Source organism: Canis lupus, chromosome 36 (genome assembly GCF_003254725.2).
Source record: "Canis lupus dingo isolate Sandy chromosome 36, ASM325472v2, whole genome shotgun sequence".
Taxonomy (NCBI): Eukaryota; Metazoa; Chordata; class Mammalia; order Carnivora; family Canidae; genus Canis; species Canis lupus.
The window spans coordinates 30108981-30181069 of NC_064278.1; positions in this window are offsets into that span (position 1 = coordinate 30108981).

Consider the following 72089-nt stretch of genomic DNA (forward strand, 5'->3'; position numbering starts at 1 on the left):
CCGGGGTCCCAGGTGAGGGTGACTGGACCCCAGGTGAGGGTGGCTGGGTCCCCAAGTGAGGGTGACCAAGGCTGCAGGTGATGGTGACTGGGGTCCAGGTGAGAGTGACCAGGGCTTCAGGTGAGGACAGCTGGTCTGCAGGTGAGGGTGACTGGGGCCACAGGTGAGGGTGACCGGGGTCCCAGGTGAGGGTGACCGGACCCCAGGTGAGGGTGACCGGGCCCCAGCTCTACTGCTCATCAGCCCAGGCAGTGTCACGCAACTTCCTAAGGGCACAGGTGCTGCTGGGTGAGAAGGGCACCCGGTTACCACCAGGCAGGCCACACTGATGCTTCAGAAAGCACCCCCCCACCTGAGAAGCCAGTTCCTGTATGGTGGTGGCCCCGGGAAGACCCGTGGGTGACTCTGCAGAGCTTGGAGGGGGCACGGCCCCAGGGAGGGGGAAGCTCCTGCCTGCAGCCGCCCGGCCCCCCACCTCACCCCGACCTTCCCAAAAGGAGCCCCACCTACTTCCTACTCAATGTTCACCGGACACTTTGACACGTCGAAGACCAGGGATCCATCACCCCAACCCTGTTGTCTCCCGAACACAGGAGGACCATGCGTCGGCCAGTTTGCAGCCTCTGTCTACACCAAGATTACCTTCTGAGCCTATTTAACCATTTTACTCAATTTTATTTTGCTTTATATTGATTGATTGATTGATTGATTGATGATTGATTGATTTAGAATTTTGCTTTCCAGGGAAGTTTTGGGCTCCCCTGGGGTAAGCACGAAAAGGGAAAAGCCTAAGTGCTGAAGAGGACACCTACACTGAGGTCTACTCGATAGCGGCCTTAATAAAAAGAAACTCAAAGAAGAAGGGAAACTGAGGACATAGTTGTGGCTATCCCTCATCCATCCCTCTACCAGAAGATTCTACTTTTAAATGTCAGCCTGTGAAGTCTTGGGTTTTAAATTATGAAGAAAAGCTGCATATTTCTACATATGGCTGCTGAGGTGTCACTTTCATTAAGGACATGTTGTTCCTGGGCTTTTAGATTTTTTTTTTAAGTTTGTATTACCCTTTTTTTTTTAAATTTTCTGGAAAACATGCTGGCCAACTGTCACACTGATCACTTACAAGTTATAGGCTCTATTATATTTCTTTTGTCTTATGTCCTTTCAGTATTTTTTAAACCTTGGAACACCATTTTTTTCTGTTTTCTCTTAGTTTTCTCAGCTATCTTATCTTTCCTATCCAAATCTAGTCATTTCCTTGTCTGGTTATTCTCTCCTTCTCATTCAAAAATTTATTTTCAAACAGGACAAAAATAAAATAGTCATGAAATTGTCACTATAAGAAAAGCCACTGTCAATGCTTAAAGTATTTTTTATTTTTTTTCCAACCCACTAATGTATGATAATATGGGCAACATACAGGTGGTTTATAAAACAAAGAACTTACTGCCATCATTTTCCAATTATCAACTATATAAGGAACCAAATTATCTTTACCTCTTTTTTTTTAAAGGTGTTAACAGTGAAAATATGCCTGTGAAAACAAACATCTGCCAGCATTTCCTAGTTTGATACTTAGGAATGAGATTGGAGGGACTCCTGGGTGGCCCAGTGGTTAGGCATCTACCTTTGGCTCAGGCTGTGACCCTAGGGTCCTGGATCAAGTCCCATGTTGGGCTCCCTGCATGGAGCCTGCTTCTCCCTCTGCCTGTGTCTCTGCCTCTCCCTCTTTCTCTGTGTCTCTCATGAATAAATAAATAAAATCTTGGGGAAAAAAAAGGAATGACATTGGACATATTTAATACTTTCTGAGCTTTTGAACAGTCAATCATAAGCGTTTAGCCATATATTAATAGAGTCCATAGATAAAACTTTTTTCTGTAGAACAAATATTTTAAAAAATTATATTTCTCATACAAGCATACAAAATCTTAAGAACAGATATTTCCTCATTCTAGGTTATTCATGCCTTAGCAAAATAACTTTCAGGACAAGTATTTTATCACATTATCTGCAATATTTTATCTTCAAATAAACTCTCCACGTTCTACTTTGATTTACTTACTATTTTAATAGTGTGGCCTAGGTTATACTTTCCTAGGGAATTTATATTTTCAGCAAGTGGATTAGGCAAAGAAATAAGAAGAAATACAGTGCCTTTTTATCGCAATAAAGCCAGCTGAAGTAAAATTTCAATTTAATCAACATTTTACTACTTTTTATAGACATGACTATGAAGAATATAAATATCAATCCCTGTTGTATCAGCAGGTTTGAAATTACATTGTAATAACATCAAATTCTTTTTAAGAGAAGCTATTTTTACATGATGCCAAAACAGCTGAGGAAAGGGAAAATTTGGGTTGGTCCATCTGTGTTTGGACTCTTCATGCCAGTTACGTATCCTTTTTTCCTCTGGAAGTTCTACATGCCACACAGATATGTACTAGAGCATTGATGGCTCCTGTTCAGTAGTGGGACAATATTAATTAAACATGAGTATTCAGTTGTCACAGTCATCAAACAAGAAGTAGATGTGGTCATTAGTCCCGGGATAAATTTTGTTTAGTATTTTAAAATAATGATAAACTTAAAAGAGGGAGTACTCAATGAAACAAATACCAGAGCTGTGACGAGAGAGGGATAATTAATGTGTTTTAAGTCATGATTTTAGGGGCCCCTGGAGGGGGCTGGGTCCGTTAAGTGTCTGCTGTGGGCTCAGGTCCTAATCCCCGTCCTCTCTGCTCAGCGGGGAGCCTGCTTCTCCCGCTCCCTCCTCCTGTGCTCACCCTGCTTCTGCTCTTTCTCTATCAAATGAATAAATAAAATCTTTTGTAAAAAAAAAAAATAGTGATTTTAATAGATTTCCACTACTAGAAGGGATCAGATTTTTTTCAAATAAAGTTAAAACTAAATGTAAATGCACTGAAGCTTTGGGGATACAGTCTCGATATATCTCATTTAGTGCTTTGGGGCCTTTCTAGGGGTGTATTATATTTTAGTGAGAGGAAACCCAGCCATAGGTAAACTAAAAAGCAGATGATGCAAAATTCTCAGCTTTTTTCATCCAGGGCTGTGCATGCTTTACCTCACTTATGAGGAGGGAAACAATACAAAATTAAATGACAGTTCCAGATAGAATAGGACTCTGTACCCACCCCCAGAAAGAGCTAAATGGCACGCGGAAGTTGTTAACTTTATGTGTCAACTGTACTAAGGTCAGGGCTGCCCAGATAGCTGGTAGAACATTATTCCTAGGTGTGTCTGTACGGTTATTTCTGGAAGAGATTAGTATTTGAATCAGGAGATTCAGTAAAGGTCTTCCTCACCAAAGCAGATGGGGATCATCCAACACTTTGAGGGCCCGATCAGAACAAAAAGTTAGAGGGAAAGTGAATTTACTCTTTGCTTGAGTTGGGACATCCATGTTCTGCTCTCGACATCAGTGCTCCTACTTCTCAGGCCTTTGGACACAGACTAAGTTATATCAGCAGCTTTCCTGGTTCTCCAGCTTGCAGACAGCAGACCGTGAGAATCTTCCTTCTCCTTAATCATGTGAGCCAATTCCTATGACCTCTCTCCCCCTCTCCTTCTCTCTCTACCTCCTACTGATTCTGTTTCTCTGGAGAACCCCATTTTGTATAAATGTTGAATGTCTGGTATAAACTGCTGAAAGCTAGGCTAGATCTCCCTGAAAAATAAGCCCAGAGCTTAAATCAATGACCTTTCATGTAAAGAAACTGGAAAAAAGAAAAATTGAGGAAATAAAACTCAAGTAAGTAGATAAGGATAGAATCAAACAAGAATCAGTAGAGAAAATCAATGAAACCATGGTCTGGTTCTTTGAGAAGATAAAATTGATAAACCTTTAAACAAACACTAGGAAAAAAAGACAGAAGACATAAATGAGCAATGTAAGATGTGAAAGAGGGGATGCCACGACATATGTGTAGGCTATTAAAATGGTCATAATGAAAATTATGTACAATGTTATGTCAATATATTTGAAACTTCGGTGGCATAGACAGATTTCTTCAAAGACACAAACTATCAAAGCCATTTCAGAAAGACTTAATTGTCACGAAAGCCATTTTGAGCCCAGATGGCTTTATGAGGAAATCGAATGTGTTATTTAAGAGAGAAATAATGCCAAAACCAAAAAATGGGAAAGTAGGAACCATTTTCCAACTTATAATATGAGGCTAACATTGATTTTACCCTAATGCCAGGAGAAAAAATAAAATTTTTCTCATAACATAGATGGGGAGATCTTGCAACAACAATTTAGCAAATCAAATCCGACAATACCTAAAAGGGTAATACATCATGACCAAGTGAGTTTTAACCAAGCAATACAAGCTCAGCTTAATATTAGAACCTCTATCCATGTAATTTATTACAGTAATAGACTAAAGCAGACAAGGCATCCGGACATCTCAATAAATGCTGAAAAAACATTTAACAAAAATCCCACAACCCTGATGTAAAGCTCTTAGTTAACTGATAATTGAAGGGAACATTCTTATTTGATTTTTTAAAAAAATCTATGCAACTACTAGGTAACATTATACTTAATGGTAAAAGATGAATGCCTGCTGTGGGGCGATGGGTCAAATAGGTGATGGAGATTCAGAAGGACACTTGCTGTGATGAGCGTCGGGTGTTGTATGGGATTGCTGAGTCTAAAAAATAATAGTAAAGATGGATGTCTTCCCCTAACATCAAGAACAAAGTAAAGACGTCACCTCTCTTGTCTTTTATTCAACAGTATATTAGAGGTTCCAATCAGTGTAGTTAGGACAAGAAGAAGGAATAAAGCCATGTTAGTGGGAAAGAAAGAAAAAAACACTATTCCCAAATGACATGATCTTCTATCTAGAAAATCCTATGGAATCTACAAAAAGAAGTATCTACAGCGTTCAGGAATCAGTATTGTTATAGAGTTAATCTTCCCCCAAATTGACCTAGGATTTCAGTGCAACATGATCCCAAAATCCCAGCAGACTTTAAAAAAATGGAAATTGGGGACGCCTGGGTGGTTCAGTGGTTGAGCGCCTGCCTTTGGCTCAGGGTGTGACCCTGGGGTCCCAGGATAGAGTCCCACATCAGGCCCCCCACAGGGAGCCTGCTTCTCCCTCTGCTTGTGTCTCTGCCTCTCTGTGTGTCTCTCAAATAAATAAATAAAATATTTTTTTAATGGAAATTGAGAAGCTGAATGTCAAATTCCAATGGCAAAAAAACGAACAAACAAAAACAAGCCAAAAATAAAAAATCGCTAGAACCAAAACTACTTAAAAAAAAATAAAAATAAAAATAAAAGAGAAAAGAAAAGAAAAAGGAAAAGGAAAAGGAAAAGAAAAAGAAAAAAAAGAAAAAGAAAAAGAAAAAGAAGAAAAAAGAAAAGGAAAAAGAAAGAAAAAGAAAAGAAAAAGGAAAAAGAAAAAGAAAAAGAGAAAGGAAAAAGAAAAAGAAAAAGAAAAAGAAAAAGAAAAAGAAAAAGAAAAAGAAAAAGAAAAAGAAAAAGAAAAAGAAAAAGAAAAAAACCATACAGCCTGACTACAGGACATACTCTGCAGTTAGTGATGAGACGCTACGGTTCGGTTTCAGGATAGACAAATTGATGAGGGAACAGAGTTGGGTTCATAAATGTGCTCAAAGAACAAATCATTTGTGGCGTTGATTTGGCCAAGATGACTGAGGTGCAACCCAAAAATGCTATGCATAAAGAAAAACACGGATGGATTGGACTTTAAAAGTACACACTTCTATTCTTCGAAAGACATTATTAATAAATGGAAAATGCAAGTGACAGATTCGGAGAATGTATTTGGAATTCGGACTCTGAAAAAGAGCGCATGTCCACAGTCCATAAAGAAGGTCCCTAACATAACAGTAGGGCGGGGGAGGTGGGGAGTTACTTAAGGCTGAAAATGGGTGAAGCTTCTAAATACCTGTTTCCCCAAAGCAGCTGTAGAATGGCCAACGTGGGCCTGGAGCCACGCTGAGCATCCCTGTCCCCGAGGGGAGGGCACCCGAGCTGCTGCACACTGGGAGATGTGACCGGCTGTGCAGGACGTGGCTCGATGGGCCCTCACACCTCGCTGATGAGGGTGTAAAACAGTACGACTGCTTTCGGTCATTTTCCCTCACTTTGGTGCTTTCTGTTGTAATTGAGAGTTTTATAAAAATGCTTCAATTTTATCCTTTCTTGGTGTTCCACGTATGCTCCCTCTGAGAAGGCCTTCATGCGGTCACCCCAGGGCCTGTGCAGTTTTACGTGACTTGAGTCCACCTTCTAATTACCCTGTGCCACCCACTGTGTCGTCTGGGAACTTTCCAGCCCTCCCTCTTGTCCCTGTGACATTTCTCTTTTCACTTCTCCATGTACTACACTTACCCAATAAATTGCTACTGTCATTGCTTCTAACAAGCAGCTGTTTTTTTTTTTTTTTTTTTTTGTAAGTTTTTATTTAAATTCTAGTTAGTTAGGGGCTCCTGGGTAGCTCAGTTGGTTCGGTGTCTGACTGTTGGTTTCAGTTCAGGTCATGAGATTGAGGCCCACTTTGGGCTCCATGATTAGTGTGGAGTCGGCTTGGGATTCTCTCTCTCTCTCTTCTCCCTCTGCCCCTCCCCCTGCTCACACTCCTTCCCTCTCTGTCTCTCTCAAATAAATAAAATAAATCTAAAAAAAAGAAAAATTCTAGATTGACTTCAGGAGTAGAATGTAGTGATTCACCACCTACTTACAACACCTGGTGCTCCTCGCAGGTGCCCCCCTCAATGCCCGTCACCCATCTAGCCCCTCCCCTGCCCACCTGCCCTCCATCAACCCTCGATTTGTTCTCTGGATTAAGAGTCTCCGATGGTTTACCTCCCTCTCTGTCTTTTTTTTTTTTTTCATTTCCCTAAGGTTCATTAGACCGATGTGTTATAGATCAATAAAGATTGAAGAAAGAATAAATGATTTTATTTTATATTTATTCTCTGGTGCTCTTCCTTTCTTTATGTAGATCAAAGTGCGTGGCCTGTATGATGATGATGATGATGATTATGATGATGATGAGATGATTTTGCCTAAAGAACTTCTGTTAACATTTCTTTCAGGGAAGACCTCCTGGTAATACGTTCCCTCAGTCTTTGTGTGTCTAGAGCAATCTTTATTTCACCTTGACTTTTGAAGAATACGCTCATCAGATGTAGAATTAATGTTGGCAAGCTGTTTTTTTCTTCTAATATTTTATAAAGATTTCTCCCCACTCTCTTCTTTGTGCTTCAGTTCTGATGAGAAGTCTGCTATAATGATTATTTTTGTTCTTCTATTGGTGAGATGATTTTCTTTAAGAGTTTTTCTTTGCTTTCAGTTTTTGCAGTTTGAATAAATTATCCCTAAGCGTGAGGGCTTTGGGTTTGGTTTGGTTTGATATTTAACCTACATTGTTTTCTCTGAACTTTCTAGATCTGTAGTTTGGTGTCTACCACTAGTTTTAAATTTTTCTCAGCCATTGTTACTTTAAATATCTCTTCTTATCTGTTCTTTCTTCTCCTTTTGACATTCTAGTTTTGCATAAATTATAACTTTTGAAATTATCTCATAGTTCTTGGATGCTCTGAGTTTTTTGTTTAATTTTTTTTCTTCCTTGTTTCAGTTTTGGAAGTTTCTGTTAAAGTATCTTGAAGTTCATTAATTCTTTTCTCAGGTGCAGCAAGTCTGCTGATAAGTATATTCAAGGTAATCATTTATTTTTTTTGCTGTGTTTTTATTTCTGTCATTTGCCTTGTTTTGTTGTTGTTGTTGTTGTTGTTCCTATGGTTTCCATATCTGTGCTGTCATTATCCATCTGATCTTAAATGTTTTCAACTTTTTCGTTAGAGTTCTAATTATATCAAACATAGTTACTTTAAATTACTTGTCTGCATATCTGTGTCATATCTGCGTCTGGTTCTGGTGAGTGTTGTGACTCTTCAAACTTCACTTTAGTTCACTCCTCTGGCTTGCCTGGTATTTCTCTGGCTAGGAGATGTGTTGTGCTTAATGTTTGCTGTAGCTGTAGGTAACTGAAGTTTTCAATTTATTAAAAAATATTTTATTTATTTATTTATTCATGAGGGACACAGAGAGAGGCAGAGACACAGGCAGAGGGAGAAGCAGGCTTCATGCAGGGAGCCCGACATGGGACGGGACTCAATCCTGGGATCACTCCTGAATTTTCAAATTCTTAAAGTGTCCTCATTTTTGTCCTGGCTTTGGGTTTGGGGTTTACCCTTGTGCTGTTCCTCAGAGCAAGTCTGCATCTTTCAGCTCTTTCCAATGGTATATTTAAGGCATTTTAGAGTGGTGACAAGAGGAGGGGATGTTCTATAATTTTTTTTAAATTTCAGTTTTAATGAGCCTATATCTCAGAGTAAGTTCTTGCTGAGAGTGTTTGCTCCTAGTCCAGAGATATAGATCCCCCTCCCTTCCCCATACTTCTTTTCCTGGTGCAGCATTCTCAATCAATTTCCTTGAAACCCTCTTCCCTATTGATTTTTTTTTTTTTAAATTTTCTCCTCGGTGGGACAGAAGGCTAGAGTAGATTGGAGTGGGTGGAATTTGGTCAGCCAGCTGGAATGAGCTTTTAGTAAAATGGTGTGGTAAGCCTTCTGGTAACATCCTTTCCTCTGGAAAGTAGGCCTTTGTTAAGTAGAAGGACCAAGCTGGTTTGCACAATGGCTGTCCTTCCCTTCCTCTTTCCAGAGCCAGGAGATTTGCCCCAATTCCTCACCGTGAGAATCCCCCCTGGACTTCCTGGACATAAAGTTCATGAAAGTATGGGGGACTTCCTATACTCTTTCCCTTTCTCACAGTTGTCTGTACTCCAGCAATTTGTTGCTGGACAACTCCAGCAACTTGGACGACTGGACAACTCCAGTTGTCTCCAGCAATTTGTCAAAGTTACTAGCTAAGTAGGTGGTTCTACCATGGGATAGCACGGAGGGTCTTCTGCCTCATGTAGACAAATCTTGGATAGTGTATCTCTCTGAATTCATCTCTGCCTCTAAATTTCAGAGCGATGACCTCCTCTGCAGCCTCCACTCTCAGATGGATGGAGCCAAAAATGGTTGATGTTTATTCCCAGCATTTTCTTGTAAGGGAGGGAGTGACAACTTTTAAGCTCTTTACCTATCAGAGCTAAAAATGGCAGTAGTACAACTGCTTTGGAAAACAGTTCAGCACCTTTTTCAGAAAGGTAAATATAGATTTACCATATGATCTAGTCATCCCATTCCTGGGTATTTTTCCAAGAGAAATCATAACATATGTCCATACAAAGACTTGTGCATAAATGTTCATAGAACTGTTCATAACATCCCAAAACATGGACTCAATACAAAAGTTCATCAGTAGGTGAATGGATATACTAGCTGTGGTATATCCAACCAATGGAATACTGCTCAGCAATTAAAAAAAGCAAGTGTTGATACACATAATGGCACGAATCAGTCTCAAAATAGTTATGCTGAGTGAAACAAGTCAGAAAACAAAGCACGTATTGCGTAATTTCATGTTTTTATGAAGTTCTAGAAGATGCAAACTAACTCATATGACAGAAAGCAGATGAACGTCTACATATAAAGAGTGAGGATGGTTAGGTGGGAGGAATTACAAAGAGCACAACAAAACTTTTATGGCGTATAGTTATTATTTTCATGTTGACCGTAGCGATGGCTTCATAGATGTGCATATATGTTAAGACTTATCAAATTGCATTTTGACATACACATTTTTTTTGGCCCTACCTCAGTAGTGTTGTTAAAAACAGCTACAATCCATAAATTCTGATACTTCTCCTCTCAGAATGGAATCTAAGTTCCCACCCCTAGATTATCAGTTGACCTTAATTCATTGCTTCCAACTGAAAGAATGTGGGAGATTTGCACTTCCGTGTCTTTAAATCCTACCTTAGAAAGGCAATAGTTTATGCCTGTCCCATCCTTTTCATGTTCCTCCTTGGACCCCAGCCCCCATTTTGTAAGCATGGAAAGTCGCTTGGAAAGACAATGTGTAAATGTTTTGGCCAAGGGTCCAGTTAGAGCGCTAGTCAACAGCATCAATTCCCAGTTGTATGAGTAAATGCTAATACCTCCCCCTGACTCTGGTCCTCAGCCTTCAAGCTGCCGCAAGTGACACGGAATGGAGTAGCAATGGGATCTGCCTACAGAATCCTGCTCAAATTGAAAATTCACGAATAAAATAAAGATTTTTTTTTTTTTTTTTTGGTTTTAGCCACTAAATTTTGGGCAGGTTTGTAACCCAGCCATTGATAAATGGAGGAGTTATTTGTTAGCTTTATTTCTCCTTTCTTTATTCCCTGTTAATATAACAGGTGATCAGTGACTTCTGGGAAGTGAAAGTGTGACTATGTATATGTGAGAAAGGATGTTGACTGTTTAAAATATTCAAAAATCTATCATCATATGCCCTTTTAATACAACAACTTCATGCAGGCAGTCTTTTGAACTTGGATTCCAAACACTTGGATCTTCTTTGGAGGAAACCCTATTGACTACTCTGAACTTAAAGAAAACCAAGCCTTCCCTCTAAATCTTCTAGGGTTGAAATAAACTTAAACCACTCTTTTAGAATTCCATATATTATATGCTTGTTTGTAGGGGAGAAAAGTTTTTTGTCTATACATACAAAATATGTTTCCTAATTTCATCTTTGAGAACCAGTATTTGTTATTCTTATGACAAAGTAATTAGACTATTTTGAGGTTGGTTTGCATTTTTAGGTCTTAGTTTATTACATATTTGTCAATCTAATCCCTTTGTCTAATAAAGTAAGTCTAGTCTGAAGTCATATCTCTCCACGTTATCTAGACCACCAGAACCAAAGTATAATCATGTGTTATGGCAACAACTAGCTCGTCTCGGTCTGAACTTGGAAACTTTAAGTTCCTTGAAGGTTTGGTACTTCCCATTGGTAAATTATGTCATGTTTATATCAGAGTAACCAGGAGAAAATTCATATAAGTTATGACATTCTGGGATCCCTGGGTGGCACAGCGGTTTAGCGCCTACCTTTGGCCCAGGGCGCGATCCTGGAGACCCGGGATCGAATCCCATGTCGGGCTCCTGGTGCATGGAGCCTGCTTCTCTCTCTGCCTATGTCTCTGCCTCTCTCTCTCTCTCTCTCTCTGTGTGACTATCATAAATAAATAAAAAAAAAAAAGTTATGACATTCTTGTGGATTTTAAAGTGGGGATAAACTTTTATTTATTTATTTATTTATTTATTTATTATTTTTTATTATTTTTATTTTTTTATTTTTTGGGGGGATAAACTTATAATAGGCATTTTATTGAACTATATAAAACCATGTAGCATTTTTAATTTTTATAATTTTTTAAAAGATTTTATTTATTTATTCATGAGAGATGCAGAGAGAGAGAGGCAGAGACACAGGCAGAGGGAGAAGCAGACTCCATGTGGGGAGCCTGATGAGGAACTCGATCCCAGGACCCTGGGGTCACGACCTGGGCCGAAGGCAGACGCTCAACTGATGAGCCTCCCAGGTGTCCCCATAAAGCATTTTTTAGATCTAAATGAACACATAATGCTAATTTTATATAATTCTACCTTATTTCATAGGATGACAAAACCTCCCTAGTGACAGTAAAGGCTTAAAAGTAAGTACAGAATAGAAGTATTTGTGTCTTAGAAATAAGAGAAACATGTCACACACTGTCATAGAAATACTTTTGATTTAGTGAACGGAATTTTAAAAGATTATGTCTGAGTTGCTCCAGTGGAAATCAAAGGGTATCCAGGCATTCAAAGCCCTGAACATTACTATCATTTCTCAAATAATTATATCCCATCATAAACAAATCTGAGAACCTGAACGTCAATATAAGTGACTAAACGATGACTATTCAGGGTATAAAACTCTGTACTGATTCAACTGATACAGAAATGTAGATGTCCCCATAGTTATTGATGAAGTGCTGATGGGCATGAAGTTTATCTACCCTATTTTTGTTTACATTTAAAACGTTTGGTAACATGGGTGATGACTGCCTGTCAGTAGACAATCTAGGCCACCTCAGGTACTTGAGACAGGTATCCAGGATGATAGATGTGGGTAGATTCCTGGGCAATCAGATCAATGCGGGCGGTGGGGGGTGGGCAGGTAGACAGCTACGTACCTAAAATGCATTTCACACACATGCAAACAAGATACGGCGATTCTGAGTCACTACTGTCCAAATATATGCAAACACGAAGCTCACTTTGGTTGGTTCTAAATATCTATTCCTCTTGGACAAAGAGGAAGCTAAATTTAGTTTTATTAAACTGATGTGGCCCAGTCCAAAAAGATTTTTTTTTTTTCCAAAAAGATTTTAAATGGAGAGAAGAATAGAATTTCAGTGATGATCTAATTTCAGTCTTCAGGTTTTCCTTCTCTTGTGATCTTCCCTTATTCTTCTCCCTGGCCCTACCCTTACCTTCACAGAATTCACTGAATTACCTAGTTGTCCCAGGGAAATGTCCGAAACTATGGTCCTTAGTATGGGTTGAAAATACGGTATGAATTATGTAGAGCTAAGCATACTACTGATTATATATTTTTACTGATTACATGTTACTATGTAACTGTAATAATTATTACACATTACTAATATCACTAATACTCAGTTTACTCTAAGTAGTTGTTCCTTGGATTGCGTATCAGGTGTAACATGTGATCTGCATGTGGAGCAGGGGTAAACCTTCACTTTTTCACAGGAGACTGGAAGACCATAATTTCCCTGCTTCTTAATGTTGCCAACAATTCTGGAGAATTTTCGTCATGATGCAGGACAAGCCAAGACCTCTGCAGGCAGATGCAGGAGCGAGCACTGTCCTCCTGCCCTTGCAGGCTGCTCATGACTCCCTGCCCTCAGCTGAGCGTGCACCTGCCACTTGGTTTCTGCGTGTAAACCTCCCAGCCCAATGTCTGCACTCGCAAGAGCTCTAGCTCCTGGTTTGGTTTGGTTTTTTTAAGATTTTATTTACTTATTTGAGAGAGAGAGAGAGAGAGCACACAAGTGGGGTGGGGGTGGCGGGGCGCAGAGGCAGAGGGAGAAGCGGGCCCCCTGCTCAGCCCCCGACGAGGTGCCCGGTCCCAGAGGTCCCCCCAGGACCATGACCTGAGCCCAAGGCAGGTGGCTAACCTACTGGGCCACCCGGCCTCCTTCCTGTTTGAGGATGGGGATGATGTCCTCTGCCTCAGTGTCTGGCAGGTGCTTCCTCAGTACCTACCTACCACACACATCACGTATCTTGAAAATAATTCTCTTATCTTGCCCGATTCTAAAACCATAAAAGCATAAATGATTTCTTATGAAATTTAATTTCCACATTCATTCGGTGCAAGACCTCTTACACACTAGACTTTAAGTACACCATGAGTGGGTACGTCTTAGCGTGAGTGTCTTTGAAGTAAGCCAGTGCTGAGTGGCGGTTGTCAGGTGGGAACATAAAAATTTCTGACATTTTAAAATAACTGCATAATATTAAAGATTTATACTTTAACTGCATCTGAATTCACTGGGTTAGGTGTGGTGACAACGGGAAGTACGTGAGCTTGAGCCTTTTTAGCAACTGACAATAGCAATTCTAAAAATAATCCTTTAAATTAATACAATGAAATATGTTTAATGCCCAGAAGGATCAAAAAGCAATATTTTCCTAAAATTAGTATTTGAAAGAACAGAATTATCTTATGATTTAATACAAATGATGCAGCTTTATCAAACTAGATAGTTTGTATTTGAATAGCAATCTAAGACGGCTCATTACCTTCCCTTGAATTATTTCAGCTTGATTTTCAGTTAGACAATGACATTGATCCCGTTCTTGAGCTCTGAGTTATGGAAGAACCTTTACTGAACACACATCCCACATCCATCCTTTCCCATTGTGCTAATATTTCAAACCTAACAGGAAAAAAAAAAAAAAACAAGGTGCAATAATAGGTACTAAAATCCCCTGTAAAAAGGAGATTTAGCGCATACTTTTCAAGAGTACTTTAATAATTACAAATTTATGAAATAAGACTAATGGCAACATAATAAATTGAGTAACCTACATGTGGAGTCCATTTATGGAAGCAAACATCTCCAAGAACTTACAGGCAATAAAACCTTGACAAGCTCTAAATTAATGCAGCAAGCTCTTAAAAATGTCCATTTTAGGCCAATTTTTAGACCAGACATTTTGGTAAAAATCTAATGTTTAGAACAGTATTCCTTTATTTTACATAACATTACCTACTTTACAAAACATTTCTTATGTATCATCTCTTCTTATAAATACAACTCTACCATAACAAATCTATCAAGTCTGATATCCATTTTAGAATGAGAAACCAATAATCTGAAAAAGTAGGCGATTTGCAGGGTTTTAACTACTAAGTGTGAGGGAGGCAAAGCTGGACCCCCGTTCTCCTGATAACATCTCTAGGGTTTTTTCCACTCTATCCCTTACCTCGTTACAGCTTTGGACTATATTACTATATACTCCGTATATTGGGTCATAAGATATCCTGGAGCATATTAATATACTTTTGTAGCAAGAGAGGGGGTTCATTTTTCTTTTTAAAATTTAATTTAGATAGAATTTTCCTAAAATTGCCAAAGATAAACTGAAGTTTATTTCTGCACGAAGGAACCTGGGTGGAGCATCCAGTTAGCGCTTTCTCGGCATCTACTGAACACTTCCCCAAAAGCTCCAGATTTTTGAGCGATGACGGTGTGCTTCCAGCGAAGCCAAGTCTTCTCAGCTCCATGTCAAGAGCGAGGGTCCTGAGTGAAGCCAACCAGCACTTCTTTTCCTATTCCTAGTGATTGGTTCAGTGGAGGCATCTGACCTAAGCTGCTTCGATCAGACTGAAACCTAAAGATTTTCTGTGGATTGTAGACAAATTCAGTCTTTCTTCTATCCTGAATATACTGAAGAAAAGTGGAAGCCCTAGAAGCCTGGGATCACCAGTGAGGTAAATGACAGAGGACAGAAATGGAGCCCTTGGCGATACTGGGTCTTGCATGACCTACTTCACTTACATGAACCAGTAAATAATTTAAGCAGATTCAAATCAGGCTTTTACTTATTGGCCACTGAAAACATCCTAATCATTGATGAATGTGTTAGTTCTGACCCGAAAGTAGTCCAGTCATTCTCAGGAATCTGTTCTTATGTTTAAAAGAAATCGCTCTCGGAGATATGACCAAATGCCCCACATTACTGACCGTGAGGAGTATATCGTGACTCTACTGACTTTCGCTGTACCCAGGTTCTTAACCAAGGCTTGGCTTCTTGTTGAATTCCCAGTGGAGTCATATGATCGCTGTCACCTCGTAGAAGGAATCTTTGTTTACTTCCTAATTCATACTGTAGTCTCGGTTCCTCCAACTGAATAATCCGAATTCCTTGCCTTTTCTACTAGGACTTCTCTTCAAGCCTACTTCCCTTACGGGTCTACTCTATTATCTCCTCAATGAATCCACATAAGTATTAGCAAGCCCTAAAAAATGGATGAGCTACAAATCTTGAACGCTGTGAAATATTGTGGTACAATATTGAGAAAATCGGTACATTTTCAAGAATAGATCCTTCTAGCCATAAAATCTGCTCTTCTAATGTCATATATCTGAAATAAAGCTTCTCTGTATTTATCACATAGAATAATTCTAATAGTTTTTACTTGAAATAATGCTCAGTTCTTAAATTATGAGATATAAATTCCTTGAGTATTATTTTTCTTTTTTTTTTTTTTCATTTTTTTAACTCTTCCCCTGTATGTGTAAGTCTGCACGGATACCATAGGTTGTTCTGTGATCTAATATTCGTGAAAGGCCTGGTAGTCAGTCGGGCACGCCCATCCTCCCGTTTTGTTACTCTGGTTGTTTCACAAGGAGTTTTGTAAAAGTCCTACCACCAGTCACCTGAGTGCCCTCCACCTCCACACTACAGGACTCTGGGTTAGCTCCAGCTGCCAGGGCTCGTGGTTTATAGGGTTTAACTATTTAGTAGGTGTTAACTCTTAGAAAAGTCCCAGAGGCTGGTAATTTAAGAGAGCTCTTTTCTTAAAAAAAAAAAAAGAAATCTAAAAAATTAAAAAGATAGCTCTTTCTCCCTTCCCAGAACTAATCAGAATCCTAGAGTAAGTAAAGTGGAGGAGGAGATGGGAAACACGCTTATGACTTGAAATGAACGAAGTCAAGTGCTTATGACGTGAAGTGAATCCGGGATCTCTCTGTGATGTGCAGACTAGTGTGACAGCTTGGGGGGGACGGAAGTCCCAGCAGATGCAGGGCTCACAGCTGTGCCCCATTCCCCGCAGGACCTTCTAGAGTTGCCGCAGTATTTTCAACTGAGGACTTGGGGTGCAGGGAGTTTGCAACCAAAGTCCATCTCAAGTGTGGTCTCAACTAAGCAGCAGGTCCTGGCCGTAAACCCTGAGGGCCAGCCCTCCCCCGGGGACTGGAACCCCAGTGCACTTCGGCGACAGTTTGGAAGTGAATAGAAACCTTCACGTTTACGGTCTACCCGTTTTAAAATTCAATATAATTATGCTTTGTTCCACTTTCAGCAAATAGGCTTTTCCCGAACTGTTTTAGGAATGTCCTCAGGGACTGTGATTGTATGACTGTGTTGCCATGTGTTCAGCTACTTGGCTTTGAATTCTGGAATGATTGGACAGGAAAACAAATGACCTAACTGAGTGCAGAATTTAGTGTGTTTGGGTGATAATCCGGGCCTTAAAATGTTATGGCTCTTGGAACTCCCCTGTCAATGTATTTATCTGAGAGCTGGGCTGTTAACGTCTAGAAAGTGTATGTTCCCGAGCGCGTCTTTAAAAGGACAAAGTCTATTAAGGCTACCATGAGCATGACTATCAACTTTTAAGATGATTGATGATTTAAGATGAGTTAATGTCTCAATGCCGTATCTCAGAACTTCTAAAAATATAAAATGACTGGATCCTTAAAACTAGCCTGTAGTTTCACTGCAATTGCCATGTGCAATGGTAGTCAGAGTCGGTGGAAAAATTAACTAGCACTAACTAAAATACCTCCAGGGAAAAATAAAATAAAATAAATAAAATACCTCCAGGGAGCCAACCTGGCGAACTAGCAAGCAAAAATAAATAAATAACTGAGGCAACATTCGGTTTAAAAACATCAGATCAAAAAAATAATAAAAATTAAAATAAAAAATAAATAAAAAAAATAAAAACATCAGATCAGGAGTTCTATTTGCTCAAATGTTTCCTTTGAATTTATAATTGCTATTATTAACACATTTCTTTTAAAGAAGTCAAGAATTTTTTTTTTCCTTCCCACATAATTTCACCCACACTTCTTTGATTATATGCTCTAAGATAATAATCATAGTTGCCAGTGGAGGCTTAGGAATTTTATAAACATCGATCAATGTCACAGCTCGAAGTCGATGAATCAAAGAATATCGCAGTAAATTCCGAAAGTGCCTTCCCTATGACACTAGTCAGTCATTGCATGAAGAGTAATTTTAGATTAAAGGTAAAAAGCCCTGCATGTGCACCGGCACAGACCAGGGTTATATTATTATCTGGGCTGAAAGGAGAAGATGAAGATAGGAAGGGCAGAGATCCCCCAATGTCTCATTTGAAAAGAGATGTGGTCACAACCCTATCGTGCTTCTTCCCGCTCAGGTCACCCCCGCGCAGGCCTCGGCTCGAGCAGTCCTGCTGAGCTGAACGAGAAATACAGCGCCAGGGGCCTGCGGCCTGCAGACGTGAGCACGGGGACCAACCTGCTCTGCAATCTGCTGACCTCAGGTCTCGCCTTCATTCCCACGAGTTCTAATGCATGGGGTGGAGCCTGGGGGGTCTGGGTTCTTCTCCTCTTGAAGAAGCATCACTTAGTGCAAGAGCCAGAGGACGGGGAAGAGCAGCGAGCAAGTCGGCAGTAGCTGCTTCAAAAGATCCAGCCCCAGAGGGGCCCAGCCAGGAGGCAGGCTCTTCCATGATCTGTCCCCCCAGCGAGTCAGAAGCTCCAGAAACATCCGTAAGTTGTATCCTTGACTCTCCACAGAAAGGGGGTAAGAAGCTGAGCTCTCTGCAGCGGGCAAAGTATGTCATTACGTCTCCTGCATCTGGAGCTGAGGCCCTGGGCCCAGACACACACGTGTCTTCCTCCCAGCTGCAAACACACCGTAGCTTCTGGAAGGGAGCCGTGTGACCCGCAGAGCCTAGATTACCTGGGGGTCCCACATCACCTCCTGTGATTCTTGGAGTCTGTGGGGCTCCGGGTCCACGCTGATTACCTGCCTTGAAAGGAAAACTCATGAAGAGAACGGATAGGTTGTCTCTGGAACTCTCTCTCAAAAATATGCTAGTTTTAAGCTTTCAGTAGCTGATGGAGGAAAGTGAGCCAGCGTCTCGCTGCAGGGCCTGGTCCCCCAGCCCGGCTAATGGTGGGCGCCGGGCCCAGCTCACTGGGGGCTGTCCGAGTCAGCTGGATCTTTTTTTTTTTTTTTTATATTTTTTTATAGAAGTTCGATTTGCCAACATACAGTATAACACCCAGTGCTCATCCCATCAAGATGCCCCCCTCAGTGCCTGTCACCCAGTCACCCCATCCCCCACCTGCGCCCCCTCCCGTGACTCTTCATTTCCCAGAGTTAGGAGTCTCTCATGGTTGGTCTCCCTCTCTGATTTTCCCCACTCAGTTCCCCTCCTTTCCCGTATAATCCCTTTCACTATTTCTTATATTCCCCGAATGAGTGAGACCATGTGATGATTGTGCTTCTCCGATTGACTTACTTCACTCAGCATCATACCCTCCAGGTCCATCCACGTTGAAGCACATGGTGGGTATTTGTCGTTTCTAATGGCTGAGGAACATCCCACTGTATCCATAGACCTCAGCTTCTCTATCCATCATCTGTCGATGGACACCGAGGCTCCTTCCCCAGTGTGGCTATCGTGGACATTGCTGCTAGAAACATCGGGGTGCAGGTGTCCCGGCGTTTCATTGCATCTGAATCTTTGGGGTAAATCCCCAACAGTGCAATTGCTGGGTCGTAGGGCAGGTCTATTTTTGACTCTTTGAGGAACCTCCACACAGTTTTCCAGAGTGGCTGCACCAGTTCACATTCCCACCAACAGTGTAAGAGGGTTCCCTTTTCTCCGCATCCTCTCCAACATTTGTGGTTTCCTGCCTTGTTAATCTTCCCCATTCTCACTGGTGTGAGGTGGGATCTCATTGTGGTTTTGATTTGTATTTCCCTGATGGCCAGTGATGCGGAGCATGTTCTCATGTGCGTGTTGGCCATATCTATGTCTTCCTCTGTGACATTTCTCTTCATGTCTTTTGCCCATTTCATGATTGGATTGTTTGTTTCTTTGGTGTTGAGTTTAATAAGTTCTTTATAGATCTTGGAAACTAGCCCTTTATCTGATACGTCATTTTCAAATATCTTCTCCCATTCTGTAGGTTGTCTTTTGGTTTTGTTGACTGTATCCTTTGCTGTGCAGAAGCTTCTTATCTTGATGAAGTCCCAATAGTTCAGTTTTGCTTTTGTTTCTTTTGCCTTCATGGATGTATCTTGCAAGAAGTTGCTGTGGCCGAGTTCAAAAAGGGTGTTGCCTGTGTTCTCCTCCAGGATTTTGATGGAATCTTGTCTCACATTTAGATCTTTCCTCCATTTTGAGTTTATCTTTGTGTATGGTGAAAGAGAGTGGTCTAGTTTCCTTCTTCTGCATGTGGATGTCCCAATTTTCCCAGCCCCATTTATTGAAGAGACTGTCTTTCTTCCAGTGGATAGTCTTTCCTCCTTTGTCGAATATTAGTTGACCATAAAGTTCAGGGTCCACTTCTGGGTTCTCTATTCTGTTCCACTGATCTATGTGTCTGCTTTTGTGCCAATACCACACTGTCTTGATGACCACGGCTTTGTAGTACAACCTGAAATCTGGCATTGTGATGCCCCCGGCTCTGGTTTTCTTTTTTAATATTCCCCTGGCTATTCGGGGTCTTTTCTGACTCCACACAAATCTTAAGATGATTTGTTCCAACTCTCTGAAGAAAGTCCATGGTATTTTGATAGGGATGGCATTGAACGTGTAAATGGCCCTGGGTAGCATTGACGTTTTCACAATATTATTATTTTTTTTTTGTTTTCACAATATTAATTCTTCCAACCCACAAGCATGGAATATTTTTTCATCTCTTTACATCTTCTTCCATTTCTTTCAGAAGTGTTCTGTAGTTTTTAGGGTAGAGATCTTTTACCTCTTTGGTTAGGTCTATTCCTAGGTATCTTATGCTTTTGGGTGCAATTGTAAATGGGATTGAGGAGTCAGCTGGATCTTATGTGAAATATTTTTAATATCATCTTTGCCTAAAACAGAGGTTGTCATGGAGACACCATCATCTTCTACTGGCCTTCGTTGAAACATGCAAAGTCCCTTGTAAGACTAACAAATTCTTCTCACGCATCCGATCTTTCTACCCTGGTAAGTTTGTGTCACACGGTGTAAGTCAGCTGGAAGCAGTCGACTCGGCCAGAGGTTTGGAAACTCTACAGTTTATTTCCGTTACCTGGGCACCGATTCTGCTCTTACTCTAATGGACACAGCATCCTTTAGTAAATTAACGGAGGAACTCAAGTTTACCTGGGATAGTGTTGAATTAGATTCTTCCACAAGAGGAAATTAATTCCCAGATGTATCCATGTTTCCCTAAATTTCATCTTGCTTAAACCTCTATGAAATACATTTACATATCAGGAAGAAAAGAAAATATTATGAAACTGGACATGGTGATTTAAGAATAACTGCGAGAATTTTTGTGAGCAATTCAAAATAATTAAAACGAATTCTCTCATAACAGATTTTGAAAAGTCTTTGGATTCAGTTTCCAGGCTCTTCCATTTGGAAAGCCTCTAGCTCACAATGAAAACTGCTGCGTTTGTGATCAGGTGAAGCATTTCATTCAAATTGATAATTTTTGGAAAATCTCTCTGAAATCATTATAGTTCTAGGATTCCTCTATTGCATCTACTATAAAATGAATGATCTCCTTAGATTGGAAAAGCCAAGACAGGCAATCCTCGGCATTACAATTATTTTTTTATCTTTTCCTGAAAGGCAAATTCAGTTGCCTTACACTATTTATTCTAGAAACATTTAAGATAATCTCAAAATGTAGTCTAATTTATTTTCATGAAAAATAAGACCTTACCCTCTAGGTTATCCATATTCTACATTTGATTATCACCTTAATATCATATTAGGGTTCTTTCTAAAAAAAAAAAAAGAAGAATCAATCAATATAATATTTTTCATAAGCATGCAGATTTTAGATGTAATTATGCCACTACTGTGTCTAGCCTCGCTCTCTCATCAAGAAAATAGCTCAAAATAGAATAAGCTCCTCACTATGCTCATTGATCTTGCCCTTAACTCCACAAATAGGTCCTTTGTTCTGGCATGTACGGTCTCAACCTAGATCCTGTGGTGCTAATGTATCGACAAAGCCTGTATCATGTTATTTCAAGACCCAAACTCGATAAAATTCCCTGACTATACGCCATAGTGCGTGAATTAGCCTCACCCTTGCTTCTATAATGTCTGAATGATTTACAGATTATTTTAGATTAATACCCTATGTGAGGTACGCAAAACTAGTGTCCACCAGTACGTTGGTGGTTTGATTTACTATTAAAAAAATCAAGACTCAGGATAAAAAACAAACAACTAATTATTACCAGAAAAAACAATTTAGTATGAATGAAATGAAAATTAAATCATGAGTTTTGAAAGATTTTATCAAAGTGTAATATTAAAGTACTCCTTCTGACAGATTAGCTAATCTACCATTTTGGGATATTTTGCCATAATTCATCCTAAAACTTTTTAGGATACATCCTAAAAGGTTCCCTAGGACACACTCCTAACAAATAAACAAAAACAAAAAACAGGAAGTTGGGGAGGGGAGCTCAAATACTTGTGGATGTTTATGAACAAGGTGATAAAATAGTAACGGCACATCTTTAGAAAAATCATGTCAAAACCAGCTCTTCCACTTTTAGTGTTGCAATACATTGAAAATTTGCCCAAGGAACTTGGCAGTGAAAATACTCCCTTAATTTTAAAAATAAAAATGGCCCTTCCCACTAGTTCTGCTGTAAGTCAATTCTCTTTGGAAATAGTCCTTTACCACGTAGTTTTCATTCTTTGTAATTACTTTTACCTAATCTGTATTATCAATATAACCTATTTTTTGAAGAAATTTATTTTGCTTATTTTAAATATTAGTAACCCTCCAGTTCTTGTGGCGCTAGATTATTACTTTTTAATTTTTATCTTATTTTTTTATGTATATATAAATACAATGGTATATGCTTATTTATTTTGTCTCAGATTACTCATTGAAAGACTATAACCTGCCCAGAATTATGTTGCGGAGAGAAAAGCGCATACCTACAATGCTTTCCCCGCCCTATTTGTGAACTGCGACACCCAGGACTCTCCTACCCTGGGCCCCCAGACCAGACACCTTCTGTATCCCGCGGGGCTTCCTGCAGTCTGTGTTCCTCAGACACAGGTGCTTCTTCCTCAGTTGTGAGGCGATCCAGGTTTGATCTGAGGGAAAAACCAATAGACTTGCCAGGTTGCCTTTTTTTCAGCTCCTGTCATTTATATAATTTAGTATGGTGAGTCATTTTAATTCATTTTGAAATTAGTCATGGTCTAATTGTGTTTTCTTACAAATGACAAAAATTACAGTTAATGTCTTCTCCCAATCTCTTCCTATTATACCATCTTTGGATCCCTGCGGGTAAGGTGTCCCCATCTCCATTCTCTTACAATCCATCCAAACCTAAACGAGAGCAGCAGAGCAGCGTCTCTGACTCTAGGGCATGTAAGCTGACTGCGTGCTAAAAACAACCACATTCTCCTTTGTGAGACCTGCCCCTTTGGCTCACAGTAAAATCCCTACCTTGGCTGCAGGTCAACTATCAGTCAAAGGACCATAATGATAACATTAAATTACGGCCAAAATAAAGTAGATTCCTTTCCAGGCCAATAGGAGAAGGAAGGAGAAAAAGATTATATATAACTCCTAGTGATAATTGGAATTCATCTTGATAGCTGTTTCCCCAGTCACTGTCATAATATGAAAATGCCCTAATTTTAGTAAAATTTTGAAATTTTAGAACTATTTATATTGCATAATTAATATGACTTAAGTTGTTCTTTTGGTTGAAGTATGTTCTCTAAACCTCTCCGTTGGATTTATATTTATAAACAGCAGCTGTTTAGACTGTGCTAATTCCTAATGTTAATTCCTTGCATTTCAGGTAGAGTTAAGCGGTTTCTCCTTTGCTCGTAGCTTGTAGTAAAAGATCCACGGATTATTGAGTTAACTTTTGAAAAAAGTATGTGCCAAGATTGCTCTGTCACATATCTCTTAAAATTAATTATATATATATAATTAATTATATATATATATAATTAATTATATATATAGTAATCCTCTTAAATTCGATCCAAACTAATGTGTCTCACTTTTAAAATATGTGAACATTTCCAAGGACATTTGGAGTACATTATATCTAAGAAGAGCACTAAAAAAGTAAAACCTTTGCATGCATGATGGTTTATCAATACATCCCAAGTTTCTGTATTTGTGTTTGGTTTTACCCACTGCAGTTTTTCTGGTGGACAATTATACGCTCTGTATATGGAGGAATTTTAATATTGTTTTACTCAGCAAACATATATTAAATTATAACCATATGCTATGAGATAAGCTAATCACAAAGGATACTGAGACAACTGGGAGAAAGGAAGTGCATTTGAGCATAGCTATATAAGTAAGGATTATGAAAGTATTGCTTTATTACATTTAATATATCATATTGTTACATTCGTTACGTATTATAGAGTATTATACCACAATACTACATAAGGTTTTTTAAAACACTTCAAACGGGCCATACGATAGGCAGAATGATACACCAAATATCTATGGAGCCATTGCTCAGCTTTAGTGTAATTTAATGTTTTCATGTCTTTGCTTCATATGTTTTTTAAAAATGAAGCATTACAGATAAAATCAAAGCTCCCGGCACAAATGTCTTGGATTTGCTCTCTTCCTTCTTTCCCCAGAAGTATTCACTAACCTGAATTTCTGTTTCATTATTGCAATTCATGATTTTATACTTTTAATACATAGGGATTCTAGAACAATACATAGCGTTAACTTGCATATTTTTATACTTTTGTAAACGGCATTGAACTTCATCTTTCCTTAATTCTTTTCCCATATCATTATTATGCATTTGAGACTTATCTACATCAAATTAATTCTAATAATTCCCAAATAAAAGCATTGATCTGTGAGAAATTCTATGCGTTTCCCTGTTGGTGTGTGGGAAGCATTTCTCTAGGGTGTCTTCTTGGAAGTGGGATTGCTTGGTAGAGTATAAGGTGAATTTAGTCTGCAACCTTTCCAGAGCAGCAGTACCAATTTATTCTTCTATCAACTTTGTGTAAAAGTCTATGTTTCTTTCCATCCTTGCTAACTAGTGTATTTTCAGACTTTATAGTTCTTGCCAAACTGATGAGCATGAAGCAATAAGCTGTTGTGTTGATTAGGGTGGAGAAATGGGTTCCTTTTCATAAGTTTATCAGCTTCTTGATTTTCCTCTCATGCATATATTTTCTGTTCATATTCATAGACCAGTTTTTTTTTTTACAAACTGTCAAGTTTTCTTTTCAGATTTTAAATGCTAAAGGTCTAAAAACAAAGGTGCCCATTGATAACCATCTAAAACATAGAATTTATAGAAGCTTTTATACTCCTTACCTTTGTCATGGGAACTAAATCAGCTAAAATATATAAGGCTTTAATAAAGCCTGGCACATGATATGCACACAAGAACACCTACCACTATCATCATCATCAATCGTTATCATCATTTTCACTATATTATTATTATATATCAATTATCATATATAGGTATACCTATTTCCAGACTCCATGCTTAACCACCAATTATCTTTAGGTTATTAGATAATTGGTATCTTTTTTCTGTTCCTTTAATTTTACATTTCTGTATAATTTTATTTTATATGTGTGCTTTGTAAGAAGCGTAGTACAGGACTTTATTTAGTGTTTTCAAATCCATTTATTCCTAACTTTATAGGTAAGTGAAATACAGTTACTCAAGTGATTACTAATATACGTAGGCTTAATTATCTTAACCTTATTTTGTAATTTGTTTGATTATTTGTTATCCTCTTAATTATTTTTTCTTGCAGACTTTCAAGTAGAAAGTTAAGTAGACTTTCTTGTCTACTATTGACATGGAAACAGTTCTGTATATTTTCCTTTTTTTCCCTGTGATATTTGGAAGCCATTCTTTCTATTGTTGCTTTTTGACATAGATTCTTAACTATAAGTTTTCTGTCAAGGCCTAAAGTAATCATTTTTATTCTCCTGAACACTGTAAGTTAGCATGCTTTAATTACTCATCATGTGGCTCTTAATTTTAATATTTTTGTCTGTAGTTTCATGTACATTTTGATTAACATAAAAATGTAATTTGATTTTTCAGTGGGAATAAATAAATTCTATTTTATTTTCTTTCCCACCCTCACTCTACATTTCTTTTTGCCTAGTGGGCATTTTTTTTTTCCTAATTGTCTATAATTATCCCTGAGTCACTGTAGTTCACAACCAGATCTAATGATTGTGCTTTATGGGTTCCTGTCCCAAGGTGATGTTAGAGATACTGTGGATTAAGTCTTCAGGGCAGCGCTTGGCTCAAGTTATAGACTCCGGGCTGAATGCTCCCTTCCCCGTCTGTCACACGAGCCACCAGAACCTTGGGCAGAAGATCAAATGACTAGCATGTTGGGGCTCCTGGCTGGCTCAGTCAATAGAGCATGGGATTCTTGATCTTGGGGTTATGGGTTCGAGCCCCATGCTGGGTATAGAGGAGACTTAAAAACTTAAGCAAAAACACAGAACTAGTATGTTTTTGCAGTCTTATTTTATAAGTGGAAAAGTGCCAGCTACCTCCTACCTAAGCTGTAAAGCAGCGTTCCTGGTTTTGATTACTTTCAATTCTCATGTTTTGTTAAATATTTTAATGCCTTTTATCTCAAAGGGGCCAAACTATGGATGTACTTCTGTTGGCTTCCAGACCCAGACTCTTCAGCCTCACTTGCTCCTTTGCATTTCTGGTTCTCTTATTGGCTCACAGAGATACGTAACTTATTTTTGAGGCTGGTATGTCTTTTAGATATGTTCATGTTTTATTTATCTGTTTTTGCTTTTGCATGTACAGCGGAGAATAAGCGTCAAGTCAAGAACCTGATGTGCCATTGTTAGCATAAGTCATGAATTGGTTCTTCTGAGTCCAGATATGCTTAAAATCCAAATTTCATAGGGATGAAAAGAATAATGCCTTATACTTAATTTTACATAGTCATTCATGAAATCGTGGGGTTAAGCACAGTTAATGAGGATGACTCAAAATAAATGACCAACAACTATTGATTAGTTAACCATATGGCTGTTATCAGGTTGTTGCTTTTTATGAGGGAGCGGTCTCTATCCTATTACCTGAAATATATTAATGAAATTTTATGATGGCTATGAATATTCATTTATATGAAGGTGAAAATAATCATTTAGGGATCCCTGGGTGGCACAGCGGTTTAGCACCTGCCTTTGGCCCGGGGCGCGATCCTGGAGACCTGGGGTCGAATCCCACGTCGGGCTCCCGGTGCTTGGAGCCTGCTTCTCCCTCTGCCTGTGTCTCTGCCTCTCTCTCTCTCTCACTGTGTGCCTATCATAAATGGATAAAAATTTAAAAAAAGAAAAGAATCATTTAAAAAATACACAGTTTGGAAAATAGAATACTTGCCTTGTATTAACTTTTCAGAGATATGTAGTTGCTCAATAATACCAGTATATTATAAGTCATAGCAATGGCTAGATGAAAAAGGAAGAGTCTATGCTGTCCTAGTTAAAATTTTAATTGCTACTTTGATTAAGTAACAAGATTTAATTTTAGGTAAGGTCACATATTTATGCTTATTTTTTCTTATTTCCAAAATCAGATATAAAATTTTCTTTTCTAAACCCTTCCCATCGTACACTGACCAATCTAAATTTATTCAACTTCCTTTAAATATATACTTACTTTCATTACTTGTTTGAGGCAACAAGTCTGCTACTTGTTAATAATGGGCTGTTTTATTACTTTTTTGTATTTTTAAATAATTTCTATACTATTAACCATGTCCATTTCCCATTATTACATTATATGCTTGGCAGCAATTATCTTGATTGATGTAATTATAGATAGGTACTGCTGCTGAATTCAGAAGTCATTAAAATAATACTTTACATGTTTCACCCCTTGTTTAGAACACTTTAACATATATTAATTAACTCATTGAATTCTCAAAATGACAAGATGAGAAAAGCATCTAAGCATTCTTCCTGCAGTTTATAAATCAAATACAGTGACCTCAGATAATTATCTGTCTACCCACCCACAGCAATAATGGAAAGTAACATCCAGATAATTTGGTTCAAAACTGTTTTCCTTCAGACATTGCAAAAGCATTGAAATAGAAGACAAATGGCAACAGATCATAAGATGACTCTAAATTACAATGAAGATCATAAATTACTCGGGGTTTTTTTCATATTTTAATTCTAATGAAATTTTCGGTATATAGATGACCATCCTTTTTTTCCCCCCTATAATTGTTTCTGGCCCAATCCGTTCTAGGCCAGAGATGGTCCAAGAAATGTAGACTTTTCCAGTGGCATCTGTTGGTGGGAATCTTGCAAGGACTCAGGCCTGAACTGCTCCCAGCAAGTGTTCAGTAATTTAAATAAAAAGGGGTAGGTTTCAGTAATGAAAAACTGTAAACGTTAGAAAACTAGAAAAATAATTGGATTACTTGTAGAGAAAGAGTATATGTAGTTCTCTACTGAGAACATTGGAAATTACTTTCAGGCAAGAAAATAGATGGGTTTTCGAAATGCTTTTTGATAGGGAAAAGTTATATAAAGAGAGAAAGATTTATTCATTTGAGCTAGTTTAGCTGTAGTAAAGACTTTGGTTAGATTGTATATTACATAAATGATCATACACGTGCAGATATATAAGACTTCATGTAAAATAAAAATGGATATACCTTTGAAATCTAGGATGAATATATGTACGTGTATAAATATAGGTATTCCTAGTCAGACTGAAAAAAAGTATCACATATATGTTATACCCACATTTTTCAGAATGGATAATACTTGAAAAAACAAAAATGGAAGACCAAAGCAACTAGGCTCTGCCCATGTTAGATAATTGTATAAGAGTGGCAAGGGGCAGGATAAATTTGAAAAATTTATCATACAATAAAGAGGTTTTTAGTGTGAATTTCATAATATTATTAATTAGTTCATATTGATTTATATAATACAGATTTTAAAAAATAGTTTCCTTCCCATATATTTTGAGGCAATAAAAAAATGAGTTAAATAACTGCATATGAATAATTTCTAGCTAAAATTATTCCAGATTGACCATATTTTCACAGCCTTCTCTTTCCTAATTTCCTTTATGGACTCATATCTAATGTTGAAGTTCATATATTTATCTTTTAGTCTTTATTGTTTTCCATTTGCAGTTCCATTTCCATTTTTTCCAGTTGCATGAAACTATGGGAACTAAATGAAAAAAGTGTCAGGTAATAAGATGTATTAAGTACAGTATGCCTGCGGATATAATATTAAACACAGATTCTGCTATTACTATCAAAATGAATATTAAAATAACAGTGCTACTTTGAGGGTAATGCTACTTTGGAGAATATTTTCTAATAAGCTTACCATAAAATGGCAGATAATTATACTGACCTCATAAGGTTTCTGTGGTATGTAGCTAATAAGCTATTGAAAACTCCATTCAGATATAAAGTTCTTCAAGACTATATTATAATCAGGATTATTGTCAAAAAACATCAAAAATGAATGTGGTTTCCTGACAAAATTAAAGTTAGCAATGAGAAAAAGAGAATCTAACTACACATTAGTTGGTTTTTCAAATAATGACCTTGCTTACTTGATGATAAATGCTCTGATCACATTCCCTGAAGAGGTTGGACATACATAGATTTAATGTCGGAGTCTGGGTCAACAAAAACAACTGCAGTAATTATCATTATTTCACCATCGTCACAGTTGAAACACTTTGAAAGATTAAGCATTAAAAATAGTCGACATTTAGAATACCAGAAAGTTCTTTGACTGAAAATGTTCCATTGGCCTTAAAGAAATGCAATTGGCATGTCTCATACCTACCTCAGGACACTTGTCAACACCCTATTTTGTCCATTAGGGCTGCAGAATAAGAATGAGAAGATCATTAATCAAATTGGTATCATGTGTATGTATATATAAATGACAAATGGTTGCGCAGCTGAGATTTAGATGACAAATGTGGAGAAAGCCCTAAAGCAATACTGAAAGTTATAGAGCTTTAAAAATTCAAAGGATGACCTTTAGAAAGATATTCCCCATATGGTTTTTAGAGGGCATAAATAAACATTAAAATCTAATCGTATTAGTACTCATGAAACAAAACTATAGGTATCAGACATGCTTATCTCAATCAAAATACAGGCAGAAGATTCATGCAACCTGTTAAACAAACAACATCCTAATGCCCTCAGTGTATGACATTTGAATTTCTTTAAAATTTTTATTTTAGATAATCATGACCCTGAAATTCGAATATTTCTATTTCAGCTCTTCTGGGTATCTGCCTCCAGAGAAGTCTGTCATCCGTGCTCCCTACCACCTTTGGAACACCCACCGCGTCCCTTCGTCAGCTCTACCAAGCGCACGGCCAGTGAGGCAGAAGCCGCTGGGCAGTAGCCAGAGCTGGAATTTTCCCTGGCCTTCATCGTGCTGAAATCCACCACCGGGGACACCTGGTGTTATTCGGATTTGCTTTTCACATCACCCGTTTGTGCTCTTGGTTTACTTGGGAAACCTAAACTACAGCAATATGTATTCCCACTACATTTTCATCATCATCCTCTGTGTCACCTCCAAAATGTGTGCTTCTCCACCGTCAACTGCTTCCAGAATCTAGATTCTATACTTATTCAAAATACATGATGACTATCTCCTATATCTCAGGGTAAAATTACCTTCAATCCTTTTTTGGGAGATTAGAATGCATCCTTAAACAAATATGCACACCCACGGTAGTGAGTGCATGTATGTGTGAGCATGTGTGAGATGTGGTGACTAGGAAAGGAAGCAATGGGGGGTAATTCCTAAGTTTAAAATAATTAGTGTGCATGTAAATATAGAGACTAGCCCAAATTATCATCGTATCTATAAAAAAGTTATGAGTGAGGCAGTGAGGCTCTGATGTCAGGGCTTTACGGACCATGTTGACCCTGAGAACAGTGGGGATCTCTTTCAGATCCTGAGAACTGAGTTTGTTTTTAACTATAAGGAGTAGCTACCTGTGCAGTAGAATTTGGGGAATTCCACATGATGACCTACCTCATGGTGGCACTGTGAGACATGGCCATCACGGAGAAAATAAAATGTATTCACCCCCAATTTATAAAGCGTGAAACATATATTTGGGAAAATAGATGATCTTTAGACGATTCAGAAGATCTTTAGGAACAATACACCAAAAGTATTGTGTCTTTAAAAATATATAAATGAAATAAATTAGCATATGAAAAATTTCAGGTTTTTCTCTATAATTTTCTGATCCATTTTTTTTTAAAGATTTTATTTATTCATTTGAGAGAGAGAGAGAGAACACAGAGGCCAGGGGGGAGGAGCAGAGGGAGAGAGAGGCAGACTCCTCCCTGAGCAGGGAGCCGGATCCAGGGCTCGATCCCAAGACCCTGAGATCACGACCTAAGCCGGAGGCAGATGCTTAACCAACTGAGCCCCCCAGGGGCCCCTTTCCGATCCATTCTTAATGACACTACACTTTCCCTCAACAACAGTCACAGGTTTCTGCGATGACTACCTTAAGCTCTCCCATTTCCATCTCTTACATTGGCCGCGACCTTCCTTCCCGTGCTTTCCATCTGTCCGACCATTTCACCCCTCGGTTTGAAAATTCTCAGTGACTCCCAAATGATACAATCAATGTTAAAATCCAAACAGAAACACATACACACTCAACTTCTCCCTTGTTTAATAAGAATACACGTTAGCCGGAATGGGATAAACCATTCTCCCTCTTTCATGATGTCACCGGCTCTCCCATGGGTCTGCTGTCTTCCCTGAACTCTTCTCTGTCCATCAGATTCCATTTTTATTTCTAGTCATAGCCATCGTGGTCCCTTCAGATTTTTCTCCAGATCATGACAGTTGAGCTTCAATCTCCATCGCTCACTGGCCTCTTCTTACTGTATTTCTTAGCTCAAACTCACTGGCTCAGCTTGATGATTCGCACAAAATATTTGCTCTCTGAGAACACGGAAAAGAGGCAGCATCTTATGATTAAGAGACATGACCTGTAAGATCCAGCTTAGCAGGCCTGTGGGCAGAGCAGGGGATCTGAGAATATAACGTGGAAGGACAGGCACTAGGGCTGGGTTCAGTCGGCCCGGCTAGCTGTTGCAGGCTGTGTATTCTTGGGCAAGGTTCTTAATCTTTTGTTACCTTAATTTCTTCATCTATATCCTGGTGATTCTAATAAGATCGATCTGGGATGTGAGAGTGATCTGGCTGCAATATCTTCCACCCTCGGTGTCCTTGTCTATGGACGGGGTTGATCATGGCTTCATTCATCTGCTCTGACTGGCGAGGCCGACGTCCCCTTCTTCCCTTACACTCTGCATGCATCCCTCCAGGACACGTGTACTCGATGGGAGAGGATGGACTTCCCTGATAAGAGAGAATGGTTCTTGGGTCAAGGGTATGTGAGAAGCTGCACTCCTCTGCAAGGACCTCCAAACAAGTTCCCTAAAAGGACCAACTTCATAGGACTATTCTAAGCATTAAATGACCATACATATAGCGCGTAGAATAATACCAACCCCTAATAGGCACTATAAAGTGTTAAAGGTCAATTATTTTCTAATTCCATCAAGGCTTAGATTAAATAAAACCTCCAATCCAAACTTATCTGCAGACCCCACTCACTACCATTCCTGGCACAACTAAAGCACAACTATTATTTTTTCTCCTCTGGGATTGTCCTCTATTGTCTCACCATTGTAAGCTTTCTCTCTCATCCATATTCTTCTTTGCTCCTCCTGCCTGGGGATAACACATATCAAATATTTGTTTAATTTAACTCTTTCCAGTGGAAAACCCAGCTTTGAATTAGGAAATTTTGCCAAGTACAGTACTTTCACTATTTGTAGGAGGTATGTTTAATATTAAAGAGTGTGATTAGATCTTTGCAATTCTTTTTTTTTTCCCCCAACTTGAAAATTGCTGATCTGAAAATGGAAATTCAACACTCATCTGGCCATTAACCTCTCTCGTAGGAGTTTAAATGTTCTTTCTTCTTTATTAGATGAAGATAAGAGTTAATATGCACAACGAATCCTGGCAAATTCTAATATTCCACCCCATTGGGCTCCCATTACAATAACTTTTATAGGAGATGTGCTGTTGTTTAAATTCAATGAATAATTGGAATAAAATGTCCAACTTACTAGTTAAAAAGATTAATTACTTGAACATAGTTAAAGAAGAGTATTAACTCTATTGTAGTCGTTGAAATTGTATAATGCTCATTACACTTTATATGTAATGGTATGCAAGTCTCCTGTCTCAGGAGGTGTTTGTTTGTAACAAATGCTTAGTTCCTAATGCCATCCATCCTTTATTTTTTTGTTGTTTTTATTTAAATTCCAGTTCATTAACATACAAGGAAATACTGGTTTTAGGTGATTAACATACAAGGAAATATTGGTTTTAGGTGAAACCATCCATTTTTAATTTTTAATTTTTTTAAAAGATTTTATTTGTTTATTCATGAGAGACACAGAGCGAGGCAGAGACACAGGCAGAGGGAGAAGCAGGCTCCATGCAGGGAGCCCGATGCAGGACTCGATCCCAGGACCCCAATGTCACACCCTGAGCCAAAGGCAGACGCTCAACCGCTGAGCCACCCAGGGAACCCACCATGCATCTTTTAAAAGGAGGAAATAAAATGGCCAAGCTGTATTAAAAATACAAATTGCAAGCTGTCCTAATCGTTAGGAAGATTCTTTATTGCATAACTAACCCTGTAGTGGTCAACATGTTGATTCTGACCACTTCTTATTTTGGAATACAGAACATATTTTTGGTACTTCTTGAAAAAGAAGTTAACTTTTTATTTAGATAACCAAATATTGTGAAGGCATCTCATTGTCTACAGACCCACCTGACTTTTTACCTCTCACAGGTATAGAATCCAAACTCTTCTTCACATCAAACCATTGGTTGATTTTAAGAAATGAATTCTTATGTGACAAAACTTAGAATGGATAAAATCTTGAACAACTGAATAGTAGTGGCCTATAGGAGAGAAATCTCCCATCCGGTACAGGATATATTTAATTATTTAAAAGTGAAAATCCCATTATCAATTCATCTAACATAAGCAAGCAATACACTCTGACTGCAGTTAACCTAAACAGAAAAGTGAGAATGGCATAGGGAAACTGAGGCAATTGACAGCAAGCCTGTAATACAAGCCCATTGCAAGAGCCAAGTCACAGATTAGTCAGGATTTGACCATTTTCCAGCTGGATGCCCACTGCTGCCACCAAAAACGTCTGAACTCTATGAACACACAGCTAGACGCCCTCCTCCCCACCACACTCTCCACTAGACTGAGTGAATCACAAATCATTCCTGTAGACTATTGTGAATTTTTCAATATTAATTACAGTTACAAATACCATTCAGTGTGTGTGTGTGTGTGTATGTGTGTGTGTGGTTTGGGGACTTTTTTTAAAATTATTTTTCCAGGCAGCCCGGGTGGCTCAACAGTTTAGCGCCACCTTCAGCCCAGAGCCTGATCCTGGAGACCCGGGATCGAGTCCCACGTCAGGCCCCTGCATGGAGCCTGCTTCTCCCTCTGCCTCTGTCTCTGCCTCTCTCTCTCTCTCTCTCTCTCTCTCGATCTGTCTCATGAATAAGTAAAGAAAAAATCTTTAAAAAATTTTTTAATGAAAAATACAATCATTTTTCCAACTTTTATAATCTGTAACTAGCTAGAGAACTGAGAGTAATCTGGAGGAGAAAAAACAATATTTAATTGGAATTTGTGTCTCAATGGCAAACACAGTCAAATAATTCAGTAAAGATTACAGTCAGTCGTCATATACATATAAACTTATGACTCGATACTGACCAACAGAACCAGGGAAGAGATGGCTTTTAAGATATGTGAATCATAAAAAAGAAAAAAAAAAGATATGCGAATCATCTTTAGATCAATATATCTATTCATATAGATCCATGAATCATGTATAAAGAACAGTCATATTTGCTATACCCAAAGGCTTACAAAGGAAGCAATGAGTTTAATTTTAGAGCAGTGGTTTTGGAACAATAAGTCGTTTGTATCCTCTGCTGTTGTGGGGAGGTCGTCCCCTAACAGCAAAATGGGCAGAACCACTCCAGTGTGGAACTGGCAGTTTTGTTCTCTATCCGTGTCCAGGCCCATCGATCTCAAGTGTTCAGGCAGCCGTTCGCCACCAAAATATTAACAATTAAGCTCAGCGCAGTTCCGGTGCCAATGTTGGCTGATGCGTGTGTAACAGAGGTGTATACCAAGATTTCAGTTGTTTGTCAATAGTGTAAATGAAGACTTTGCTTAATTAGGCAATAATGTTTAAATTCTGAAGAACATTTCCTCCATTTTTTTATTTTATTTACATTATGAGATTTATAGAATCCACACCCTCTTAAGTTGACACTTTATTATTAGCATTTTAACCCATTACATATAATTTGAGAATTTATTGAGTTTATAATTTATCAAGATATTCCTACTGGGTGTATATATCTAGTTTACTCATGAGTTAAGATGAAGATTCCATTTTTACTTCATCTTTCACCAAATAAATTTAAAGAAGATTAATGAATACAATAATATTATAGGGATAGTAGTTTATATGTTTACATACAAATACAAAATATTTTTCAATAACTGGTTAACTTGATACTTTGTTAAAATGTATTTTATGAAGTAGTAAGAAACAAATATAAAATAAGTCACTAAAGTGTGATTCTGGATCTCTTTCGGGCCAGGGTCCCTTTGAGAATGTAATGAACATATAAATATACATAATTTGGAATTAAATTAAATTAAATCTGAGGAGCCAATTATCTCAGTATTTTAATAATGCACATACATGTATATATGCTCTCAGTTTCCATCTGGTGCAAACATTTATTTTGCTGAAAAACAAAGACATATTAGGTTCCTTTTCCGTAGCCCAAATGGATTTATACTTCAAATGGATAAAAGCACAAAGTAAATAACTAATACAATTTAAAACTTCCTATCTTTTCCCAGAAAATTAAAACAAAGTGTCTAATCAGTCCAATGTGTTTAAATGGACTAAACCTGATTTAATTATGTGGTTTCTTTCTTTTTAAAGTGTGGCTTGATACAAGATGTGACTCATTAAAAGTTCTGATATACCCTGCCAATAAAGCCTAGCAGATTGCACATTAAAACCAGGTAATTAAATTAATATACAAGACACATAAACTCACACATTCTATTTTGAGTTTCTAATCAATCAGGGACCAAAAGTAAGACAAATATTTGAAGCCGAATGCTTCAAATCAGCATCCACACATGCTATATTTAAAAAAGCAAGCTTATTTCATTACTTTAGTGCATGTAACACTGTTAAATGCTACATCACAGAGGAAATTTTCCCTTACCTTGTAAAAGGAGGCATTCATACTGAAGCACGAATCACATTATTAGCATTGTTCAAAAACATAAAATCATGCCTAGCAATCAGGATGGTAGCATATAAAAATAATACAAATGTGTTTCCTATTCCTTAGACTACAATCTAAAATAGTGACAAAAATATAGAGAGCTACTATAATGTATGTATGTCTGGAACTTTAACCAACAGGATTTGAATATTCTTCCAATTTGAGAGGAATATGTTTTGAATTCCAAGACAAAAAGCCAAGGAGTCACATACTGTCTCTCTTTAACCCCATGCGACTGAAGTTGTACTCAATTATACAGAACCTCTGCTCAAGTAATTGGTGCTTATACTTGGGATCTTAGCGGTAAGGTGAAGGTTTGGGCAAGTTTAGAAGCAACTCGGTGGAGTCAGGGAGAGTCCACTTGCAGATCCTCCTGTGGCTGTCCAATTATTCTGACCAAACATGTATTGGGTTATGAAGGTAGCTGTGTCTTGTGTTTTCCTCCCCTTGTATCTGCTAAAATCCCAATTCTGATTTTCCAGGTGTGTTGTTTCCAAGAATCACACTATATCCATCAACAATTTCATATGGGACTTAATTTAGAAGTGTTTTCTGTTACCTCAAACTGAACAGTCTTACTAATACATATTTAAAGGATAAGGAGAGCAAAGATATGTGGCCATCATATAAAAGAGAACAGCAAAATAAATTATATGAAAATATAGGATAACACATTTCAAGAATAAATGGTAAATATAAACAAATGGAAAAAGATGAGAGAAATAACCTTATAAAATGTCCTTGCCCATAATAAACTAAGCAAAAATTATTAACTCCTTTATGATCTATCCAGAAGATTTTCTGAACTGAAGTCATAGTAAACATTATTTAAGGTGAAAGAGAATGATAATCAGAAATTTTGGTAGTCTTTAAAAGAATATCTCTAGGCATATGACATTACTTTGAGAGAAGGAAAAAAAATAAAAAATGGGAATAAAGAAAAATTGACATTAGGCTTCCTGGGAAGAAGTTCAGGAAATTGTTTGGATCTTTAAAAAAAGAAAGAGGAGAGGAATGCTTATTAGGAGGATATGGTTATAGAATGAGGACCTGGGACTTGATTTATAGTGGAATAGGAAGACGGAAATAAACTTCCAGGAGCTAAGAGTTGATGTGTTCAAAATAACCCGGTCTGGAACACCTGTGGCAGTAGAAACAAAGGTGAACTGCTAGGGCGGGGGCTCAGTGGGTGAGGTGAAGAGTATTATAAAAATCTCTAGTGAAGTGACCATTTCAGAAATTGTTTTACAAGAAATGACATCTAGGGCAGTGCTGAGGATGACGGGGCAGGGAGTGTCTGGGGAACTATATGAAGAAGCAGTAGGATGTTGAATCAAATGTATATGACAATCAAAAGGGAGGTGCACTGAGAATCACTTTGTGTCCTTGCCTGAGCTGGTAGCAAAATGATACCCTTCCATCTGGTTAGATGTTGTACAAGTTGGAGAAAGTCAAGGAAAGATGTGGCGGGAATTGATCTTCATCATGTGTAGTTGAAGTTGACAATTGATCAATCCCCTCAAATCTGAAGTACAAACAATTGATCACCCCCTCAAATCTGAAGTACAAACACATGCTATGGAGAGCTGGACACATAGGGATCCCTGGGTGGCCCAGCAGTTTAGCACCGCCTTCGGCCCAGGGCCTAATCCTGGAGACCCGGGATCAAGTCCCACGTCCAGCTCCCCACCCCACGTGGAGCCTGCTTCTCCCTATGCTTGTGTCTCTGCCTCTTTGTGTGTGTGTGTGTGTCTCATGAATAAATAAATAAAATCTTAAAAAAGAAAAAAAAACTGGACACAAAACATGAATGTGAGGTAGAATGAGGGGGATAACATTTATCAGACTTGAATTTGACGGGTATGATGAGCTGTGGTCGCTCAGGCTTCAATATATACCCCATCCTCTGGCAGCTGCATGGGGCATAGCCTTCTCATATAGAAGTAAGGGGGAAAATGATGGTCACAAAGTTGAAATCAGAAGACCAAGATTCATTAGACGAATAAGACTAATAATACTCATTGGAAGAATAAAGATGTTCTTCTTCTTATTGTTAAAATCTGTTAACTGCAGATGAACCTGAAAGCTAAGAAAGTAATGACTTCCTTCTGCTTTTGGTGATATAAACTGTCCAGTCAAAGCAATATTTTGTTTTTAAGCATTAAACTTAATATATAAAGTCCCCAACCAAAGTTAACTGTGTATCCCGATTGAATATTTTATCTTAATATTTTTAATACACAAAGGTCACCTTGGATAACACACCCAAAAGCATCTGTTATTTTCAGTGATCAAAGTTTTAACCACGTTGAAACAAAAAGGAGAAAGAATTTCATTCCTTAGTACTAAGAATCCCTCACTCTTAATTGAAATAAGTAAGCTGACAATAAGGTGAGGGCACCGTCTTCGAAGTGGAAGATGAAAATCTCTAAAAGAGAATGTATACCTTTTTATCAGCGCTTTTTGTGTGTAATTGAATGTGAAAATCCTCCTGTGGGAGTGTAGAAGAAAATATCCAGGAAAATGCCAAAGCGGGGTGAATGGACACAAAGGAGAGACATTTGTTTTATATTGTTAAGTCAAGGAAGTTTTCTTCCAAAATATTGCAATAAGCTGTATCCTAAAGAATAATTAGTAGCCGGCCAAATAAACGTGGCCAAAAGGACATTCAAGATAAACCAAAGTATATGTGTCAAAGCTTTAAAGAAAAAAAGAGCAGGAGGGCAAACTGAAAATTGAGAGGAGACTAGAGTGTAATGAGGAAAGAGAAAAAGTGGCTTCAGGTAAGTAGTTACAGGTAAAGCCTGAGAGAACATGTAAAGGATTTGAACCATTTCCTGACCAAAATAAGAAGTCCTTGAGAGGTATGAAGTTGAGGTTACATATGAAAAATGGGAGAGGAGAGTGAAAATGGAAGCAGGGAAACCAGGAAACACGTGGCTGTTCCCAGAGAGGTGGTGGCAACTTAGATTGGGTAATAGGAGTGAGAATCAGAGCAGGGGATGGATTAAAGTTAAAAAATTACTGAGGGATTTCAAGTCAGAGTTCAGAAGAGGGACAAATAAATGGTGGAGGACAGTCCCAAGATTTCTGGCCCAAGCAACTGAGTGGGGTTAAGGTGATGGTAGTAAATGGATATCAAAAATTCAGTACTGAGTGTGGAAAATTTGAGATGTTTGTAGGTCATATGTGTGATAATGTAAGTAAACAGCGGGATATACGAGACCAAAAATGAAGAAGTATCTTCACTAGATAAATAAATTTGGAAGCAAACATATGCAAGGCTTTGAGAGCTTATCAGAATGGATGAAATGAAAAGTAAAATGCAAAGATAAGTATGTCGAGGTTTGAGCCCCAGCATCACAGGAGACGATTAAAAAAGCTCAGACGGGTAAAAGGAAAGCCAGGAGAAGGTGCTACCTCTTTTCATAAACAAATAGAATGTTTCTAGAATAGATCCTTAGGCCCCAAGGAAAATCTCAATGAATAATAAAATCTAGAATATGTTTTTAGTAAACTGGTGTAAAAGTATCAATTAATATCAAAATCTCAAAAATATAATCCAAAAAGAAAAAAATTGATAAGTTGGACTTTTAATCAAATTAAAAAGTTCTATATATAAATGCCATTGTTCAGAGAAGGAAAAAAAAAAACATAAATTGGGGGTAGATATTTGCAAAACATGCTGTAAGTGTTAAGATGAAAGCAACAGAAACTTATTTGCTGCTGACTGGAATGCAAAACGGTCCAGGCCCTTGTAGAGGCAGTTTGGGTGTTTCTTACACAAGTAGCCATAATTTTATCATAATATTTAGCAGCTGTGCTCCGAGGTATTTACCAAACTGATCTGAAGCTTTACGTCTCCGCAGAAATCTCCGCGTGAATGTTTATAGCAGCTTTAGTCCTAATTACCAGAAACAGGAAGCAAGCAAGATGCCCTTCGATAGGTGAGTGGATGGGTTGTGGTTCGTTCACACGGTGGAATGTTATTCAGCAATAAAAAGAAATTAGCTACCAAGGCACAGAAAAAAATATGGATAAATCTTAAATGAATATTGCTGAGTAAGGAAGCCAGATCAGAGGCTAGCTTGATGGCCAAGTATGTGATGTTCTGGAATAGGTAAAAATTGTAGACAGTAAAGAGATCTTGGTTGCCAGGAGATCAGATGGCAAGAAGGAGGAAAATGGACAGATGAAGCACAGCAGATTTTTAAGGCAGTAAAACTACGCTGTATGACACCTTCATCATATGCATATGATACTACCCCCTTTTTCAAAATCCTTATGGCTTTAGAGCACAGAGTGAACCTCTATGCAAATTTTTAAAAAATAATTAATAAATAAAAATTCAGGGATCCCCGGGTGGCGCAGCGGTTTAGCGCCTGCCTTTGGCCCAGGGCGCGATCCTGGAGACCCAGGATCCAATCCCACGTCGGGCTCCTGGTACATGGAGCCTGCTTTTCCCTCTGCCTGTGTCTCTGCCTCTCTCTCTCTCACTGTGTGCCTATCATAAATAAATAAAAATTTAAAAAATAAATAAATAAATAAAAATAAAAATTCGGAGAGTAGGGAATCTTAGCATGGAATATAGAACATAACTGCACAACGTAGCCTTATTAAAACTATAGGAAACAACCTCAGTGAAGGGGGTAAAGATAGAAAGTCCTAAGTAACTCTGGTAAGGAGCAGAATCTATAAGAAGAAAGGCAAAAGAACCAGTACATAAAAATTATAGTCTAGTTGAAAAGGTTGATCCTAACAGGGGTGCGGGTTAACAGCTCCAATACTACATACTAGATTTGAAAGTTCCAGCAAAAGGATGGTAGATGGTATGAGCCAGGTTTATTACCTCTGACTGGGACATCACTGATGAACAAGTGGACTAGGGTAAAATTATCCACGTGGTAATGGATTAGAGTCGGAGAACTTAGCACAGACTCATGTCTCAATACAGATAAAGAGAGTTACACATAGAAATAGGGGATCCCTGGGTGGCGCAGCGGTTTGGCGCCTGCCTTTGGCCCAGGGCGCGATCCTGGAGACCCGGGATCGAGTCCCACATCGGGCTCCCGGTGCATGGAGCCTGCTTCTCCCTCTGCCTGTGTCTCTGCCTCTCTCTCTCTCTGTGACTATCATAAATAAATAAAAATTAAAAAAAAAAAAAAAAGAGAGTTACACATAGAAATACTTATAGATACGTGTATACACAGAGATGAATAGAATACGCACGTGTATTCCATTGCTATCACCTGGAAGAGCCTAGAAGCATTGGCACCCCAGAAGCAATGAGCACACCTGGTGCCTAGGTCTTGGTTTCTAACACCCTCCGTGAGTAAAGGGAACCAGAATCTTTAGAGAAATGGCTTATTCTAGGAATGGACAGGAAACACAGAGATGAGCCTGTAGCATCTTGTAGTATCAGAAAATACTTAAAAAAAAAAGAAAAGAAGTGCTTAAAAAAGAAAAAAAGAACTCCACAATGATGGAGTCATGCCAAAGGGACTCAGAAGCCAGTTGAAAGAGCTACCAGGGGCCAAAGCTGAAACCATGGGAGCAAAAAAATAAATGAAGTGGTATTAGATTATGAGCCACAGTGTTAAGTAACGATTCGTGGATCCCTGCTGCTAAGATGAGAAAGGATCGAATCCGCATCAGCGTGAGTCCTGGGCCGTGTACAGTGGGCAGGACGGAAGCTGCACTTCCCACTGTAAGGGTTGGACGCCACTGTGTTGGGAAAAGTCAGAATGCCATAGGCCACCATTCAAGAAATCCAGCAAAGGTGTCGCATTCTTCCCTTTACATACCGGGGACCATGTTTTTATTGAGGAAGATCGTGTGGTCAACGCAGCTCAGATTGGCTCTTATGTTCACGTTGGCAAGAACTGTGTGATTGGGCACCGGTGTGTGTTGAAAGACTGCTGCAAAATTCTTCTTTTTTAATTAATTTATTTATTTTATTTATTTATTTATTTTGCAAAATTCTTGATAACAGTATTACCCCCAGAAACTATGGTGCCACCGTTCACCATCTTGTCAGGCTGCCCAGGACTGTTTTCAGGGGAGCTCCCAGAATGTGCCCAGGAGCTGATGATTGACGTCTTTTTATTTATTATTTATTTTTTATTTATTTATTTTTACAGACCAAATGACCTTCAGGTGTGCAAAGTCCAGTTGCTAAAAACAAAACAACATACACTGAGCAAGGAGACCATGGCCTCATGGGGCAGCGCCGAAGCAGAGCCCCATACTCTCAGACCTGGGGAGAGAGGTCCTGCCCTCCCAGTGGGTCCAGGGCTGGCAGGCAGGGAGCTGGGGTCTCACCTGTAGGCCCTCATGGCAAAGAACAGAAATGTGGTGGGGCTGATGGTGGCTGGAAGGAGCCTGATCAAGATGGGCTGTGGCCTTGGCCTCCGCTGAGCCCTGCACCTCTGGGTGCAGGTAATCAGCAGAAAGAGCCTTGGCCCGTGAGGGACGTGCCCCAGGTGGTGTTTTCGCCCAAGGCGGTCAAGGTGCATGACCAGCTCTTCGTAAGGCAATGAGTAGAGGAGGCCACCAAACCCCGTGTCACCAGGTCACCGGGTCACCGGGGCTCGCATCGCTCGTGAGCACCCCCGCGGCCTGCCTGCCTGCCTCCCACCGTGGCCCCAACCTGCCCACAGGAAAGCCCCCGTGGCGCTCTTACACTTGAGGCGCCACCCGTGGGGCTCTTACAGCTGCCAACGTCTTCCCAAGCAAGGGAAGCACAAGTGCTCACGGGGAAAGTGACACTTCAGGGAACGTGACAACCAAATGTCACGTGGTATCCACGGTGCCTAGGGTTCTGGAACTGCAAGAGGACCTTATGTTGAAAACTCAGGAAATCCGACTCAAGTATAGACTTTACCAATAACGTGTTGGTATGATTAACTGTCGCAAATGTAGCAACTAATATAAAATGTTAACGAGGGCGTCAGTAGTCTAGGACGTCTACGAAATCCAGGTACTAACATTAGGAATTTTCTGTAAATCAAAAACGGTTCTGCAGCATAAAGTTGATTGAAAACCAATACTTAGAAGGGGAAACTATATATTCTGAAGGTGAAGTATTTTATCCTCAAAAAATTGGAAGAAAAAATTACATATTTTGGAAAGGACACTGCAATTGTACGCAGGTGATATTAAGGCCCGTGTGTGAAATTTCCGTACAGCCTGGAGCTAACTCCTTTGTTGTACGTCCTTTCATCCTCCAAATTTATTACATAAACCTCCTTTTGGAGAGGTGTGTCAGCAGCTCCTGCTGCTCACGGGTTGTGCCAAACACAGCGAATGTCTTTTCACTCTTCCTCTGCTGCTGATTCTATTTGCCTTTTTAATGACGATCTCGCGTGTTACTGCTTTTACCTATGCCATTAATTTCAAGACAATATGTTTCTGTTATAGTTTCCGAATAAATAATCAGAAAATGATTTCTACTTCAGTAGGAAAATGCTACCACATAATGAATTCACTTTAATTATCTTCACAAGTATTTTTTTTTTACCTGAAACTAAAATAATGCATTTTGCTTTTAACAGATAGCATACAGACCTTACCTACTGGCATGTATTGCCTTAAACATGCGTGACTGATAGATCAGCTTATTCACGAAAACATAGAAGATGTATTTGTTCTGAGCTCTTGGTTTTAAAACAATGCCAATCGCGAAGGCCAAAAGATTACGCAAAAAGAAAAAAGCTATTTTCATGATTAAATATCACTATGTGTTTTAGAACACATATGATTAAAACTCCAATAAGCTATAATTTTTAAGACTGAATATTCGGGTAAGGGTAAGGAGGTCCGACCAGTTGCTGATTATTTGAATGGCACGGATTCCATTTTTTCTCTTGTTCACCCTGTCGAGTTCTTTAACCAAAGAAAGTAATATGGTGATTCAGTGAAGCCTGGCGAAAATCAAGCGTCCGATATTCTGTAAGACGGCGCATAGTAACGCAGTGGAGGGGGGCCTGGGGGCTCAGTCCCGTGAGTGTCCAACTCTTGATTTCGGCTCAGGTCATAATCCCCGGTCATGAGATGGAGCCCCACATAGGACTCCGCTCAGCAGAGTCTGCTTGAGATATTCTCTCTCCCCCTCCCTCCGCCCTCCCTCCACTCCCCTCTCTCTCTAAAATAAATAAATGAATAAAATCCTTAAAGAATAATGCAGCCTCTGATAAACTGTGAAGTGCAGTGCCAACAGTTTAATTATATTTTCATCCTTCTGAGCATAGGAGTCAGAGAGGAGGGAGACCAATAGATGGTTAGAACCGCCAAGGATGTTTAAGTCAACTTCCAGGAGGCCAGAACTGAAATGAAAATAAAGCCGCCCCCAAAACAAATAGCAGGACATTTTTCATCTTGTGGCTTCCAGTTCACAGGCACCTGGGAGGACTCAAGAGAGCCTCATAAGGAGTTTCTGCCCCCAGCTTTTCACTTTGCCACCTGAATCCTGGAGGACTTGCCTCCATTTTAAAAAAGATTTTCCTTAAAAAAGAAATAAATAAATAAATATAAATTAAAAAAATAAAAATAAATAAAAAAGATTTTCCTAAAAAAATAAATTAAAAAAATAAATTAAAAATAAATAAATAAATAAATAAAAACGTTTTCCTCCCTCTTGAAAACATATAACCAAATTAGATTAGGTTATCATACCTTCCATTTTCCCATTGTGGGTGTTTTCACGGCGGTTGTGACTATGGAAAGTCTCACAGTCGAGCACCATTTGCCCAATAAAGCACATTTAGGTAGCTCCGGTTTTCTTTAAGGGCTGACATAAAACTGTGTAAGGTGCAGGCGTAGGGACGAAATAGGACTAAAAGTAAAATGACACTTGCTACCATTTAGGAATACTTGAACTTTTTATTTTAAAATAAACCCTATTGAGGATTTTTGCTTTATTTTCAATTTTCTTGTCCTCCCTTCAACTTTTTCAAGGAGTAAGAATAACATTCACAGTAATAACAAAAATAACAGTAATATCTTACGTTATGTTCTTTTATAACTCAGTTTAAAAATCCTATAATGTTATCAGAAGTTCGAACGTCTTAACATGATTCATATTTATTGTTCCAGACCCATCACTTTTGGGGACTTCGTTGCGCTCTGTAGGTCAGCCATTCCTAATCGCTCATAATTCTGGAAGTACGGAATGTTGTCTTTAGCCTCTGGCCACTTTGGGGTTTTTTGTCTACCTTTTCTTCCTGTTGACTTTTATTCATTCTGCACATCTTGGCTAGAAAGCCTCTTTTCTTGACCCTCATATCTGGATTCAATGACTGTCTTTGATTCTGGCCTTCATAAAACCCAGCACTTCTGTTATCAGGACACAGACAGGCAAAATCGCCTTTGTATTGATCTGCATTTATTCCTACATACAAGAACCCTGGGTGCCCCTTGTCTCCAGGTGGATCTGTAACATGGTGCCACGCCTGACACACAGGCCATGATCAATAAACACCTATGGACGAGTGAGCGGGTGGATGGGTGGAGGGACGGGCGGATGAAATGGGCCTGGTGCGTCATTCTTCAGGGCCGTTTGGCCTGCTTAGCACTCATCACTCAACTTCACAAGTGTTCCTGCATAACTGTTATTGGCAGTAATAGCGCTGAGCCATACACCTGTGAACCAGTGTCTGTCATGCCAAGGCCACATCAGCGTTTCTGAACCTTTCACTACTGACATTTGGGGCCAGAAAATCCTTTGTTGGTGGGAAAGACTCTGTCCTGTGCAGTTAAAGGATGTTTAACAGCATCCCTGGTCTCTACCTACTACCTGCCAATAGTTCCTCACTTATGACAACCAAGAAGGTCTCTAGACATTGCCAAACGTCCTCCAGGAGTCAAAGTTACTCTTGGCTGAGAACACTTGGGTCACACTGCATGGGTTTATACAGCTATTAAAGTGCCATCTGTGATGCAGTGTCATGATAGAAGATGTATGAGATGATGCTAAGGGGAAGAGCAACCCTTCACAGTCCTAGAGAACAAATAAGACTTGGCTCCCGCCTACAAGAAGGGTGCAATATAGTAAGTACGGGAGGCAGGTATGTAGGCCATTAAAACGTAATGTGGCAAAAGCCGTCATAGAAGCAGAGAATGGTGCACACACAGAGGGATCCCTCATTAAAATGTTACGCTTCTGACCCTGAAAAGTTGCACGAATAAGGGAGATGAGGTACGAGAGGGCAAGCATTATATTTACTCACATTAAGTATTTACAGAGCATTCACTGAGTTTTGGAGTCCAGAGATGCCGTAGAGGACACGACAAAACATACACAACTTGGTTTCTTGCCACCAAAAAATATTAACTCATTGTTGAAGCATATAATACTGGGGAAGCTGTTGGGAAATGACGGCACTCTAGTCCTCGTAAGGCGGTCTGTAGAGATCGTTCAGGAAGGGGGACACTCAGCGGGGCTGCCGTGATGCTGCTAAGTGGACAACACGGGATGGACAAGAGGGCTTGGGAAAGGAGAAGCACGTGGGGACGATAGACTTGCCCAGGTGACAGAGAGGTGAAGACACAAAGCAAGTCCTCCATGACGCGAATCAGCAGGATGCGGGAGCTCAGCGTATGACACCAGAGCAACTGTACGGGGTCTAAATATAGAAGCCCAGGTTTGGAGAGCAGGGACGCTGTTGCAGGGGACATATTAGAAGCAGTGCTGGTTCTTGATGAGTACAATGGTGGCATGAAAGTGGACCCGAGTGTGGTCCACTTTGACCCCCCAACTCTTGAACACCAGAAGACTTTCCGGACAGAGCGTCCAGTCAACTCAGATGCCCTCTCTCCCAACTACGACTGTGTGGTGCTGGGTGGTGGTCAGGAAGCCACTGTAACCACCACCTCTACCAGGATTGGCAAGTTTGAAGCCAGGTTCTTCCACTTGGCCTTTGAAGAAGAGTTTGGAAGAGTCAAGGGTCACTTCAGACCCATCAACAGCGTTGCCTTCCATCCCGATGGCAAGAGCTATAGCAGCGGTGGTGAAGATGGTTACGTCCACATCCACTACTTGGACCCACAGTACTTTGAATTTGAGTTTGAGGTTTAAGAAGCTTGGATCTCCATCAGGACCAGGGGAAATTTCTGGGCCAGGGCTCACAAAGTTTTGGACTCTGAGAAATAAATTAGTTTGGAAATAAAAAAGAAAATAGGAACATGAAATATTGATGCATCACAGGAAGAAGGAGACGAATGGTAATCCAGGGTGAGGTGGTGAAGGCCCGGGCAAGGCCAGGGCAGCGGGTCTGAATAGGAAGGCTGCCATCAAGAATTGCAAACACTAGAACTCGGGAAACTGAATCATTCATTCCTATGTTTTCTTGTCTAAAAAGTCTGTGAAGGGACGCCTTGGTGGCTCAGCGGTTGAGCGTCTATGTTTGGCTCAGGCCTGGACCCCGGGGTCCTGTGATTGAGTCCTGCATCAGGCCTCCCGCAGGGAGCCGGCTTCTCCCTCTGCCTGTGTCTCCTCTCTCTCTGTGTCTCTCATGAAATAATAAACAAACAAACAAACAAACATTCTGTGAAGTTCGGCTCTGAAGAAAATAATGTGATTATAGATTATAGAGAATAATGTGATGAAGAGAGAAAAACTCAGCCAAAATAAAGGATCCTTTGTCCCAACCAGTGATTCTCCAATGTGACTGCGTTTCTGAAGCCCATAGAGATTTTAAAAGATACTGATGCTTTGGGACCAAGCCCCAGAAGCTGATTTTCTGGCCAACAAGAGGCTATTTGGTGGGTTCAAAACTTCTGCAGGTGATTCTCATGTGCATGTAGGGCCAAGAGCTAATGGTCTGGTCTTGCCCGTGACCGTCTTCGCCTGGAGACCAGTGACCCCCCCCGCCCCGTCGGTAGTTTGTCAGCAGGTATCCGCCTACGGGAGCGTTGGTGCTACGGCCTTCCCTCTTCTGGGTTATGCACTAACCAATGATTTCTTTAAGCTCTCTTTTTCAACGGAAAGTTAATCCATCCTCAAACCTCATGATGAATTAATTCAACAGACTGGTAATACCCCACTATGAAGCATTCCCAGCTATTGGTCATAGTTTTCACAAATTGAGCCCACACAAAATGTTTCAGAATAAGACTGTATGTTTTCCTTGGAACTGTATTTTCCCTTTTCTTTCTGAACGCAGAGGAAATGGGGTGTGAAGAGAAAGAATAAAAGGAAGAGCTGTTCTTTTTCCATCTCACTTTCCATTGATGCATCTTCAATGTTAAACAAGGACTTCCTTAGAGAAGAAAAAGTTAGTGATTGTGTCATGGTGTATCCACGCCCATCCTTGCCTCTCTGCCCCTCCGACAGCACAACATATTTTCCTGATGAGTTAAAACTTTCATTGTTGGCATAACATGACTAGAAAAATACATGAGGACAGGTTCCCAAGCCAAGGCTCTGAAATTCATTCTGGGAAATGTGCAAGAGCATCCGACTCAGAAACGCGGCACCAAACATAGACGGCATTGTGCTTAAATTAGAAATGCTGTCACGACACTTGGAATGTACTTATAATTACGCAAATGTACAAGGGCACATTTATTCACAGTGTTCTGGAATGTTAAAAATTGAGATTCATCTTGAACCCAGTCATGACAGGCCCGGCCTGTGGTAACCAGTTGTAGGAATCAAGTCATTGCAGTGCTCTAGCTCCTGCCCGTCAGGTGTCCTGTCGGCTCTCCTGTGTGTTTGATTAATGCCAAATGGGGAAAGCACCATGCCCAGAAAGCCCTTTAGAAGACAAAATCCTTTGCAACAGGATCCCCTTACAGAGAAAAACAATAGACATATCCCTGGAGATAGGCCAGAGGTTGGGGCGGGAGGACGGAAGAGGGACATGAGCGTCCCCATCTCAGCTGCGCCAGCCCCGGCTACACAACTCTGGACAAGTGTCCAGGGGTAACTGAGCTGCAGGTCCCAGCCTGTGGAATAGGAACAGTAGTTCACACGGGCCTGTGAGGGTGGCGAGCACCCGGCCGCCCGGAGACAAGGTACCGTCAGCGAGGAGAGCCGTGGCAGTGACAGGGAGCTAAACGCCCCAGGGACGCAGCTGACCCAGAGCCCCTGCAGGAAGATGTCTTCAACGGAATCCAGAACAGTAGTTTTGTCACACGCTGGCATCTCTTTGCATGAGTTTAAACGAAGCAGAGAGCACGGATGGTCCAGGGAGGGAAGTTTTACTATCTTAGTTGACTAAATTTCATGTTTCAGTAAAAAATTATGTGAAACTATCTAAAATCTAATTTTTTACCATTTTCACATTTAAGTTACAAACTTACCAAATTAAAGTAATTTATTTGGTAAGTTTGTGACTGCCGTTTTTCTATTCTGAACGAAAATAGCAAAAATTGTAATCGCTGCTAAAAATTACAAAGTACTTCTCGATCTGTATCTCATATTTAAACAATAATAATACTTCCAAGTGGATGTATCTGTAACATTCTGTGGATTCAACTATATTTATTAGGTGAAAGGAGGGACAGAGATAAATCTCAGTTTTTTTAGAAGAAAGTTTTATTGACCTATCCTAACGAAGAGAAAGACTAACACAATGGTTTTAGCATTCACACAAGGCAAACATGATTCTCCTCTCTCTGTTTTTGAAAAGGAGGATTTCCTTGTATCACAAATGTACTATTATTTGTTTTTACCCTGTATTCAGTTATAAGCCATTATGAACATTTTATTTTCAGGTTCTCATGTGATGCCAGACCCTTCAGATGCCGCACAAGATATTAAGTACGGAGATACCCGGGGGGCTCAGCGGTGGAGCGTCTGCCTTCAGCCCAGGGCGTGACCCCAGAGTCCCGGGATCGAGTCTCACATCGGGGTCCCCGCAGGGAGCCTGCATCTCCCTCTGCCTGTGTCTCTGCCTCTCTCTCTGGGTCTCTCATGAATAAATAAATAAAATCTTTTAAAAAAAAAAGATATAAAGTAGGAATTGTGCGTTTTTGCTCCATGTACTAGCATGAACAGTAACAAGGGGTTTCAAAGCATCTATAAATCCTCCAAAAACTATATCCCAATGGTTGTGCATGTCCGCATTTTCTTATGATACATCAGAAATGTAAACGAGTCTCTGTCCCTGGTTCTTTGAAGTGAAGGCCACTCTATAAGAGGTATTGTTGTAACCTAGAAGACACTCAACTCTTACATCCTAGAGGAGACTAGCCAAAAAACTATAAGTAAATGAGTGTATTATCATGCCTCATTCATAAAGTAAAAAATAACAGCATCTACTTTACATTCATTCATTCATTGAACACCTATTCAGAATACAAGTTAGCAGGTGCTCTTCTAGCCCTGGAGATGCAGTTATGGAAAATAAATAAATGAAAACTCTCATTGCAGGTATATTCTAGAAGTGGGAACACACAATAAATAAACAAGATCAATAATATATAGAGGTACAGATAGATATATCTCCACATATCCAAAAGCAATTAAAGAGACAAAACAGAAAATCCAACTAGAGACGGCGGTGGCTGCAGAAGAGGTTGCAACTTTAGACACGATGCCCAGCGAAGGACGCTGAGGGGATGATATTGGAAAACGAATCGAAGAGATTGTCTGAAACAAATTATCGCCCACCCGAAAGAAGAGCATTTCAGGCAGCTGGAATTGCAAATACAAATTGAAATAAGGAATGCAAAGGCGGAAGCTTAACTGGTTTATTCAAGAAGCAGCAGGAAGACCTATTTACACGGAGCCAAGTAAGAAGGGGACGGACCTGTGAGCGATGAGGTCAAAGAGGTGAGGAGGCATTCCTGGTCCTCGTAAGAACTGGGTTTCTTATCTGACAGGTCGAATGACTGTGGAGGGTTTTGAAGAAACGAGTAACACGAACTGACAGTGTTAAAGCCTCGCTCTGGTTTCTGAGTTGAAAATAGACTTTGGGAGGACAGGCATAAAATCAGAGTGACGGGTTAGTTAATAGGACGTCGCCGTCACCGAGGCGAGATGCGATCAGTACTTGGACGAGGTGATACCAATGGAAATGGTAAGAAGCAGTGAACTCGGGATGGATGTTGAAGGCAGAGCTAACCAGAAACGTTAATGCATCAGATGTGGCACATCAAGGAAGGGTGAGATGACTACGGGGTCTTCATCTCGAGCAAACTGAAGAGAGAGTTGTCACCTACTACTATGAAGAAGCCTGGGATACAGGCAGGTGTGGAGAGCGCGTCATTCTGAATCTTAGTTTTTGACACAGCAGGTTGGGGCAGCTACCAAGCATGCAAGTACAGGTACCCAGTTGACAGCTTGGGAGTAACTGGACTTCGGGGGGAGCTTCTGGCTAGAGCTGTAAGTTTGGGAGCCATCAGGATACACGGCGTATTTAAAGCCATGGATTTCTAGGCATTCACAAAAGCACTGAATAAAGGACTAAAGCTTTAGAGATTAGGAAAATGAGAAGCAGCAGCAAACTTAGCCAGTGAGCTAAAGAAGAGAAGAAGCAAATATGTGAGCCTGAAAGTGAAATGAAAAAAAAAAAACAAAAACATACTTGTTAACTGTGTACATGAAGCCGAAAGTCTAAGTTATATGGGACTGAGAATTGACTGTAGATTTAACAACATGGTCACTGGTCACTTAAGATCGTGCTCAGACCCTAGGAAGGGAGAAACGTAGTAGAGAATTATAAGAAATAAACGTAAGGCTATAACAAGCAACTTCCTTTTCAATGATTATTTCTGTAAAAAGAGTAGAAATGAGGCAAAGTCTGTCAAGAGAAGTAGAGTCTCGAAAGGGCTGTTTTGTAGGAAGGCCCTGCTTCGCGTGGTTGGCTCTGCTTATCCTGCTCTTCGTGCCCCCTAAAAGTGGAACAAACAGCTTTTAAGTGAGCTTGAGTCAAAGTATTACCGGCAAAAAACATTGGTAAAAATTTTTCTAAATATAAAGAGACCGACTGAAAGGTTTTTGATTCTAGAAACACGTCTTGGTAAACATTCTCTTGAAAACATGAAGCCACACAGTAATCCATTATTTTTCTTCTCTCCCCCTCGATTGTCATTCCCATCTCATCACCACACTAATGGAGAAGTAAACGCTACATTTTCTTGAAAGAAACCAGTTATTGTTCATGCCTCATGCCATCTTTTCCTTTCTCCGCAAGATAAACATCAAACACCAACGATCAGCAATTGGCACCACCTGGAAAGAGAATTTATGTCCCTTCCCCAGTTAGGGATAAAGTAGACCGATAAAAGTGTTCGTAGAATTGTACGGTTTTTGAATTTATGTGGAAATCTTTTCTGAGTCACGTGTATGGATGTCCTGTACACGAATCACTATAATTAAGCCCAGGAGATAATTTGATCGCTAAGTAAATAATTCTTCTCTTCTCTGACTTCGCACCTAATCTGTGATTATGACTGGATTTATTTTCACTTAATAAAAGCACTTTGGCCTTACATTTGAAGATTTTGCTTCCGACAGTAAGGAGTCTCTAGTGAGCTACTTGTGTGATCCAACTGGAAAAAAAAATTGCTATACATTTAATACCTACTATCAATACTCTGTAGTATATTCATTACTTTTCATAATTTAGGTGTGACTTTTAGATTTGTTTTCTAATTTGGCATCAAGAGAGAACAATAACTACCACATTTTAAGTTTTCAATAAACCTCCTTCCACACATGAGCTTTGCAAGGTCAAGCACTTACTGAATTTCCTAACACTAAGGCTGGGAACAGAATGTGGTTATTCTGGAATGATCACTGAGTAGGCAGCAGAAAGGTAAAGCTGAGAGAACTGTTGACATCTAGGGACCGAGGCTCGACCTGTGGAACACTCCTACCACTACGGGGCTGTCGTGGTGGAAATCTCCACCCAAGGAACCATCCCCAAGAGTTAAAACAGCAACGAGAAGGTTGTTAAATTTATTTTTGTGCCTTCTTTATATCTATATTCAGACTGATCTTTGTTTGCTTTAAGATTATATTTATATATTTGACAGAGAGAGAGAGAGAGCACAAGTAGGCAGAGGTATGAGCAGAGGGACCAGCAGGCTCCCGCCAAGCAGAGAGCCCTATGTGGGGCTCAGTCCCAGGACCCCGGGGTCGTGGCCTGAACCAAAGATCTTAACCGACTGAGCCCCCCAGGCGCCCACACTGAGCTTTACGTCTTATCCTTTACCCGGGCCTCTGATGATGGTCAGAGCTCTCCAGCTGTTACGTCTGCAGGAAAGCTACTGATGCTTCTACCCAGTACTTTGTTATTTGCCCCACAGCATCATGATATGGTTTGCAGTAGAATTTAGAGCATATGTTTGCTACTAAAAGTTAATGTATAGATAATCTAGACCCTTCTATTTTAATAGGCAAAACCCAAAATCTAGAGAATTGTGGGGATTTGTTCAAGTTGAGACATGGCATAGAGGCAGAAGCTGGAATCGGCCTAATGACCACTTAAAGCAATTTGGAAGTCACAACTTTCCATGTCACTCAAATAGCACTTATTCCAGTGCCTACTTTTAAATCAGTGTATCAATTTTAAATCAGGCCGAAGGATATCAGGAAAACACAAAATGCACTCTAAACTCAAGCAGGTTCGCTATGGCAGATATGCAGCCCACACGCATAGAGTAGACATAGGTAAAATGAGAACACTGTCAATGCAACACGTGTGACTGTCATAAAACCTGGGCACAGAAAATAAGGCACATCTAGAACTTTGACAACTTGAAGAGTAAAATCAAGAATATAAGCTATCAAATGCAATGAGCCACGGTGGCAATGCTCCACCCTAAAGTGCAGAGACCCAACAGGTGAGGACAAAGCTTTCATCGGAGAGACCACAGCAGCCTCAGTTATCACCACTTTTTAGCCTAATTGTCATAATAAATGATTCTGTAGCTCAATCAATTCTAGAAATGGATGGAGTATATCATAGACACAATCAGTTGTATTCAACTTGTCTGAAGAAAAAGAAATATGTCGATGTAAGGAGATTTATCAGAATGGCAGTATTTATTTGTTTCTAAGAAACTCATTTATTTGGCTTCACTCTTTTCCATACGGACTTCTTTATTAACATACCTGTCAACTTCTTCAAGAGTATGATCTCCGGGGATCCCTGGGTGGCCTAGTGGTTTAGCACCTTCCTTAGGCCCAGGGTGTGAGCCTGGGGTCCTGGGATTGAGTCCCGCATCAGGCTCCCTGCATGGAGCCTGCTTCTCCCTCTGCCTGTGTCTCTGCCTCTCTCTCTCTCTCTCTCTCTCTCTCTCTTTCTCTCTCTCTGTCTCTCATCAGTAAATAAATAAAATCTTTAAAAAAAATGAGTATGATCTCCTAGAGGATAAGAATCCAGTACTAATTAGGATATGGAGTCAGAGATTGGAGAATCTGTCAGCTTGTAACCTGTGTACGTAAGAAGCTCTAAATCTGAAGATCATGATCATTCTGGAATTAAGGGAAATTTTTCTATAGTGAGGCAGAAGCAATATAGAAGATGTGTTTGTTGCCTGGCTGTAATATACCTTATGACTAATCACCTCTACTCTCTCTCTTCGGGAGAACAGTGACTGGGAGGGGAGGGAACGTCTAGTAGCCTTCCATGGTGAGCTAACAGGCACTGCGTCTTAAATATTTAGGGCTTCTCTAGTGTTAATAACTCCCTCCCTCAGCTTTCTCAATATTTCAGACCGAGGTACGGTTCATAAAATGTATTTATTCCAGTCTGCATATCCCCACATGTGAAGCACTGGTTTCCTTGTGTCCTTTCCACTCCTCATAAGTGCCACCATAAAGCTAGTGCAGATTTCTTCACATCCGAAAGTTGTGAAATAAACATGAAAATTTAAAGCATGAGAAGAAAACTACATTAAAAAAAAAAGCTGGCTCTATTTGTTTGTTTCTCCTAGATGCTCTCAAAACAAACTCTGTCCTTTGGCCTCATTCTCCCTTACACAGACTCCTTTAACGTACTCAGCACCCTCTTTGAGAGGGAAAGCTCCCGGGAAATAAGGGTTTGTCATTGTCCTCGTTTCCCCTGAATCTGGCACAGTGCCTGCCACCTAATAGTAAGTAAATGTATAATAACGAGGAAAGGAATGACCTTAACATCCAACAGAGAGCAATAACTCAGTCTTCGACGTGGCTCAGTATGCTGAGGGTACCTCGAGCCATCAGGATCCCTAACAGCACCGGTTGAGCGTGTGTTGGATCATGTAACTGTGCTTAGATAAGGAGCAAGGGACTCCGGGTTTCTGGACTAGAGGACCTCTTCGGCAGGAAGTGTTGAAGACTGAACAAGTATTCACACTAATTTATTCAGGACACATAAAGGAGGAAGACGACTACACGTGAGTGAAGAAGACACGGGGAAAGGAAAGAAAAACAGATGAATTCCTTGCATGGGATTCGGGGAGAGTCCTGGCTCCAACACAGAGTCACAACTGAATGTTGGCCTGGTGTGTCGATCAGAAAGGCCTAGCGATGTGAAGCAGCTTGCTTCTAGCCCAACATCTGGAATCGCCTCCCTGACCCCCGGGTTAGGCCACGATGCTTCTGCACTGTGACTCTGGGGGTCACGCAAGGCAGGGCAGCAGGTGCCTCCGGGGGATGCTTGGGTTCAACAGAACATCACTCCTCTGACTCAAGCAGGTGGGTGCAATGACCAGGAAGATAGTAGGTTCGGGAAATCCTAAACCCTCCATCTAGGCAGACTGTGTCCTTCGCTGTGAACCCCGAAAGCTCTTCCTAAGGGGCTCTGCGGGATCTGGGGACTGTTACAGCTGGTTCTCACAAGTGTCAGGGACGTCACTCAGCTCATCTCCATGGAACAGGCGGCTACTCGTCCTGGTGTTTGTTTGTTTGTTTGATCCTAAAGGTATCATCATCACCAAACTACTGTGCCGCATCTCTAGCCCCTTTTTATTTAAAAACTACAGAAAATCTAAATGTTTTAAAGAAAAAAAATTAGGGGGAAATTCTGAGATAAACAATCATTTCACTTACATTTAAAAGTTGTATTTCCTGCAGGGTAAAATAGCCATTTGGAGCTGTGAAAATATCAGTCTTTGTACCCACTTTGATATTCTTTCAAAGAATTTCAGCTCCGGGTTTTAGGATCAGTGATGGACATTAAACACAAGCTACAATTATTATTTCCTGCTACTTCTAGTCCAGGGTCAACATTTTGACCATTACACTGCTGATACCACCTTTTAAAATGTAGTACGATGTTTCAGTGACTTGTATTAATGTTGATGATGATGATGATGATGATGATGATGATGTAATGTCTCCAAAGCAGACATTCAAGATAGCTCATGTTGACGTGACTGAAACTAATCTGACTTTTTAAGGCAAGTTTCCCATTTGACCTAAATCTCTACAGTATCAGAAGATCGGTAATTATTTCCCCTACTGTCTGGCTCAGCTTAAAAATCCAACATCAAACCCTCAGCTGGACTAGCAGGTAGAAAAGTACATCGTGGCATCTCCAGGTTTGCCAAATCCAAATGCCAGTGTGAACCCAAGGCCGCGTTGCTCTGTTCAGAGACATATTACCTACCAAATTCTAAAAATCACAACATGTCTTGAACTTAGTGAACTAATATAATAAAAAAAAAAATAGTAGCTTTAATTCTGAGGAAACTGAAATAGTCCAATTTAAAATATTTTTGGTGATTCTGTTTTATAGCAAACCTATATACATATATTTTGTGCAAAATGATATGGTAATTTTGTGGAGGGTGGGGTGGCCCAAGTCAGGGTCAAAACGAAGTAAAGCACAGATCAGGACTTCAAGGTGCCTTGGGTACAGTGGTTAGAGAGAGCCAAAAAGAAATTTTTATAATTCGTATAATTTAATGATTTGGTTTTTGTTGTTGCTATGGCGTGTACTGCAAACGCAGTCACACAAGCAATTCTGCGATACCAGCTGGGCACCCCCAGTTCTGTTCAGGGTCAACACTATCTACCTGCACTTAATATTCGAGCCCCATGTTAAGGCCTCTGTTCCAGGAGATCACCCCTCACCCCACCTCCGGTACCAGTCGCAAGGGCGGGTTGTTCCCTGTGGTTCTCACCAACTGGCTGTAAATGGAGGTTTCCATGAACCCCTCCTGAGGTTCAGTTCATGTGCTAGAAGAGCTCACGGAGCTCAAGAAAACATCTTACTTATTAGGTCACCAGTTTATTATGAGCAGAGATAACTCAGGAAGAGCAAGATGCAAGAGATGCAGAGGGCAAAGTGTGGAGCTTCCACAAGTCCCTGTAGATGCACCACTTTCCTATCTACCTCTACATGTTCACCAACCCAGAAGCCCCCAAGCCCGTACAATCGGGATTTTTATGGAGGTTTTATCACTCAGGCATGATCAATTAACTCTGTTTCCAGCCTCTTTCCCTTCTCTGGGGTTTGGACTGAAACTTCCAAGCTTGTAATTGCGTAGCTTGGTCTTTCTGGTGGCCAGCAGCACCACCCCACCATGAAGCTCACCAAGAGTAACCCCATTGGGATAAAAACACATTTCTATCATCCAGGAAATTCCAAGGGATTTGGGAGCTCAGTGTTAGATACTCCTACCACTCAGGAAATTACACAGATCTCAGGAGCCAGGAACCAGAGATAGGAAGGAAGGAACGAGGGAAGGAACGAGGGAAGGAACGAAGGAAGGAAGGAAAATAACTAAATATAACTAAATATTACATGTACAATATATCAAATACATAAATGTGTATTAAATAAAATATGTAATATTAACATATTGCACACATAATATTTAATATATAATATTCCTTGTTATTTCAGTTTGTTAAAGGCGGAATGAGCTAAACTAAATGGCGATCCAGGAAAGCAATAAGTGATCGTAACTGATAGGCTGGCACACGGAAAGCTTTACGCGTGAGGTGGCTTTTAAAGAACAGTGGAAGTCAAGATATTAAGAAAAAGTAAAAAAGAGTGAGGAGAGGTACAGGAGCAAGAACACACGTGGTGTGTTAAGGAACCATCCAGGTGTCCAGACGCACTACAGCGCAGCATCCGTGGAGAAGGAGAGCAAGAGATGAATCTGCAGAAGCAGGTGGAAGTCGGATCACCGAGCGCCTTAAAATACAAACGGACGAGTTTGAACTGTAGGCAATGAAGAGTTATTGGCAGTTATTTCTGTTTTGTTGGTTTTTAGCAAGTGGGTGAAATCATTAGAATTTTATTTTAGAAAGGCTAAACTTACAGTCCTATGCGGGATGGAATAAATGGAAGGGGAAGGCAAACAAGAGCCCATTGCTCTCTCCTGTGCAAAAACAAGCCCTGAATCAAAATGATGATAGTAAAAAGAGAAAGAAGGGAACTAAAGTGGGGGAAATTAATTCCCTTTCTGAGAATCTTGAAAGAAAATCTTTCCAGATTTATATTTGCATCTATCATCTTGCCACATTTTACCGATGAAAGTATGTCATTAACATTTTCTGCAGTAATTTATCTTTCTAAATACTAACATCATCTGCTGGCAACGTGTAATTGTATTTTCTAGGCAGTCTTTGTATATGTGAAAATATTCTGAAGGCTGGAAAAATCTGAGAAATCAAAAAGACATTTGGTGGTGAAACGCATTCATATTCAGAGTTTTGTTATTTGTCGTCTTTTCAAAGGTATTTTTAAGGATCAGCTTTGGATTCCAAGCTAGTAGCTGAAAGAACCTAACAATGGCCATATACACGCGCAGTAGACAACCTGTGACGAAGCTAATGGAAGTAATGAACCGGGATGTTGCCATAAACTTGAGAAATTAAAGAATAAAGACAAAAGTTAGCCATCTGAGAATATAGAACCGAATGAGATAGAGAGCAGGGCCTTTGTTCATTCGTTGTTCACTATCTCGTGAATCAGCCACGGCCTAGACAATTTAGTCGGCAAAAAAAAGTGACTTTGATGTAGTTCTAACCAGAGTCATCAATTGTGTGGTCCGAAAAACAAATTTGAAATGTTCTTTTCAAAGATTTTATTTATTAAAGAGAGAACGAGACAGAGAGAGAGCACAGAAGGAGAGGGAGAGGGAGCAGCACACTCCCTGTTGAGCAGAGAGCCGGATGCGAGTCTCAAACCCAGGACCCCCGAGATCGTGACCCAAGCTGAAGGTAGACGCTTAACCACTTCACCGACCGAGCCACCCAGGTGCCCCTGAAATGTTTTCTTCATATTAAAGTATTTGTAAAGCATAAGAAAACATCCCAAAATTCAAAACAATATTCCAAATAATTATTTTATTTAACAAATCTGCACCATAAATAAAATACATGAACAATGGTGTTCCTTAAAGCACTTGTTAAAGTGGTGACAACTTGGATACCACGTAAATTCTGATTATTTTGGTTCTATGCGTGTTGCTACATACATGTTAATGACACCTTTGAAAAATCATTTTAGGGTGGTCTATCAATATGAGAAAATACTAAATCATATTAAATTTCTAAAGATAGGCTAAAATTCGCATGTAATCTAATCCTAACAATGGGATGTATCGTGGTCTATTCCAGAAAAAGATGACGCTTCCCATTGCCATAACAGAATTTGTTTTATACAAAATATTTTCCTAATATAATCTTCTCTTAAAGGGCCCTTTAACTGAAGTAATAAAGACTTGACCTCAACTTTTACAAATGCATTCTGTTAACCATATCTTTTATTATGTAACTCTCACTTTTAAGTTAATATTAGATTTGCATTTAATCGTAAACAGAGATTACAGAGAGAATGCCCCAAGCTATGACCTCGGTTGCCCCCCGTGGTAACATCTTGCGTAACGGAAGCACAGTATCACCACCAGGAAATGAACGCTGATGCGGTCCCTTGAACTTAACCAGATTCCAGGAGTTTTATGTGCCATCATTAGTGCGTCTGTGTATATAGTTAGTTCTCCCTAGTTTTGTCACACATTGTGGAGGTGTGTGACCAAGAGACAGAATGGTTCCATCCTAAGAATTCCAGTGCCACAGCCACCTCCTTCCTCCCCTGGTTTTGACCCTTGTCAGCCTCTAATTTGCTCCCCATTTCTATGATCGACATCTCAAGAATACAGTGTTGGTGAAATCAGAGATAATGTCATCTTTTGAGATTGACTATGTCCACGCAGCATAATTCCCTTGACTTCCATCCCAGGTGTTACAAGGATCAGTAGTTTTCTTTTTTGCTGAATAGTATTCAGTGGTCGGATACGTTATCATCTTTTTTTTTTTTTCAAAATTGTTTTTTAACTATTCTAGTTTGTTTGCCTTTCTATATCCATTTTAGATAATTTTATCTCTACCTAAAAACAATTACTAGAATTTTGATAAGAACCATATTAAACTTATAGATCAATTTTGGAGAAGTGACATCTTTACTATGTTGCGTATTCCAAATCATGAATATGATATGTCTCTCCATTTATTTAGGGTTTTTATTTAAAAAAGAAAAAAACCTACTTTCATCAGTATTTTGTAATTATCTGTATAAGGATACTATTACATATTTTATTATGTTTATACCTAAACGTTTCATTTTTATTGGCATAATTGTAAATGTTCTACACACGTGCAGTATTAGTATCTAGAAATGGATAGAATTTTGTGTGTTGGTCTTTTATCCTTCAACTTTGCCCAAACTCACTTATTAGTCCTAGGAGGTTGTTTATTGTTTGGCTGTCGTTTTTGTCTTTATAGATTTCTTTGAATTTTCGACGTAGACAATCATGTCATCTTCAAATAGAGATTTCTTCCTTTTTGGTCTGTATGCCTTTTTCTTAGTTTTATGACCTTTTTAAAGTGTGCTATTATGGATAGACTAGAAAGGATACCAAATTTCTAACAACATATAGCAATGTATATATAACAATACATTATTTGTTTTCTTTTTTTAAAAGGTAAATAAAATAAATTATGGAAAGAAAACAACAGTGTAAACATTCTCTCAATTGTTTGATTTTATAGTCACTTCAAGCAAGTCTGTACCAAAAAAAAACACAAATAACATTGATGACAAAATTCAGTTAGCAAGTTTTGCTTAACCGTAACAAGTATGTTGTTAAAAAAAAAACCCACAACACTTTTTCTTCTCTCAGTAGCAACTAATTTCTTAGAAGCAAATCAGAATAAACAGATTTATATCTAATACTTGAATCTATTAGGGTTTATAATCTTAATCAAGAGATTTTCATTTAATCAGTTCAAATAGAAATGAGTAATCTTATTACTGCAAATTAATTATCATTGAGAGTTTGAATCTCATATGAAATCAAAGCTCTACAAACTGTTGTCTGTAAATGTCTAAATAAGAGAAAGTAATATTACAAAAGATTTCATATTCTCTTATAGAAATACCTCCAAAACTAAAATTTCATGCAATCTTACCTTCGTCTTTATACCAGGAACTCTTGCTTTGCCAAAAAGGAGGAATCAGGATATCATACAACGCACTTGTCATTTATAGGCCTAGGACAACATGTCCCAAAGTACGGTGCATAGAATATTGGCGAAGAGGGATATTACAGGACAAAGGTTTTCATTGATTAGTTTAGTCTGGAATAAAATAGCGGTCCATTTTGGAGATGATGATCTATTAGTTTATTAAATTATCTGTGAAGCCTATTTGCCTTCATTTACTTCGTTGTTTTTCTAATCTATTCAACCATTAAAGACCACCCTGGAAGAGTAAACACAGTCTATTAGAACTCACGCTGGGAAACCCTCACCTAAACGCTGGCCTCACTCACCGGGTAAGTGCTTAGTTCTCAAGGGTTTGGAAGGAATGACCTTGGTATCTCCGGGATGCCCTTCCTCTCCTCTCAATCACTGCTCGTCGGGATAGAATTTCCCCACCTCGTACCCTATCACGGTCCCTTAGCACCCGCCTGGAAGGGCTACTAAACTCTCTGTGTCTTACTATTTTGCTTGAACAGATTTTCTTGGGCAAATGCTTCGTGGCTGACCTAGTCCACGACCGTGGGCTCTGAGATGCGCAGCGCAGTGTCCAACCAGTGTTGGTTCTCCCCACACTTGCTTCCTCTGTCTCCAGCACTTCGACCCAATCAAATTACAACTGTAAGCGCCCCAGGACTTGGGACAGCCTTCAGGAGCTTTGGGGACCCAGGAACCTTTCAACTTCTCCAATATCATGCCGCTTGAATGACCAATCCCTCTATGAAGAATAAAGAATATCTATTTACACAAATGACGTTAAATTCTAACTGCTTTCGTCAGTTTTAAAGAAATACTGAGATTAGATTAACTTGAAACTATCTCTCAATTTTGCTATAGGTATAGCAGCAATATACCAGCTTATAAACTTCCGAACTGGAGCAGGCCTGTACAGTGAATTAATGTAAGAATGTCATATCACTGGGAACCAGTTGATTGCGTTTCTATCAACTCATTTACCCCACACATTATTTTAAAGTAAACCACAACACGAAGGAATTGCTTTTAAATTACTTTATTAGCTTCGTCTAATCATTCTACTCATTATTCTGCTACTTGGCAGCCTTTCAAAAATCAAATTTCTCTTAATGGAACAGGGAACACTTGTTCTCTATTTATATTAATGAAAAATTAGTGAATATATCGCTCTTCTAAACATCATCACACCGAAGTCCAAGATTGTCATGTGAAAGTGTCCACTTTATTGTCTTAGCAATAACTGTGAAGTCAGCTTAGTCCTCTTTCACTAAAAACATGTCAAAAACTTTGATTCAATTTAAAGCAACCCTGGTTATATCTATTTTGTACGTGTGGTGTGTAATAGTGTTGTATTTACGTGGCCATTTCTAGATTTCTTCACTCTGGATGACACTTTTTCTGTCTTGCCCTTTATAAGTAGCCAAAGCAACACTTGACATTTTAAAATATAACCAGTAATAAAGTAAAATGAATTTTCCCTCTATACCTATGCTTGACCCTTAGATTATTTTTCCTAAAGTTTATATTTCTGCTTACATTACTCTCGAAAGAGGATTAATAGTTTAAAGCACTGAAGAGATGTTTTAATGAGATAATGAAGCATGAAATATCACTAACATTATCACGAAGCAAAAATATATTTAGCCTAATCTTATGTTCTTCAGATACAGAAAAAATAAAAATAAAATTTAAAAAAACACAACTCCTTTAATCATGCTGGTGCATTCCACGTTTTATTTTCAGATCACACTAAATGTTTTTCCTAGTAGCTAAGGAAGTGTTTGTGTTTGCAATTCAGGAAATATGTAGGCCTCGTGATACATACAGACCTGGAGCAGGTCATGCCAGTAAATGTGCAAGAGCGAGCTTGGTAGGATTTTCGAGAATGTAAGTGTTGGGGCCTGCTTAATTAGAAGGAGGATTTTGTAGGAATTTGATCAGGGAATTAACAAGGGTTATGAAATAAAAGATGATTAGAGCTCTGGGGAGATTTGTAGATAATTCTCTCATTCTGTCATTCTAAGAAGAACGCTCTGGAATCTGGTTATTACCCGTTCGAACAAGTGAAAGTGACTCTTACGCAAACCTGGCTCGTGGCAAAAGTGTCCAGATGTACGAGCCTCGTATTAGCTACCTCACGTGGAGCCAAATGTTCAGATGCTCATAATATGCTCTGGATCTCTCGGGAGATTGCGGTTGCACAAGTGTGGACGATGAATTTGGGCATCGAAGCGATAGGCTGGAGAAGCTCTAGGTTGCATCGTTCCTTAACAAACACAAAGAAGTATTTTTACCACTTCAGATTTAGTACACAGGGGCATTTTGACTCTTTCGCCTACAAAGAACCAAAACTTGACCTTTAACATCAGAGTCACTCCCACAGTCCTTGTGCTGTCCTGTAACTGCTGCCCTAGGTGTGGCGATAGGGCACGAAAACACAGACCAGCACAGGAGACAACTGAGGTAATCAGAGTTTCCCCTAAACACTAGGAATTTAAAACAAAGTCGCACAGATACTGAGTCCATGGGAGCTGCGTTCCATCGATGGCGAGGTGGTAGGGGAATTTTCATAAAATCTTGCTTCTTCCATGTCTGGTTACCCAACTATTCACTGGACTGGAATCCCGGATAGACCCAGGTATTCCACAATGGATTCATATTCTTACGTAAGTTATTTGTAACTGAAAGAATCTCACCATTCACATAGGAATATGCAATTTCATCAAAGCTGAACAACACGGACTGAGAAAACCCAGAAGCTGGGATAAATTGGGGAACTTTCATAATTTTAGTTAAATTTCCAATAAGGAAAATTACATAGACTGTTGGACAATCAGTCGACTGACTACCCTTAAGTTAGCCAATAACCCTTTGTTCATCTGACTGTGAAGTCTCAGAGTTTGTATAGTTCACCCATTTTACCATTTCAGGCCCACCCACCTAGTACAATAATGAAGAATTACTAAATTCAGAAGCCTTTGAATTAGAAATATTTGAACTTAAGGGAAATTACTCCAAAGCTAAAAAAAAAATAGTTTTGTTTTAAAATACATGGGCAAGACTGGTGCCCGGGTAGTTCAGTCAGTTGAGCGTCTACTTTTGGCTCAGGTCATGGTCCTGGGATCCTGGGATCGAGGTCCACGTCAGGCTCCCTGCTCTCTTTCTCCCTCTGCCCCTCTCCCCACTCGTGCTCTCTCTCTCTTGCTCTCTCTCAAGCAAATAAATAAAATATTTATAAAAAAAAATAAGTTAAAATATAATACATAGGCAAGATAACTCTATCCTTGATATTAGGATTATAATAGTTTCTGGAATTGTCAGACGCAAAGGTTTTAATTTAACCATTAAATATTACATAACATCATGGAGACATAAGATTGGGTAATTTCACAGACAAACGGTTCTTGTTGTTGGTTTACTGTAGCTATTTATTCTGCATTTTGGAGCCTGCTGTCATCAAAAACATTGAGGTCGCCAGATGGCTTTTGCTCCTTTAGATGTAATATCTACATAATACATAAAAAGTGGGAAGGAAAGTACAGGAGGCCTTACTTTGTGGACCTTTCTCTTTTTATTTGGGAAGAAAAGCTCCCAGGATTTGTGTCTACATACCACTGGCCAAAACTGTCACATGGACACCCACAGCTGTGATGGAAACTGAGAGGCAAATCATTTAGTTTCCCGAGCCAATCCAGTAAAAAAAAAAAAAAAAAAAAAAAAAAACAGGAGAAAAGAAGTACAAATGGCCATGGGGGAACCTAGACACAGTATCTGCCTCAGCAATATTAAGTTCCTCAGAAAATGGAGGGTTCTAGTTCAGAAGGCTAATTAGTCAATAGACAAATGGAGAGGAAAATGAGGAACATGGTCCAGTTATGGCTGTACTTCTTATGTAAAAATACCTCCTTTCAGAAAAAAATTCTTTGGATGGTTTTCAGCTGTACTGAGTAAGCTAAAAATGTACGTATCAAAGTAGTTGAAAACCTACAATAAATGTCTTCTGTAATACATACAAATAGAGAGAGAGCTTCTCAGCAGTCATATATTTATGGTTGGATGCTTGTTCTACCCAACTTGAGAAATACATTTAAAATGAAGAACTATCAAAGGGTGCCATAGAACAATGAAACAACAAAGTGTAATCCAAATGTGAATTAATTTGATTAAACGTACATGGTTTGTAGAGATCACTTAATCCGTTTTTGCAGAAAGCAGAACTCTCATCTACACACTTCCTGTAATGATATACCTTGGCCAAAATATGGGACTACTCTTTTTTAAATTGTTTTTTGGTACAAATGAGTGACTCAGCTGTCAGCAGCCCTGTCATGTCCCCTTCCTTCAATCCTACTGTACAAATATATTAGTAGGCAATTTATTGATAATTTGGTAATTTTGTATTGATAAGTTGATAAAATATGTCAAAAGTCCACAGCCAGATCCTTGAAATCCTTTGTAGAAATTCTCTTTCTTTGTAGTCATGCTACCACCAAGAAGCCTAGCTCTAGCTTACTTCACTTTCACTCATGTAGGGTGTAGCCTTGCTTTCTCCTGTTTTCTTCATTCTCCACTTTTTTTTTTTTGAGAATCCTATATTACAAAAAGTTCTCTCTCATTTATTACAAACAGTTGTTCTCTAGCTAATACCTTTTACTTACATGCCCATACCCCCCACATTGCTGTGCTAAGTCTCTAACGTTAATAGCATCCATTCTTCTTAGAAAGCAAGAAATTATAAATGGAATTTTCATTCACTACACTAGAAAACTTATTTTATAATTTCTCTTTAACAATTTTCTCAAACTCTGTTTTCTCTTGTTGTATCTTGACCTCATTGACCTATATCATGCCTCAATTCTGTCTTTCTTCACAAAGACAAGTTAGAAGAACATTTAGATTGAAAATAGCAATTAAATTTTCAGTGAGATAATGAAGAGGTAAGAGAATACAAGTCAATAAAGTCAGACAAATGCGAAAAGAAAATGCATTTATCTTTGCAAAGAATATATTTGGGAGTAGACTCAATGATACCAGCTAGTGTCTGTCCTAGAAATATTTTGTACTAAGTGAAAATACAACTTATCAACACTTATAGGATGCAGCAAAATCAGGGAAACTTTGAATGCATATATTAGAAAAGAAGAAATATCATAATCAGTGATCTGAGTTTCTACCTTAGAAAGCCTGAAACAAAAGAATGAATTAAGTCCAAAGTAAGCAGAAAAAAAGAAGTAATAAAAATTAGAGCAGAAATCAGTGACATAGAAAATAGGAAATTAATCAATAAATTAAACCAAAAGGTGATTATTTGAAAAGATCAATTAAATTGATAAATCTCTAGCCAGGCTAACTAAGAAAAAAAGAGAGGTGGCACAGTTACTAATATCAAAAACAAAAGAGGGCCATCACAACTGATCCTGCGGACATTAAAAAATAATGAAATACTATGAACAATTCTATGTCCATCTGGATGAGATGGATCAATTCTTTGAAAGACACAATCTATAAAATTCACACAAGAAGAAATAACCTAAATTGGCCTAAACTATTAAAGAAATTGAATTAACATTTAATAAATTTTTATAACAGAAAGCACCACCTGTGCCAGATAGTTTCACTGGGTGAATTCTACCAAACTTTACAGAAAAAAGAATATCAACTTTTATAATTTTGTTCACTTTTTACATTTATTTAAACATGCTTTGTATATTACCAAAAAAATGTCTTAAGTAAATGAGGATTGTATTTTGTTGGTTATTTTTCCTCAATTTTGTTAATTTCCTACAGCTGCTTGAAAATATAAAAACATTTATATGTGAATTAAAAATATATATTAATAAAAACTTGGATATATGAGAAATAAAAATGAATTATATATATGTATATATATATGTATCTTAGGAATAAGATCTATTTCATCAGAATATGTCTCTCTTCAAGGTTTTGGGACAGTAATACATATAATGCATAAGAACAATGAGAAATTATGACTAAATCAAACATTTCTGACTTTTAAAACAAATTTTGAAAGATGTAGGTATTAAAGGAAAACTAAATTCACTAATATCTGGGTAAGTCATAATAGAAGATGAAGAACTTCTCTATGGCCACATTTATTTAAAATTCTGTTACAGCAAATATGGATTTTTATAACACTTTATATTCTATTTTTCCCAAAGCTAATTAGAGTGCAAATAAATCAGTGTACAGCATTTCTTAACAAAGACAATGTGATGAAATTGCATGTATATTACTATACTCCCTGAAAGTTCTACAAAACTCAAAATAATTAACATTAATTCATTTAAATTAATATATTTATTTTTGGAATAATATCAAAATGATAAGTTGGAAGTTTTGCTAATTGTACATTCTAGTAGAAGTTATTAAAACTTTGGTATGACGGGCTCAGCTTTCTATACTATGCCTCATTTTTCAAAAAGAAAATGACAATTATTCTTAGGATGATTTTGGTTCCTCTGGGAAGTGTGGTAAATAAACCAAAAATGCTTTCTCTTCCTTATTAATTTTTAATTTTCATTATAACCTTCTGGAGAATGCTATCATCATTTCTATTTATGTTTAATTACTATCAGAACATTTCCCTTTTATGCCTAATGTGGCTAGGAGCTATAATTTATCATGATTTGTTCAGTGAAATTCTGAGAACTAACTCTTAATGTTTAGGGTTTCAACATGTAATGCTTTCTTTGCGACTAGCACAAAGTAGAAGAGAGAGGTTACTTAAAAATTAATGCCCTGGGGCACCTGGATGACCTAGTGAGGCCCTCTTCAGGCTCCTGCTAGTCTCTCCCTCTCCTTCTGTGCCCTCCTCCCCATCTCGTGCGCTCTCTCTCTCTCTCTCACTCAAATAAATAAAATCTTTAAAAAGTAATAATAATAAAAATAAAATAAGTTACTTTCCTGATCAACCATGATCAGTGGTGAAAGAGCCTTCAAACCTCACTACGACAAAGACATTGTTTGGTTGATTCACGTAACCATGGTGAAGGTCCAATATCTATGTCCTCTATCAACTATATCTTTACATTGGTTATAACATGTATATTGGTAGCTCTCAAAGTATTTTTTTCTGCTGTGTGGGACCCAAGTTATACGTTTCAAGTAGAAGGTCCTTTCCATCCAAACTTCAGCTTTACTAAGTATAGCAAAACCCTTTCTTCCCTACTTAGAAAGCCCTGGAAGTGACATTATTGAAGGAATAATTTGGGTCCACTGAAACATATCTGATGTATAAGTTATTCAGAATCCTTAATGCTCTTTCTTTCTTTCTTTCTTTCTTTCTTTCTTTCTTTCTTTCTTCTTTCTTTCTTTCTTTTTTTTCTTTTTTTTTTTTTTTTTTTTTTTAGTCGTTGTCAATGTGCTTCACAATTGTTGGGAATAAAGCTTTAAGTGAGTAATTTTAACAATATGGCACTATTTAAGGTGTTACATTATGAAAGGAAAGTCTGCCCTAATGGTGTCATTTTTAAGACGTGTACTAATTATACAGATAGGATAAATAAAAGTTTCACTGACACCAACTTGTATATATTTTACCACATTTAATTTTAATTATAATGAATCAAATTCTTATTCAATATCCTCCCCAGAATTATTTCTATCATCCCCCCTTACAGATTTCAAATTCCTTTCAACTCTGAGACCTTGATTTATCACCTTAGAGACAAAGATAATCAAGACATGCTTTAGTTACATATGAAGGAATAAATAAGGAGCATGTAGTTAATTCTCCGTAAAGCTCAATGGAGATAGGTAGGAAAACACAATTGTTAGTAACTGAAGATATCAGACTACAGAAAACACGCCTCTTTGTGTGACTACATTGCTGCTTTAAAATAATTCAACATTGCATTTAGCTTCCTAGGGGTGCCAGAAAAAAAAGGACTGCAAACTGAGTGGCTTAAAATAATAGATCTTTATGATCTAAATGTTCTGAAGTTTAGAAATCCAAAATGAAGGTGTTGGTAAGGCCAGTACTTCCGAGGGAGGGTCTTTCCTTGGGCCTGTTCCAGCGTCCGGTGGCCCCGGGCATTCCTTGGCTCACAGAAGCATAACTCCATTCCCTGATCCCGTCCTCGCGTGGCTGCCTTCTCCTTACCTGAGAACATATTGGGGTTTCCCAGAAGAAACACCTGCAAGTAGGGCCAGCAAGTCTTCCCCGGCGCCCTCAACTACGGGAAGTGTGTAGACATAGATACGTAGCCTGTAGCCTGCCACCCGCATCACTGAAGGGAAGGCAAAGTCCTAAATGAGGCTGGTAAACACTGGGCCAGAATTCAAGCAAGGATGTGACCTTCAAAGTACTCAGATGTACTAATGGGGGAGGAGGGAAAGGGCCAGAGACGGAGAAAGACAGAAAGTGGCAGGTAGCTTAGGAAAGACAGAAGAAAACGATCTAAGAAATGGGGGAAAAGTAGGGTACGTGGGTGGGGAAGTCGGGTCTGACTCTTGGTTTCCGCTCAGGTGGTGACCTCAGGGTCGTGAAACCGAGCTCTGAGTCGGGCTCGTGCTGAGCACAGTCTGCTTGAGACTCTCTCCCCGCACCCCATAAATAATCAATCAATTTATCTATCTTTTGGTTTACTAAAAACTAAAATCTATTACAACTAGATTGTGTCGTGACTATGGCAATGGATGGTATTCAGGAAAGGAAACTACCTTTGACCTTGATACTAGGAATACACTATTTGGGATCCCTGGGTGGTGCAGCGGTTTGGCGCCTGCCTTTGGCCCAGGGCGCGATCCTGGAGACCCGGGATCGAGTCCCACGTCGGGCTCCCGGTGCATGGAGCCTGCTTCTCCCTCTGCCTATGTCTCTGCCTCTCTCTCTCTCTCTCTCTCTCTCTCTCTCTCTGTGTGTGTGTGACTATCATAAATAAATTATTAAAAAAAGGAATACACTATTTAGTTATACCACCTGAGTCATTGGGATGCTGAAAACGTAGGGAAGGAAATATAACCCACACATGACAAAGTTTTGAGGAGATTTATATATATTTAGATTAATGTTATTAATGGATTTCTCAACTTTTAAAATCAACCTACTTACAATATATTGGAAAGTTAATTCTCTTGTAGGACCCAGTACACATGTTACACTTTGGTATATTGTCCATATTGGCAAAAAAGAAGGATGAATGGAAAGCAAAGTGAGGGGACCAGAAGGTCTCCCAAACTTCAAAAATAAGAAACACAAAAACAAGACGTACAGGCAAAAGTTGATAGAAAAAGCAATAGTAGAGCGAGCATATTTAGATCTTGGGTGCAATCAATTGTTAAAAAGACTAATAACAGCCTCATATGTGGGAGGGGGAAGAGGAGGTAAGTAGCTCAATCTTTATATAATTTATTAGGAAATTACTAGGTAGTAAATTGTTTATGAATTAAGGAAAAAAAGTCATAAGGGTTGTGCTGAGACATATAAGCAACGCAACGAGGAAAAGAACTAAGAGAATAGTTTAAAAGTGCCTCTGCTGCACGGCGCTGAGGCGGAGAAAGATGGAAGAGAGCCATTGCTTTGTGTTATAATCTTTTAATCAATGTTAATCATTTACACATACAGCTCAGTGATCGACTGTAAACCGAGGAATTTAAGATGAGCCAAAACATCTAAGCCGATTTTTCATTAAGCAATAGGCATACTCTGGCCCTACAGTAACGTAACTAAGAGGACTCTTACCCAGTTACTCTTTGAATAGAAATCTGATAAAAGGTGAGTTTCTCCTCCACTTCTATTTGGTCCATGGGATTCTGAATTTCTAAGAAGCTCCCAAGCGGTACTAATACTGGGAACCGAACTTCAGGGAGTACTAGGCTAGAAAAGGTAGGTGAGGAGGTCGGGGTGGCCCGGTTGGTGAGGCCTCCCACTCTTGATTTCAGCTCAGGTGGTGAGGTCGAGCCCCAAGCCGGGCTCCACACTGGGCCTGAGCCTGCTTAAGATTCTCTCTCTCTCTCTTCCCCTCCCCCTGCGCGCTCTCTCTCTCTCTCTCACGCTCCTTCTCTATAAAAAATAAAATAGGAGAGAAAAACCGGAAACGTAGAGGGCCTGGGTCCAAGGGAATGGAACAAAAGGGTGCACCCTGGCAGGGAGGAGACGTCCCAGTAACAGGCAGGTGCGTCGGTGTGAAGACAGAGAAAGGGAGACGGAAGCATTCTTCCTGGATGTTCCCTGTTCCCCAATAAATAGGTGCAACATTACTTAAATAGTAAAAACAAAAAGAAACAAATGGAGCGAGACCAAGACTGTACGAAAAGGCAGCGTTTTGGCCCAGCTGCCGTCGGGGAGGGCGGCAGGACGACCTCCGCGGCTCAGAGCCCTTTCAGACATTCCAGGGTTCAAACCATGCACCAGACGAGTCATCAGCATCCCCTGACGGTGCTCCGGGTGTCAGTATATTTTTTTGTTATGTTTTTTGTTAGAACTTCCAAGAATAGGAATCCCCTAAAGTGATCCAAGGCAGTGTGGCAGCGGGTAGCGACCTGCGGCAGGTGGGAGTTAGGGTTGTCCTCCCCCAGCACCCTCGGCAGGGCGCTCTGCTCCGGTCAAGGGAGAACTGGCTGGCCGGGTTAGAAGAGACCAGGGTCTAGGAGCTTTCGGAGGGGGG